Source organism: Conger conger, chromosome 7 (genome assembly GCF_963514075.1).
Source record: "Conger conger chromosome 7, fConCon1.1, whole genome shotgun sequence".
NCBI lineage: Eukaryota > Metazoa > Chordata > Actinopteri > Anguilliformes > Congridae > Conger > Conger conger.
The window spans coordinates 23,815,800-23,887,888 of NC_083766.1; the positions used below are offsets into that span (position 1 = coordinate 23,815,800).

General features: G+C 42.5%; 1 protein-coding gene across 1 annotated transcript; it reads right to left on the reverse strand.

Annotated features, from left to right (window-relative positions):
• Nucleotides 1-2,660: 2,660 nt before the first annotated feature.
• adra1ba (adrenoceptor alpha 1Ba) lies at nucleotides 2,661-21,882 on the reverse strand. Its single transcript, XM_061249350.1, has 2 exons — nucleotides 20,928-21,882; nucleotides 2,661-3,286 (listed from the first exon to the last, which is right to left on the reverse strand). Exons 1-2 carry the CDS (start codon nucleotides 21,880-21,882, stop codon nucleotides 2,661-2,663), a joined length of 1,581 nt encoding a protein of 526 aa, XP_061105334.1.
• Between the last annotated feature and the right edge of the window lie 50,207 nt (nucleotides 21,883-72,089).

Below are 72,089 nucleotides of genomic sequence, written 5' to 3' on the forward strand. Positions count from 1 at the left end.
CTCATACCCAGCCAAACCAGCTTTATGACCAGCTTGACCAGCTCAGTTTACAAGCTGGGTAGCTCCTCAGAGAGGTCTCAGAGAGGATCTTGGGAAACTGAAGATTACAGCATCCCTCAATGAGAGGAACAGGTGTTTGTGGAATGCGTTTAAGGACAGAAACAAGACACAACCTTGACCATAACCACTGGTTGAGTGTGAGGAGGCTCGTCGTCATGGTTCCCGCTTTCCATGCTAGCACTACACCATTGAACTAATTCTCAGCCAATCAAAACAGACAAACAATAACAAAGAAACCTTAGGACCTAAATAGAAGGTGTTGGTGCTCTTACCTCATCCTGCAAGGTTTTAAAATAAGTGTGCAGAGAAATCATTGCAGAAACCGCATTTACAAAAATACCTGTATAGACTTTTTTTTTTCTTAAATAAAAGTAATGCCAAAGATACCAAAATACCCCCAAAAACACCTTCATCTTCAGCCTCATCCTAACATTTACTGAGGGCATATCGTCCATTGATGCTGAAACAGCGAATACTCCCCACCCCCCACAATTATTTCTACAAAGGATTTTAATCACAGTTTTTTTTTCAGAGAACATTGTCTTTCAGACGATCCAGAGTGCCCTGTGCATTGAAATGATCTCACACCCATCATATGACGTGTCTGGGGACATTACAGATCCACTGAGTGAATTAACACATTCCCCCTGGAACGCTTCTCCCTCATGACTCATTTATTGTAATTGACTGTGAACCCATACTATACAGCCGTCAAAGCTTCACTGTTTTAACAAACATCGATACAGCATTAACATAATAAATACACATTCTGCTTATGTTTTACTCCTTCTCCAATGCCGACTGCAATTATTCACTCCTGTTCTCCACTTGTGAATATGAGTTCTCTGTTTTTCTGTTTTGAAGCACAATTCAACTCGTGGTCAAAGGACACCTGTTTTATCCACATGACCATCGGCATATATCACAGACCATTGACTGTCCGAATAAAACGCTGTCTGTTCACTCAGGTTAAAACCCTCTCTATTCACTCTCATTACAACACTGACAAGATACAACACTGGTTGTTCCACTCTGAAGTTATAGCACTGTCTGTACAGTCTCTCATTACAACACAGTCTACACTAGTTACCAGATAACTAACAAAATAAGTTGCTCTCGCTGTTTATCACTGTGATCCAACAGGTAACTGTATGTCCCCAAGGTACCACAAAAAACAAATAAAACAAAACTGTACAGTTGGCTAAAACCTGACTAGTTTACTTGAACCCCATGGTACGCCAAAGCACCAGGATGGATTTTATTTCATGACTGATTCAGATTGAGTTTGCGTTGGGCTGGACTAAACATAATGTTTAATATTTGGACATTTTGAATTTCATCAAATATACACTACACTAAATCTACATGCAAATGAAATAGATGGACTTGCACTCTTCCAGCAAATGTAGCAACATGAGATGGCAGAATGCGACAGCAAGTGTGTTCTAACCCAAAAAAGGACTTAATGTTGCTATTTTGTGACAGGGAGTACATTCAAGGGTTCAGTCAAGGTAGCAAACCTGAATATTTTCAAGTATAATTGAGGACCATGGATAAACTAATGTATAAGTGTTTTCTTAGTTTTGAATTATGATAGTTGGCTAGTGGCTTAACTCAGTTCAATGGAAAGAGCCCTATAAACCACAGTCAGTGGATATAGTTGGAAGTTGTGTTCATTTTTCCTGGCCCAATTCTTTATAGCAGTGGAAATAACAAGCACTATAGGCAAGATAAAATGACCGAATAGGTATTGTGCAACAGTTATGGAATATGGACATTGGCTTTTTAAAAGTGATTCATTACATCCTCCACTTTTTTGATTGCTTGTGCCTTGTCGGACTTATGGTACTCTATATCATGATTATTAGTTATAGAATGTCAAAAAAGAAATGCATAAATTACCCAAATTTCCTGAAAATTCATTCTGTTCCAGGTTCAGCTCCTTCAACTCCAATTGTGTGAGTAGAATTTGATTCAGATTGAGTTACTAAAGTGATTACTTATATGAAACAGGACAAGACTTGTGACAAGTAGCTATCACTGCCACTGTTCAATTAGTTATTTGAGCATCAAAACCCTGATCACTACTGGGTAGCATATGCTAAAGGTATCTCTAAATCGAACTTCAAGCTTTTCTTTGCCACTGTAGAGCTGGAACTGCACAAAATAAAATACTGTCCCTTTTGGATCGTAACTCTATATGATGTCTTTTAAATGTCTGTTTGTGCGCTGTGATCTGAGATCTTGGCTTGTTCCTCCAAGTAAAGCTGGCCCCAGTAACGCTCACAGGTAGATGCCCAGGTGGTTCCTGAGCTGACCGCCCAGTTTGTTTACAGCCACTGCATTGGAAAAGGAGAATATCTGTGCACCCTTGCTCATGACCTATGAACCTTGACCCCTGACCCTTCATAGTTGGGCACAGGTCCCACATCCCTCGGATCCAACATTTAATGGCATGCATCTGGACGTGTGAAGGGGGTGTGGGATTACCCTTTCACAGCAGAGTGACAATAAACAACTGTTGACGGTTGACTTAACATCAAAAAAAGGGCCACCTGGTACAACGCGTTCTTCGAGGCAGTGACATCATCGCGGACACGTCACCCGCTCGGAATCGAGAGGACGTCTTTATTCGGGGCACTCTCCCTCTCCCCGCCCCCCCACGCCCGGCCCCTGTCCTTCTGTAAGGGCCAGAGCGTGAGACCCGAGCGTTTGTCCCGGGGTCCCGGGAGCGGGTGCGAGTTCATCCCGTTCGGGTTCCTCCCTCTCTGGAGGAAGCCATGGTAACGCTCCGACCGGGTCCCCGGCAGAGGGGAGGGGCAGGGGGAGGGGGAAGGCGAGGGGCAGGGGGACGCCCCGAGGCCCCAGCCGTGAAACCTCCCCAGCTGCAGGTGGCCCTCCGCGCCCCGGCCCAGGTCCCGGGGGCTGGGCTGGGCGGAGGAGGAGAGGGTGCGCAGACTCCCGTTCAGACAGGCCGAGTTGGCGTCGGCCGAGTCCTTCTGCGCGTGGTCGTACGAGTGCAGGTGGCAGCTGCGGTACTTGTAGGCCTTCCAGCCTGGGCGTTTCCTGCTGCGGCACTGGCAGCGCAGGATGCGGATGAAGGCCTGCTTGAACTCCCGGCTGTAGCACGGGTAGATGATGGGGTTCAGGCAGCTGTTGAAGTAGCCCAGCCAGAAGATGACTTTGAAATACGGGTCTGGCGGACGCAGGTTGGCATTGAAAGACCCTGAGGGATAAAATAAAGGGCCATTAACGGTGATTAGGCTTAAGCACTTCTCATACATTACAATAAAAGCTCTTTTTAATGGGACAAATGTGAACGATGCCCTTGAATGGTTCACTCCACTTCTACCACCAGGTGGCAGTGTTTGCCTACGATGACATAGTTCTCCGCAGCCATTCTCTTAGACTGAGCGAACACCAGCCTCTGTCAGTCGAAGGAAACGTGACATTTTAAAACGTGAAAATACCAATGATGGTATCATCTGGACACACTTTGCAAAATTGAATCAGAAACACATTGGAACCATATATTGAAGCGGTTGGCAATGCAGCAGACAAGCCATAACAATGTTAAACTCAATTTAAATAAAGACAAAAGAACCTGACCAGGGCATACTCCTGGTCAAGGGAGATTCTTTGGATTCGTGAGAAATGCAAATGATGGTCATCCATTCTTCAACAAAGTATCATAACAACCAGCTACCAAAGGAATGTATCGTTACCTGTTTAGTGTCCTGGCATTATTAAAAATAACAAAGCAGGCCTTGTACGTAATTGGCCCCAGGTATCTTTCCGGGCATCCAATCACAAGCGAGCATAAAGGTCCTCTCCCCTTCATGTTGAGTCTGGGGTGTAGTGCCACTGGGCAGCTCAGACCACACTTCTGCATCTGCCCACATCACAGGCCTGTGACCAGGTTTGAACTTTAAACACGCAGCCTACAAGGGGAAACTACAGCAATAATACAGGCATAAAGGGAATGCAAATGTAAACTGAATGGGCTACAGCACTGGGTACTGAACTGGCGGGGAGGGAAGGAGAAGGAACCACAGAACAGAATATGTGTGTGTGTGTGTGTTTGTGTGTGTGTGTTTGTGTGTGCGTGTATCTGTGCGAGTGTGTGTGTGTGTGTTTGTGCGAGTGTGTGAGGGTAAGTGTGTGTGCAAGTGTGTGTGTGTACGAGTGTGTGCATGTGTGTGTGTGTTTCTGTGTGAGTGTGGTGGCTTAAAAAATGTCTTATTATCAAAGGGTGCAGAGTAGCCTTCAAATGTAATGTAATGTAATGTAATGTAAATGTAATGTGTGTGTGTGAGTGTGTATGCAAGTGTGTGTGTGTTTCTGTGTGAGTGTGGTGGCTTAAAAAATGTCTTATTATCAAAGGGTGCAGAGTAGCCTTTCCAAAAAACTTAGCAACAGATTTGACGAAATTCCCCTAAAAGGATCAAACTAGTGTTCTGAAAACAAAATTATCTCCCACAAGTTTTGAATTATGTTTTAGCAATACAAGTCTTTTCAAGGATAGTCAGAAATGTCTCTCTTTTTCCTGACTAGATATAGTTACATTCACCATTTCTCTAAGCTGCTGTGGGATTGCTGTAATTGTGGCTAAATGGCTAAATCCCTATGGTGACTCACTCATAGACTGACTAGGCCCTGCTAAGTAATCTTACTTGGCTCGTTTCAGCAGGAAGTCCCCTGTGCTACATCACTGACAGAGATCCACAAAAGAGCATATTTCTTCCCTTGCAGCTAGGAGAATAGTTTTTCTCTCTCCATCACTCTTAATTCTCTCTAGCAGTCCACCATTTTAAATCCCTTTCAGAAATCACCCGTTAGTTCCTCCGTAACTACTTTTCCTGACTTTACACAATTAAAATATTTCCAGGCATTTTCAAGGACCATATGATCCCAAGGAAAACATCACGGTTTTGAATTCTAAACAAATGTTCTCCTGTTGTCCAGAGCTGGATTTGTTTAAAAAACCGAAGGATGACGAATTGCTTGTTTTTCTGATTTACACAACATTACACAGTTAGCGGGTACATTGCATACCACCTCAGCAATGCTACACTCGCTTAAATGGAATTTGATAACTAATGATAAACTGTTATCATGAGAAAAAGAACATTCATGTAATTATGAATAGGCAGGCTCAGTTGTTCTCAGATATAAACTCTTTCTGTTTACATTTAATTGGACTTCAGTCGGTTGAGAGTCGAGACCCTGCTTGCTTTCTCTCTGGTTTGTAGAATCACTGACCTCTTGCAACAGCACTTTGTTTTAACAGGCTTTAACAAGTTGTTATGAGTGACCATAGTAAAAAGAGTTTTTAAAGTAGTCATCTTTCCGTCCCCCCCACTCCACAGTTTGGGGTCACAGACGTATTATTCAGCCGTCCCGCTGAACGTCTTTGCCACGTGAATCTCAACATGGGTCCTCTCCCGGGAGACAAACCCCCCACTCCTCCTCCTTGGCCCCAACCACACAAATTTATCCCTTTTTTGGCCTTATCCTGACTTGGCCTGGTAGATGTAGCCCATTCCGGCATGCGCTATTGGGCAGCCCTTCACCGTAGTATGCGTTAAAATTTTAGGGGTTTTTTTTCTGAGAAAAAAATGGTGCATTCCTTCCTTTTAATGGGCTCTTTATGGCTTTGGGAGAGGAGCCAGGAGGGGGGGCAGGGTAGGGGGGGGTGGGACAGCCTTCATCAAGTTTAACACAAAATCAAGTCTGAAAGCTTCCTGAATAGACACAGCATGCCCTGTGTGAATGGCAGAAGGCAGTGATTACTAATCAAGGGCAGGCTCCTTCTGTCGTACTCGGTCACAGGTTACAACCCTTCCTAATCCTTCCCAAATTCCAGAAATTGTCCTATGAAGGAATGTTGAGCACTTCCATGATATCGAGGCCTGACCCACGTACATTCTTAGAGGTAAATTGTTTTTCTTTAAGGAACAGATTTCAGAAAATGTACCCTGGAAATGCAATCAAGTTCTATTTGGGTACTAATAAGTATCTTCTACAAGCAAAAAAATCTGCAAAGGAATTATGTATTGCTGGTTCGCGGGACAATTTTTTGCAACTATAGGGTACCACCCCAGTTACAAGTGTTTGTGCCTTTTTTGGCACTTTTCCATGCAGTTTTTTTTCTGAGAATATACTCGTAATAACAAAAATTAGCATTTAGCAGCATTCGTCTCTTTCCACACATCTCAAAGCACTGAGCAGTAGTAGAAGGCCTAATGATATCCAGCATTCCCCTACACGATGCACAGTGGCCATTTTACACCAGAATGCTCGTCCAACATATCACTCGCCCATTTCTGTCCCTATGGTTAGACATGACCCCTCATGTGTCTGGTTTCTCCTAAGGTTTCTGCCAATCTGCAGGGCTCTGGTTTATGCTTGCCACCACCCCCCTAGGCTCTCTTGTCTGTGGGTTTAGGCCAGGGTCCACTGAATTTGATTTGATCAACCTCTACTACAAAGGGTATAAGACCTGTGTGGTCACATGGCTGTCCAAGAAACTTCAAAAGTGACATTTCTGTGTCTGACCTTTATATTCAATTTTCCTCAAAGTAGACTTTGGTATTTTGCTGTTTTGGCAGGAGTGGTCTAGCAGTAAACTAGAGAAAACAACCTGGTCTCATGAGCGTCGTGTTGATAGGATGATGTCTAGAGATGGACAGTCCAGGGGTCAGAAAGTGAAAGTGCTGCCATATATTTCTTCTACCCATGAACTCCAGACAGCTGATTTTCCTAATTAGTTCAACCTCCTGGCTGAAGAACTGTGCTTATAACATTTAGCTGACTCGTTTGTCCAAAGTGACAGTTGACTAGACTAAGCAGGGGACAATCCCCCCCCGGAGTAATATGGGATTAAGGGCCTTGCTCAAGGGTCCAACAGTTGCACAGATCTAATCGTGGCTACACCGGGGCTTGAAATACCAACCTTTGGTGTCCCAGTCATGCACGGCAACAGGCTGCCAAATTAGCAAATCCAGGTGTCTGGAGCAAAATGCTGGGGAAGACTTGTACTTTCTGAACCTGGATTTTACACCTCTAATGACATCTGACTGTGATGCTCTGAAGTACATGGCACCAGCGTGAATGAAAGCAAGAACATTGATAAATCGATACGACTGTGGGAGGTCACATGACCGAGGTACCGAAGAGCCTTGTGAAATTAGGCCATCACACCATGGGTGCCAATCTTACTCCTCGCAACTAAGTGTTTGCCAAGATCTGTCATAAGCGTCCACTTAGAATAGACCCTGAGAAACAGCTTTTCAACTACTGTCTGAGGGGGCAAATGTGGGCTGCTATATGTGGACAATTTACCCTTTCATCACTGGGAGATGACTGTGTCTGCATCTACACTCTTTGGCCTGTCTCCATAGAGGAACCCTTTTCAGTTCTTTATGGAAGCCTCTATCATAGGCGTGTGAAAGCTCCCAAAGAAAGAACCTTTGCCCGAGATAAGGTTCTTTGATGGAATTAAGTGTACAGGGTCATTCCACCTGCAATTTTGACAGAAGTGATAATGTGAAAAACATGGGCCTTTATGCACCCATTTTTAAAAAGAATCTGGTGGACGCTACGGGGGTAGTCTTCCTGTTAAGGCACTGTTCCAGTGTGTGGATGAACCCCGCTCTCCAGGGTTGAATCCTGACCACCAGTGCTGACCGTGGCCAGCAGGGTAACACATGACGCATGCTGTTACCCTCGCTCCCAGGTAAGGAGGTTTCAGTTAGCTGGTATCTGTTTCTCATCACTCTAGAGACTCCTATTGATTGATAGAGAGCTACACCTGATTCACGATTGTACTGGCTGAGGGAAAGGCAGAAAAAATCATGTGGCATGGCAAGAAACAAAAATAAGTCGCAAGTATTTCAGTTTTATATTTCGAAAAATCTCATTTCTATTCCTTTTTTTGCTAAACAAGACAAAACTATTGCCAATGAGGTGAGACAGTTTTGGCTCATTTCAATATTTTCCAATGGGGTAAGAAAATTTCACTTCTCAACCAAATAGTACCTTAAAAGAAACTAATATTTTGTACTTGAGAGACAAAAAAGTTTTGGAGTCTCATTACAAGACTAAAATGCTTGTTAAGACACTTTTTTGAAGTGACAGTTGAAAAACGCTACCTTAAGGTTTTCATCTGAACGTTACAGAAGAGCCAAGACTCCCCCCACACTTTCTCCAAAGGCGTGACAGCTCGTTACTGGCTCTGTCTCTCTCAGAACCAGCTTAGCTCTGGCTCTTTAATGGAATAGCTTCTGGCTGAGAATCCAAAAATGCTGTGCAGTTTAAGCTGTTCTGGAGGGACCCGTCTTTTGAATGTTCCTTTTCTGCAGGCGCTAAAAAAACAGGTGTGCTGTTTATATACAAATAAACAAAACCCACTCCTCACATCTCTCTGCGTATGAACTCATTTGAAAGCTATATTTTATTAAAGTTTTTTTTTTAATGAAGAAATGAAGCAAATTTTCCTCTCAGCATGCATTAATAGTCATGAACAATGGAAATGAATAAAAACCGTAAAAGGTATCATTGAAATGCGAATAATATACTTTCTTTTTTTTACTGCAGCTGTGAGCTGTTTCCCTGCTCTCTCATTATGATTAATAAAATATGAACGTTTCTTCCTTCAGAAATCCCATGGGGCGAAAACACTGGTAACTGAGGAAGGAGACACATGGAGCACCTTCACTTTTAGCACACGTACAGCACCTGTCTTCACATAGATTTTTCTCTTTTGAGTTGGAATGACACAATCAGGGGTTCAGACTGTGCTGTCACATTCACACAAGCTAGATTCTGGGTTGGCGAGAGAACCAGTAAGAGTGTTTGTCTTTTGGCTAGTGTGGGTGCGAGAGACAGAAAGATAGAGTATCAGTACTGACACACAAAGTGTATGTGCGTGTATGGATATTTACATGCATTTCACTGTACAGTATATCACTATTGGTATTACATACAGTATCAGTATATCTATTTTTTCCACACAGATACTATCTAGCTTTTAGGTAAACTAAGAATGAGGTATAGTTCAGGGTAAGACTTTACAATAAGGTTCCATGAATTGGCATTAACTAATGTAGTTGTTACCTAACTAACTACTACTGAGAAGTAAATATGTGCAGCTGTGTTAATGTATTTGTACATCATTAATTCATTTATTCAACAACTACATTAGTTAATGGCAATTTATGAACCTTATTGTAAAGTGACCCCCAGTTTAGTGGTAGGAGAAGGTAGGAAATGCTGGGCTAAATGGTCTTTTCATATCATTATTTTATGTTATGTTATACTAGGGAGATGTATTGAGGTGAACTGTGTTAGAAGTGTCTTCTAATTCGTAATGAGGGAACGATTTGGACATCCCACACACACACACACACACACACACACACACACACACAGACACACTCCCCCCGACCGTTCACACACTTGGCTGGGCCATCAGGGATACGTTCCCGCTGTGTTCCCCGGCACAGCCTTTTTACGATCTGTTAGGGAGCCGCTCTAGCATACTGTCTCACAGGGAGAGAGGGGCTGACCATACTGCCCTGCACTGTCTGTGTGCTGGGGAGCAGAGGAGAGGGTTCTGATCAGGATCAACCACTTTTAGAGCAGCTGCAAAATCCAGCTATGCCAGCTTGAAGATTGAGCTCGCCAAGCTGGTCATACACTGGTCTAGCTGGGTATGAGCTGGTCAACCAGCATGGCCAAGATAGTCATAAAGCTGGTCAACCAGCTAGCAGCTGTTTCAACAGCTAGCTTCAGCTGGTCAAATAAATTCAAGCTGGGAGCTGGTCTGAACTGGTCAACCAGCGATCAGCTGTTTCAACAGCTAGCTTGAGCTGTTTTTTTTCCCAGCAGGGAAAGGTCAAGTCCCTAAATACTCTTAAATACTCCCTTTTAATACTAACCACTTTTCCTTCCCTAATAGAAAGTGTGTCTGTGCTCCTTCTGCCAAATAAACCCAATCGTACACCCGCATGAAAACCTCCCATAATTGTACTGTCTTGTACAAGATGGTCCTCACACAAACAGTAGCACATAGGGTGTTCTTAGCAAGCCCTGCCTCTTGTTGTTGTAAAAGAAAGAAAAAAATAGAAATCTGGAATTCTTGTGAAGATTCACATGAATTTCATTGCTGAACTGTGACATCACGCTATGACACAAATGACACAAGCCAGACTTGTGAGGCTTGGGTTGAGACAGAAAGCTTGAGAAACTTAGTCTACCATTTTTTTCCCTCTGTCATTTTAGACAGCGCTGGCAGTGCCATAACTGGTGCCGGCTGATGGAGTAATCTCCTAGCGCCTCGCTATCGCTACCTGATGTGAAGCCAATTGAAATAAGCGAAGCCCGGTGTAGAGGGGACTCTGTTAAAGCCACAGGCATGTTGCTCAGCAGATTTTGTGCATTTGGGCGAGGAGGCAGATAAAATATTTTTTTTCCACCCACACGGCAGGCATGCTGTGAAAAACAATTTTTCAGATATGAGATACATTACACTCTGCAATGTGCTAAAGACGCGCCATCTTCTCCACAATACATCTACTCCCTGAACTGTCAAGATGCACAAAATGGGGTTGTAGGATATTATCAAACCGTAATCCTCATTGCATCAATCGTTCATGCTGTTCCTTGCAGCCCCATCGTAACCTACGGGGCCTTCCTGCAAATGTTTTCCTGCAGTAATTTCTGAACTCATGTGCAGCATATATAAAATGAACACACTGAATATTACATTATGCACAAACCTCAATCTGTCTTAATTTGCCCTGTAGTGAAACATTATTATTGCCATTACTATATAAATATTCATCAGTGTTAGGATTAGGTTTTACGGGTCATTATTTTAATTTCAGCTGGAGAAAAATTAGAAGCCTGATTCCTACTCATTTCCATCAGATACGAGTTCCAAGGTGCACCTTATTTACTGTTTATCAGCTAAGTGTTTCAGGCTAACAAGAGGCCAATACTGGTGAAAAATATATATTTTTAAATAAAGCACCACAAGCAGTAAAGTTTAAGAGTCCACTGCAGCCATAGCGGACCCATATAAAGGCTGGAAGTGTTGATTTAACACTGAACATTTTAGTGTGTACTTTCCCCTGAAAAATTGTATCTGCTAAGCAGTAAAATAATTTGAACCAAAAGGAAGACAATAAAACTGAATAAATGTAATGAAACCATCATATGAAACTCAATCTAACTACCCCATTTTGCCTTAAACATGTGCACTGAGAGGTCTCTTACCCCCGTCCCTTCAATTTTGAATTTCTGCACACAGCAACCGAAATTCAATCGACCTTTGACCTTGGCTTTTAACTTACAAATGTCACAGTGGGTGTGACTTTTAGCAAAATCTTGCCACACTGTTTGTGTGTGTTTGTACATGTGTTGTATGGTATGTTTTTGCTTGTGTATTTGCATGTGTGTGTGTGTGCGTGGAAAGAAACACAACCTACTGTGATTCTTGAATTCAAAATGGCTATACAGTACGACTTTCACCACAAAGGTGAAAAAAGTTGAAAAAAAAAAAAAAGGGTCACTGACAAGCTCAGATGCGAGACGTGTTTGCTGGCAGGACATCCTGGAGAACTCGGTCATAACAGACGGGAGAAGCGCCCTTCAAGCCCCGCTGAACACTGCTCGTGTTACAGTGCCTTTTGATTCACTGACTCATTACTCTCGCCCCTCCAAACAATATTTCAATTTCCACACGGGGGGAGAAAACTGCTCTGTCACCATTCAGCCTAATCCTGGCAACGGCGCAGTTTCGAATGGCCGGTTTGAATATTATCTCTAGACAGAACGGGGGCTACGGTATCAGTGGGGCCGACTACACCTATGACTAGGTTCAGAAGGAGGTTGTGTACATTTTTTTTTTATGTGGGGAAGCTTGTTCAACAAGCCAGGATATCTGTAATTGGGGTCTCCGTGCAACAGTGCCACTTGCTCAGCACCGACAAAATAACACCTATGAGCTCGGTAAAGAAAAATGGAGGAAGGAAAGAACCCGTCGTGCGCAGGAAAGCAGTGCTTTTCCCTCGCCGCGGGGAGAGGAGGTGAAGGAAACAGCTTGAACGCTGAACAACAGCCTTTAAATGCTGCTCCTGTTTAACATAATGGAGGGTGAAAGGCCACATTGAATCCCTAATGGGAACCAGTGATGCGCACGTTTAAATTAGCGCAGAGAGAACAAAGCAATCAAACTGCACTTTATCCCGCTCCTGCTGGTGCAGTCTCTTAGAAGCGTACTCTGACCCTTATGATTTAAATGGTCCTCTTTTAATTATACAAAACAAAACAATATGGATCTTCATACATGCTATTCAATGGGAGAGGGTTCAATAACGCAGGACGTTCTCGTATTCTTGTGTCTGTTAAAGTCCCACATGCCACTATTATCGGCTATGCCGTTACACAGATAGCAGACCAGGAGTTTAATAGATCTTTATCGTGCCCACAATACAGCAGTATTGCCTATGCTGTTACACAAATAGCAGACCAGGAGTTTAATAGATCTTCAGAGTGCCCACAATGCAGCAGTATTGCCTATGCTGTTACACAAATAGCTGGGCAGGATATTGATGAATCTTGTCTGTCCCCACAATGGCAGTTCGGTAGTCCTGCAGCCATTGCGCCACAGCAGGGGTATGAAACGTTGGTCATGGTGAACTGCAGGTTTTCATTCTAACCACAATCCCAGAATTTTAACAACCTGTAAATACTTAATACGGTGCTGTTCTTGTTTAGTGGGATTAAGTCACATTGTGTCAGAAACAATCACAGGTTTCATGAAGAATGAAAGTCCTACGTTCACACTGTGCTTATAGTGCAACTGCGTAAAAAGAGAGGACCTCCACCGAGACATTAATATGCACATTGAGAATGTAATAATTATTAATTATTAGTTATTTAGCTGATGCTTTTATCCAAAGCAACTTACAATTGAATAGACTAAGTAGGAGACAATCCCCCCTGGAGCAATGTGGGGTTAAGAGCAGCAGCTGTGTGGATCTTATCATGGCTACAACGGGGCTTGAACCACCAACCTTCCGGGTCCTGTACCTTAGCCAGTAGGCTACAGGTTGCTACCTATGACCAGCCGGGCCACACGCTGCAATGCTTCCGCCTCATGTTGTCATTTGCATCCATGTATGTTAGGTTACAAGTTCTTTCATAGTTTTTTTTCACTTCTTAACACAATGCAGATTTGCCTCACTATCAATTGCTCTGTCTTTGAATTATTCATGATCTACCAAATGATTTTTGTGGCCATGTGTCTACATTTTTCTCACTTAGGAGCTTATTGATTCACTGCAGTCTTTAGCTTGATCAGTTACATCATTTTGTAACCTCTTTTTATGAAGCCCAGTTGTTTGCAATATAGCACAACGTGAACATGATACTTAGTCTTTATGGCATGCATTGTTACTTCTGATGTAAGAGGGTAAATGATACAACTAACACTAAACATGAAATTCACTTAATTAATAAGAAAATACAGATTGTACATTTTTGTTAAAACTATGCTAGAGGACTGCATTACTATGCAAGCGGGCAGACTGACGTCCAGCTGGCCACAGCAGATGCTCTTGCATGATGATAGAAATGTATCTTTACCCAAACTTGCTCACTGGTTGACAATTCGCATTATATGTAAATAATTCCAGGTGGCAGGCTTGACAAAGCAGTTTCATAAAAAATATTACCAAATGGAGGATGACAAAAAAAGTGTGAAAACATTAATGTTTTCACACTTTTTGGACAAAACACTACGTTATGTTTCATAGGTAATATTGGAATTGGAATAACCAATAAAACTGTATGAAATTATGGGAAAATAGTAAAGTTGCATTCAATGAATATACAGGGGTGAGTTTTCCAAAGCATGTCGTAGACGTAAGAAGTATATCACCAAAACATGGCGCTACTCAAGTAATAGGTGAAATATACATTTTTTTCCACAACATCCTGGGACTAGTCATGAGATTCCAAGTATTGCGTGTGCCCTGTTAAATCCCTTCGTACTGACAGACGAATCAGTTACCTATCTAAACATACCTAAAACCCTAACCTACCACAGACGTGCGTCTTTCAGATACGTTTATTGATTTTTGTTGACAATTAACAATTCAACTGTCTTGAAATTGTGCGTTAAGTATGTCGTGAATTTTCAAGAAACTCACCCAGACCAAGTAGCTGTTGATTACGATTCCTTTTCCACAGTGCCTGAACTGCCATAAATCAAAATGAAGAAACACATACACATTTTATCCATGTTCCACAATAGTATTTTACAGTCAGCTTAACTAAGCTGAACACTGAAATGATAAAAAGTTAATGTGAAGTCTTCTTGGCGAGACTTAATGGGATCAGGCAAATTGTGTTTTCCCATGCGACTAATTTTCCCTGGCAGATGAAGTACCATTGATATAATGCACGCTCAGATGTATTCTGAATTAATTCAGTTCAATGGATTTAAAAAATCAATTTTTTTGACAGAGGCATGCAATGTGGATTAAAACTTTCAGTGAGGTTGCTGAACAACCCTGATCAGCTAAAAAAGGTCCCGTGGCTCACTCAGCCAACTCAGGAATTCCCTAAAGCACCGTGCATTTTTGATGACAAGGGAGTATGCAGTACTTTCCCTTTTGATTTAATTAGGTGCATCTTCTGTCTGTATTGCTGTGTAGAACATTAAGTGATGGACTTGGCACGCATTCCCTTCAAAGTCACTCCGTACATACTGTATAAGCTTAGCTTGTGCTGATTAGATTGATAATTGACATAATTAATGTACTGTAGTGTGGTTGTGGTACATAAAAAGAAACTCGACAATAAAGATTGAGAAGAAGGAACTTGTCAAACTTGTTAAAAAAATAAGTCAGGCAATTCTAATAAAAGGCTCGATGAACCCTTGTTTGATCAATCAAAAAATCTCACTCAGACCCTTAATTTCATACTTTGCAGCAGCAATTACAGATTTGAGTCTTCTTGGGTAAGTCTCTACAAGCTTTGCACACCTGGATTTGGGCAGTTTATCCTATTCTTCCTGGCAGATCTTCTCAAGCTTTGTCAGATTGGATGGGAAGTGTCTGTGAACTTCCATCTTCAGGTCTCTCCACAGATGTTCAATGGGGTTTAAGTCTGAGCTCTGGCTGGGCCACTCAAGCACAGTCAGAGACTTGTCCCGAAGCCACTCCAGCACTGTCTTGGCTGTATGCTTTGGGTCATTGTCATGCTGAAAGGTGAACTGTCACCCTAGTCTGAGGTTGTGTATCATATGCCTTTTACTCAAGAGTGGCTTCGATCTAGCCACTCTAACATAAAGGCCTTGTCATCCTTCCAGCAGGTTCTCCCATCTCTGCAGAAGACTTCCAAAGCTCTGTAGAGAGACCGTTGGGTTCTTAATCACCTTCTTGACCAAGGGTCTTCTTGCCCGGTTACTCAGTTTGGCCAGATGGCGAACTCTGAGAAGAACCCTTGTGGTTCCAAATGTCTTCCATTTCACGATTACTGAGGCCACTGTGCTCCTGGGAACACTCAAAGCTTTAGAAATAATGCAATACCCTTGCCATGATCTATGCCTCTCCACAATTTTGTTGTGGAGGTCTACAGAGAGTTCTTTGGACTTAATGGTTTTTGTCCTGACATGCAGTGTGAATTGTGGGACCTTATATACACAGTTGTGTGCCTTTCTAAACTATGTCCAATCAATTACATTTTCCACAGGTCCAATCAGGTTCTAGACACATCTAAGGCATAGCTAATGCAAACAGGATGCGCCTCACCACAATTCGGAGTGCCACAGCAAAGGGTCTGAATACTTACGTAAATGAGAGATTTAAGTTTAACACTGTAACAATGATGTTTCTTGCTTGCTCACCATGCTGTCGTGTAAGTGTTGCACGTTGCAAAGTAACCTGCTCAGAATCCATAGTGTCCATTCTGAACGAAGCCAGAGTGCATAATCTGACTCACTGGATCAGTTGGCTGCACTGATGCCAATGATATACGGTATATCATGATGCACTGAAACTTGTTCTAGCACTGACTACATAGACGTATGAGACAAGGAAGGGCACCTAGAACTGTACTGACCATAAAAATTATGACTGGAAAAATAATAGCCTCCCCAGAGTCATGCATAGTTAGATCTAAATGAAGAGGAGCATTCGCTTTTCTCAATCACTTTGGCCCATTTCCCGCAACATTTTTAATGTTCTCTTAACTAAAGCGGCACTTGCCAAAACACTTTATGCATACAGCAAAACATTATGGTTCACCTCCCTAAGCACGTACTTCACTTGAAAACTTTAACTCAAGTTTCAAAATAAAAAAATTGTTTCAATGAATTAGTCAGTGGCATCAAATCAAGACAGTCAAAATGGTTAGATTTATTGTCATTATGACAGTGAACCCTGGAAGAGCGTGACCACTTGTAAGAGACTGGGCAACAATCGTACTTGTTGTGAATCAATTGTATTGATACTGTGATGCAGTGCAGAAAACACATGCAGGCGAATCAGCTGGAAATCACCAATACATCACATGTAAACTGAAGTAGCGTAAAGATTTACAATATAACACAACTGAGCACCTGTTTTCCCTTCTGAATGTTTGTATGATCGATGATACTGACCGACCCACATCAGGTTGCACTCTTTGACCAGCCTCTGCCATTGTAAGACATATCTACTTGACATATTATGATGGTTGGGTGGACCATTTTGCACATGACGACATACACAAAGAGCAGTAGCACAGATGTGTTTTGGAGTAAAACTATTCAACAGAAAACAACATAATCTATTCAGCAAGACTTATGCGATTGATATTTGGGCCAATTGTAGACAATTGTACTTAATCATTTGCATGATTGTGCTTCAAATTTGCAATTTGTAGAATGCAATGAAAAATGGGGTTCTGCTGTGAATGAGTGATGTTGTGGTGTTGAGGTTTTTGCATGTTGTTTTGAGAACTTTAATTGTCATTTGACAATTTGGCCAAAGCGATTCAGAAAAACTAGATTAACAAATTGAACCGAGGACAAAACTGTCTTTGGATAGTTATATGGCCTGTACAGGAATGGAAAATGGCTGAGAATGTCCTTGTGATTTCTTTCTCTTAGTTTTTGTTTCAATGCTGAATTGCAATTAAACATTAAGGGTGACGAGGTTTTGCTGTTAGTGGCAAATGAATCTATTTTCCCTCAGTGCGATATGCTAAAAAATCCTTTCAACAACAGCCAAGGGAGCTCTTGTAAAATGACTAAATGATATTGGCACCTTATTTTCATAGATCTAATGAGGGGGTTGGGGGGGGGGGTGATTATCTTAATGTAACACGAGACAGGTCAGAGACCAACACAACAGTTTTTTTTCCGTAGTACCGCCAAGCCTGACACGTCCAGCATTGCAGCATTTTTTATTTGATTTCTGCACCCACAGTGACCTAATTCAATAAAGATAAGCATCAGTCATTCAGTCGCATAATAGCGTGCTGGAGGAGGCTGACCCATTCACACCTGGGTACCAGCAGGCCTATCTGCTTCCTCATGGCTTCTTCTGAAGGAAAGTGGCACAAACTTCCCCTTAAAGTGGTTTTAAGTTTGGAGCATGTCGGAATATGACACTTCAGTATATCATTGGGAAGAGTTATGCCATCCTGAATACATCATCATTCAAGTATACTTTTCTGTGCTTTATTGTTCTTGCCTGGTTCAACCGAGCCAGCCAAGAGGACCAAAAGGCAGGGTTTGCACTTTTTGGGAATATTTCATAGTTTCCAGTACACCAGACAAGCTCAGTAAAGCATAGAAAAGCTTTTTGAATCCAAAACAATTACATATTTGACCCAGGTCTGCAAGCTACAGCTAGGTAACAGATTAGTAACATACTGCCATATTATATCTACACAACATATTGGTACAAGGTACACATAGAGGTGAAAAAGAAAACTCACTGTATATTACAATCCGATTACGTAAGGCTTCATTGGTTTCTGAAGATCACAGTTCTTCATATTAACGTCCCATTGATGTCATATGAAATGACTTGCTGAAATGGTTCTGTAAAACTGAAGGTGTCTCTAATTTAAGTGTTTCGTTAGTGGTTGGGACCTTAGCCATTGGCTTTTATGGAGATGTGTATACTCTTTGTCCTGGAACCACATTTAGAGTCATCAACATAAATTAATTCAGTTTAATTTCCTTTGAGTGGGTTGTTATTGAAAAAGAGAGTGTGTGTGTGTGTGTGTGTGTGTGTGTGTAGCCAGTAGCCATACCATCATCCACCCTGCTCCTGCAGAATGGCTTGTAGGCTTGCAGGTGTGGGCTTGGCTAGTATTTGGATGGGAGACCTCCTGGGAGAACTATGTTCCTGCTGGAAGTGGTATTGGTGGGCCAGTAGGGAGTGATCTTCCCTCTGGTTGGATTACCCCCAATGCCCAATACCCCGATATAGCACAGTGATGAGAATACTGTGCTGTAGAAAAAGCCATCTTTTGGACGAGACATTAAACCGAGGTCCTGACTCGCTCCCATGGCACTCTTTGCAAAGAGTAAGGGGTTCTCCGGTGTCCTGGCTAAATTCTCAACCTGGCTCTTTGGACCTGTCACCTAATCATGCCCCTCAATTAGCAAAACATTGTTCGCTCCCTCTCCATCTGAGCTGGTGTGTGGTCAGTATTCTGGTGCAAAATGGCTGCTGTTACATCACCCAGGCGAGTGCTACATATAGGTGGTTGTTTAAGCGAGTTTCCCCCTTATCCCTGTAAATAATCCCGGCTTTGAGAAAAGCGCTATATAAATGCAATGATGTGCGTGCGTGTGTGTGTGCGCATATGTGTGTGTGTGTCAAGGGAGTTTTCTCAGCATGTCATTGCTCGTTTAAAATGCAGGGATTCCCAAGAGTGGGTTGAGTGTAAATTACAATCTCCACTTTAATACAGCACTGCAGGACATCTCCCCCCCCCCCACACACCCCTGCAGGTCTCTGTAGCCAGAGCTACTGCTGTCTGCAGTCTGGACATCTAAACTTCCTCTAATTTATATCCCCTGCCTCCTGCTTCACGCTGGGAATTTTTCAGCCCTCTATGGAAAACCACGGCACATACAACTGCACACGGCTAACAGTAAAGTCGGGGCTGTTACGTGGTGCATACCGGTAAAGCTGGCGAGTGTGTGCTTTCTAGAGGATGCTGGAGTTACATCAATACCATTCAACTGGCCCTAATCATCCCTAATTGCTCTAATTAGTCATTTGTGAAAAGAATAAAAACGGGCAAGAATTATTTAAAAAACAAACAAACAAAAAACAAACGAACGAACAGTAAACAGCAAATTACTACTACATAACGGGTATATTATCCTAAATATATACGTAGCATATGCACCTGAATATCCAGTAAATACCAGCGGCTTTGGTACCAAATTATGGATTCTTCATGAAGAATTATACACTTCATGTTATATCTAGTTCTAGATCGTCACTAAATATCGAGTGTTTCACTGAAATGACAAAAACTGAGGCGAGTCAACATAATCCACCGACTATAGCTAGATGAAATGCAAGTTGGAGCGGAACACATGCGCACTGCATGCGGTCAATGAAGTAGCCTAATAGTGTCCAGTCTATGCGCATATTCTAGTAGCCAGTTTTAATTAGCAATCGAAAGACAATAGTCCGAAGATCGTCGTTATCGGTTCTGTATTTACAGCAGACACTGAACACCTGTGAGAAGGTCACCTGCTAATAATGTGCAGGTATCCATGCGAAGTTATGCGAGGACAGGAGCACAATAGGAACACAATGGCTCGTGTGAACCATGGCGCATTTAATTTGCGCCAACTCTTGAGAGTCACTCCAGCTCTGCTGCGCTTGGTAATTGAAGTTGGGTAAAAGAGGTGCGGCAACTTATGAATTTATGGGGTTTTTTAAATGACAAAAAATAGTATATTTTTGTATTTTCTACCTGGTTACATTCATACAATCATACAACAGCAATAACTTGTAATCCAGGGGAGGAAATCAAGATTATGTTTTGTCAAAAGATAAAGTAAAAAGAATAATTACCGCCTCTGATCTTATCATCATAAAAATCAGCAACAGCATTTACGTAGCCCATGACATACAGTATTCAGGATCATGGGTTCCGCAGAATTGTCTTTTAACAACCCATAAAGAAAGTGACCCCTGGCCGGATCTGCGCCGGTCCCGGCTGACTTTGGACCATATTCGGCGCTGATATGGCCCAGAGATGCTTGCTATCTGGCAAATATAATAATTATATTAAATAATGACAGAATTTAAACTAAAAATGTAAACGACATATTTAAGCTTCTGCACGCTTATTGGTGGCAGGTCCTGCACCATCCATAAATTATATTCTCGTACACCATTTGACGAACAGCGTTTATGAAACGTGGGTTACCAAGAGTAGCGCGTACAGGTACATCCGTCTACCCTCACAGGAGGGCTGCTTATCTGGAACAACTGACATTTCATTAAATAACAACTTCACTCACACTTGTAGCATTTATACGCGTCCACCTGCTTGAACTTTCACTGCTGCATGAAACGAAACTTTCTCTTTGTGTTATGTAAAAATAATTTCAACGGCAATGCTGTGTATAAGATAAACCGTATTAATAAATCGATCAATATACAATGGAAACAAACAAAATATGTTAAATGGATTTTTGTTACATTGAAATCTTACTGGGAGATTATTGAATGAATATTCATATTATGGTTTGCATGATAACACATGTATTTCTTTCGATTTAAGAAAGTGCATGATGGACAATATATCAAATATAAAATGCTACCTACCAATCGGCAGCGCGAGGAAGAAGGGCAACCAACAGAGAATGAACATCCCCACCACGACTCCAAGAGTTTTAGCAGCTTTCTTCTCTCTGGAAAATTTCAGCAGTTTGAGCGTCAGGGAGCTCCTCGGCGGTCCCTTACCAGCGCCGCCGCAGTCTTCGTGCAGCTGTGACCCCTTGTAGTGGATTCGGAGTGTGAACTCGTTGGAATCTCTTCTCTCTCTCATCACTCCAGCCTCTAGATTCTTTGTGGTCCTTTTAGCAACTATGTAAACGCGGCAATACATGGCGAGAATCACGGCCAACGGGATGTAGAAAGAGCCTAGGGAGGAGAAGAGCGCGTAAAACGGCTCTTCGGTGATGCGGCACACCGTGTCGTCCGGGGAGGGCGGCTGTTTCCATCCCAGCAGAGGACCGATGGAGATTACCAAAGCAAGGACCCACACTCCGAGCATGGCCAGCAGAGCCCTTTTCTCCGTCACAATGGTCGGGTACTGCAGCGGATAGCGCACACCGATGTAACGGTCTATCGAGATTACGCATAGGCTCATGATAGACGCAGTACAACACAGGACGTCCACGGCCGCCCAAATGTCACAGAAGATCCTCCCGAACACCCAGTAATTCAGGATTTCCAACGTAGCGGAGACGGGCAGCACAGTGGTGCCCAGCAACAGGTCGGCGATGGCTAGGTTGATAATGAAATAGTTCGTTGGGATGCGCAGGTGTCTGTTGCACACCACCGAGAGAATGACAAGTATGTTGCCAACAATCGCAAACACAATGAAAGCACCCAGAACAATGCCCAGAGGAACCGCCCGAGTAAGGTCCAGGGGAGCGAACGCGGTCTCATTGCCCGTTGTCACGTTGGAGTCGTTGGCTGACAGTGGTGCCTCCGTGTACAGTTCCGCAGAACCGTTTCTCCACGAGTTCGCAACATCATCAGTGTCCAAACTCATTTTGACAAGAGAGTTCCTCCATAGCACACAATATATTACACAAAATGAAAAAAAACAAACAAAAAACTACAGCACCATTTAGTTAGTTTTTCTTATTTGTACTCTTAGTACACGTAGTAGCCTAATAATACTCACAACTGAAATAAGCAGAATAGCGTGGTAAGTGCAAACATAAACAATCTAAAATCGTATTTTCTTCCCCTTAGGCAAAGATAAGAACATATATTTTCTTTCATAAAAGGTGCTCTTCGGTTATCACCGCAGCAGTCGAAACGTCTATCCCTTATCTCCAGGCTCCGTTCAATCGTCTTCAAACTCTACTCCGCAGTGCTCTCCGTCGAATTGACCCAATCAGCCAAACTACAGTGAAAATGACCCCGCCTGCAGTTCATAAAACGCCAATGCGCCTTTGAGCTCAGTCTGCTTCCCAACACAGAAGTATGACATGAATGAAGTGTCGGGAGCTCCCAGTCACGGCTCAAGAACACATGGCATAAACCTTACAGTCCCTCCCCAAGTGCTACAACTAGCCACATCTGACCCCTTTCACGCGCAGAACACTTTACGTCTAACAGGCTCAATGATACTGGCTCAGTAGCCAGCATTAAAACAAAGTAAAACAAAACACAGCAAAGTCATTCACGTGCTTTTCGCAGAGGACGCACGTACGTGGAGCTTCACATAATCTCTGCTCGCGCATCCTGTCCTTCAGAGCATCCGTCAAGGTGAAATTCAAACTTGTTGCGCAGTCAAGAGTAGCGAGATTGCGTTGCGCGAGCTGAATGCGCAGAAACAACTGGGGAAATAAGCCCTTTACATCTCCACAGAATGTATCAGCAATGACATTTCAGCAATGGCAGGCGCCAGGAACGCCAGTCACGACGCACGGCACCCTCATAGATTATTCAACAACAGGCGTCTTTTACGCATCTGTACGGGAGGTAGCCTTTCATCCATGACTTGACATTTGACAAGTTGCAACTTTTTTGGCTGTTCTTGTAAGTATTACTTTCTCGATATCCACAAAAGACCCGTTGTTCCCTTTCGTGAATATATACACTGTAAATGCAATTCATAGTTTCAATCATCAACATTGACTTTAACATATTTTCAAGCAGCCGTTCGGAAACTAATCGCTCAAGAGAAAAGGTCAGGCCGTCACACTTTAAATCTCTCCACTGTCTCCGCAGGGCACACAGTTCACGTTTTAATGGAAAAGTCCTGCTTAGATGAGTGTCTAAATATTTCATCAGCTCGTCCCATTACAACTTGGACTAACCTATCCATTAGATAGTGAAACAAAACAAGCAAGAAATGCTTTTATAACGAAGAGAAGAAGGCATTTGGCAGCATCTAACAGAAATGTTTTGTTTAACTTTACTTAAGCTATTTTAAGGAAGGATCAACTGAAAATATTTACATCTGTAATAGGCCCACTCATTTTCTCTTGAACTTCCATGGTTCTTTTCACCAGTCGTGGTTGCCAAGCGTGTCATCCTCCATAGTTCTCGGCTGATGACCAATTTCGCTTGTCATCGGAAATGGCCCATTCTTGCTCCGTCGCGCAGCGCTGTAAAATGAATGTTAAGTTTTTTTTTTATTATTTCTTTCCATTTTATAACCATTTGGACCGCCAGCTGGGGTATTGTTGTGGCCAAATGTTTTGTGCCGCCAGCCCAGGCCGCTGGCACAAGCTTGCATGGGTGCAGAGGCAAAGCCACTCATTTATTTTCATAAATGTATTCAATAAAAATCAGTAGTGGGTCAGGTGGTGTTGTGGCGCTGTTGGTAAACATATAAATCTCAAGCCCAGAGACCCACAGGTTGGAGCCTGGCTTTGTTTGTGTAGACTTTGATGGCTCACCTCTCTGCCAGTTTGCTTCTGTTTTCTCCCGCCCACAAACTGACTTTGGCATCTGTAAATGATTGTAGTTTGATTGACTGATTTCCAGTCTAGGGTGAGGCTCTGCTACCCAGGTTTGGCTTGGCTGTGTTGGCTTTTGAAAAAGCCACATGTTGAAAAACCATGTGTCAAAAAACTACAACATGAACCCCCAACATGTGAAGCGTACACATCTGAACATTAAAAATAATCCCACTTATAAGATCAGAGCAGGAAAAGGTACCCTATGTGGTTTCAAGTCACATGAAATTTGTAGTTCACATTTGGCCTTCTGAGGTAAATGAGAGCACATCTTTTCAGAAGTTGAATTCCCAGCAGTCTTTTGGGCTCTGGACGTACAGGTACCGGATGCCTCTGTTGTAAACACTATAAATACTTTTTCTGTTTTGTTCGGAATTTGTGTGTGGTGTTTAAAATCAGCTTAACGCTCATTTCTCAAGTTAGAAAACCAGGTGCTGTAGGTGTCAGGTTTGTCCGATACAATTTCGCTCCCCATAAAACCAAATAAAAACAGAACCCTGCTTTGCTGGTTTAAATTTCTGAAAATGGATAGATGCACCACGTTTTTATTGCATATCAATACCTGCCTAGCAGGCAATAACATTTTTTTAAATTGTATTTAGTCATAAAAAAAAAAAACATTCTCTTCCCAATTTGGATTGTTAATTCATAATAATCGGGGCTGAATGACGCAACCGCAATTAGTAATGCAGGAAATCGTTCTCTCTTCAGTTCCAGCGTCTTATCGCGGCACACACACTTCACAAGCCTGGCTCGGATAAACAAGAGCCTTAGAAACGCTCTTCACCGACAGCACCGGCAGACTTGCAGACACCTGACTGACCAGCGGCGGTCGTGGGGACGCGATGAGAGGTTACCATCCCCCAGCCGACTCAAATCCTCCCGAACCCCGAGGAGAATTGTGTGGGCTAACGGCCACAGTCGGCGTTGGCACGGTCTCCACCGTGGTGCCTATCCATGCATTAGAACAGCGCCTAAAGGGATAACTCACTCTACTTGTTCAAGTTTTTGATGACAGCGTACGTTTTTGATTGGCCCAGAGTTTTCGTGTGCAATGAACAGTGTCCTACAAATTTCCGAGGAACAGCTGGCTCCACAATGGCTGGTATCAGGGCATTCAGGGGTTTGTGTAGGCAATAAAAAAGTCAACTTACTACGATGTAAATTAAACTGAATCGGCCAACCTGATCTTTCAGCTGTTGACGTTCCCCGTTATTTATTAACCTACACAAAGTGGCTAAGTTTCACATTCGCTAAAGCATAAGTGGTACTCATCAATAAATAAGCCAAACAGTCAATCAATATTTTCACACTGACTTCACACTGAAAGTAAAAATAACGATCAGAAAAGGAACACAACAGTTTAGTCAGTTAGCGGGGTGTGAGTTCAGCACCTGGGGACAGCATCTCCAGTGCCCATGGCCCGTGGGCACCGTGGCACAGAGTGCGCCTGTAATCCTCTCCGATTCTGCGGGAGATAAACAACCCCGCTCTCACACACGAAGGTCATCAGTTCGTGCAGGTGACGGCAAGGGAAAACACAGTCTCAGGTGCGGTTGCACAGTATTCCATAAATGTATGATTGGGTTCCCGGTCTAGACACTGAGAAGGGCCCCGTGTGCGCCTGGCATAATGGCGGTGTCATCCAGCTCCAAACAGCCCCCGGACAGGGCACATTATCGCAGCGAAAGACAGCCCCACTCCCATATAAAATAAAAGCTTAATAGGGTGAGATGGTCACTTCATGGCAGTCAGTTGCAGTAATGATGAGTCACATCAGGTTCGCCGTCTATGGGTAGAGATTGCCTAAGCCGTGCTTGGCAAATATACCCATTTCTGGTAAAAAAAAAAAAAGCCCACCAGAATCCTTCTCTATTGAGCACTGCTGTTTCCTTTTTTGTTCACAACCTGCATATTGCAATAAAAATAATTTAGAAAGTCACTGCCAACCCAAAAAAAGAGAAATACGTAAATCCCATAAAGCAGCTTAGTTTTATATTTTTAGACTTTTTTTGTTATTTCTTTTTGCTAAATAAGACACAGATCTTGCCAATGGGGTGAGACAGTTTGACTCAACCCACAATTTGCCAATGGGATAAGAAAATTGTCACTTGTAAATCAAACAGTAACTTAAAACAAGCAAATGTTTTACACTTCAGGGGGAAAAAAATAGATTTTATGTCTCATTACAATACTAAAACACTTGTTAAGATAGACTTATTTGCAGTGTTTTCTTACCTAAAGCTGAAGGTGGCAACACATTAGTGTGGCTGACAAAGACAAAGGTAAAACAGTAAAAACGTAATGCGATGTGGGAGGTGGCCATATTGAGCTAGTTTACGGGAGTGGCTGAAAATCACACTTCTTCTGCAGATTAATTCTGCAGTTAATTCTTCTGCGCTAAATCTGTTTGGATTGTAGACTGGTTTACTGTGCGAGTTGAGATGTCCTTCATTGTCTTAATTACGGAGCGCACAAACAGACACCCGCCTGATCCATCCCACACCCACAGGCATAACATCACAAGGCTGGCACAGTTCAGTATTTAGCTCAGGTGGAGTTTCAGAGCGGTTTGCATATGGAAATGCGATCATAATTGCAAAACGTGAGAAGCCTAAAGTGAGTTGCTTTTCTGTCGCCTTACCTAATGGATATTCCGTTTAATTTAAAATGTGATAATTTGGCCACTGTGGATTTGTTCAAAACAATGCAGATTTTTATTCTTTGTATAACGCATGAAGGGGAAAACTTTTTTAAGGAAGTAGCTTTGCATTGTACAGGGATCAGGCTGACCACAATGAAAAGCAAGCCCTAGCAACATGTAATTTGAGGGGGGTAGGATTTGGGATATGTAACCCCCCCCCCCCCCACCACCACCTTTGACTCTCCCCTTGGATGTCCTTGAAGGCTGTCTCACATAAAATGTAAAAAATAAAACAACACGGAACACTTAAAGTGAATTAAAGTAATTAATTTTTTTCTCTCCCTTTCCAGTTGATAAAGTGTTCATTGGCACCGTGTGAATGCTGTGTCGTGGAGCCAGGCCAACGCAGAGTGGGGTGGAGTGCCCTTTGCTCTCCTCTCTCCTCTCTTTTCTCTCCTCTTCTCTCTCTCCTTTCTCTCATCTCATCTCCTCTTCTCTCTCCTTTCCTCTCTCTCCTCCTCTCTCTCATTTCCTCTCCCTCATGTCCTCTTCTATATCCTCTCCTCCTCTCCCTTCCTCTCTCCTCTCTCTCCTCTCCTCCCCCCTCTGTCTCCTCTCTCTCTCCTCTCCCTCCCTCACTCTCCTCCTCTCTCTCCTCTCCTCCCCCCTCTGTCTCCTCTCTCTCTCCTCTCCCTCCCTCTCTCTCCTCCTCTCTCTCCTCTCCTCCCCCCTCTGTCTCCTCTCTCTCTCCTCTCCCTCCCTCTCTCTCCTCCTTTCTCTCCTGTCCTCCCCCCCTCTGTCTCTTCTCTCTCTCCGCTCCCCCCTCTCTTCTCCCTCTCCTCTCCTCTCATCTCTGCTCGCTGAAGAGACTCTGGAGAGGTGCCTGTGTGATTTTACAAATGCCAGCTTCACCCGGGGGATACAGTACACAGCATTTCGAGTCTTTGTCAGTTCATATTTAAACTCAGTCTTTTGGGGGACATGATAGATGGGATTGCAAAGGGCACCTGTGATTTAAAAAACTGCCAAAAGGGCATTTTTGCTGTCCCAGGGCATATCTGGGAATGTGTCACAAACTAAATTGTTTTAGTAAAATGAATAAAATTGAACAGAACAATGTCCCCAACAGTTTAAAAGTGCCAAAGCATAATGAATTGACAAATTGTCACCGGCGCCAAACCCGTGGCAGAAGCTTATCCCCTAAAATGGATGCAGGAAGCCTTTCACAGTAATATGAAGGTTACAAAACCTTAGTGTGACTCACATAGACAAAGGGGTGTATGTGTGTGGGAGGAGGGGTGACGGGTTGGGGCTATTTTGGGAGTTTGAGGGAGTGACTGGAAATCCCAATTCTCCTACAGTTAATTCTTTGGTCCTAAATCTGTTTGACTTGTGGACTAGTTTACTGTGTGAGTTGTGATGTCCAAGTTACGGATGGACATAGACAGACACACTATCAATGCAACCCACACACCCACACATAAAAGATTGAGGGTTTTTCTTCACACCGGGTGAATACCCATTTGATGGTTTTTTTTGTTTTGTTTTTTTTGCCCAATTCCACTATGAATGAATTCTATCACTGGGGTGCATGGTTTAGTGTTTATCTCAGATGAGTTTCAGAACAGGTTGCTGTTTCTAAAAGCAGGAATCCATTTTTTTTCAAATCATGGTTTGCCAGGTAAAAGTACAAGGGTTTTTGCAATGACTTTATTTTGATGTGTTAAATTGAGCATCTTTATTTATTCTTGAAAAAAAAAACTACTTTGAAAAGACGCTAAATGTAGATATGAAGAGCATAAAGTGATTCAGTTACCTTCTTCTCTCACAGATTTCACTTGTTTTGAAAGGTGTTAATCTGGCCAATGTGAATTTATAGAAAATAAGTGAAGGATTTTCTCCATACTGTTTTCTGCTATCGTATGAAAAATTCTAATATATCAAATATTATCTTGCTGGCTTATGGTAGACATGATACATAAACACAGAAACTCAGATAGCACACTGGTTCATGCATCAAAGCAGTTTCTATGATTCCGCTGAGTTACATGCAAATAAATTTGAGGCGTTAGCTAGCTTTGCAGTCATAACAGGGACAAAGAATTTCTAGGATTCAGTCAAGATTGTTTTCTGCCATTCCGAGAAAACATTCCCGGCTTGGAAGCGCACAGCGCTGCAGAACCGGATGATTTAAACCCCCCGCTCCATTGGTCCCTGTTTACATAATGGCCTTAGCGTCTTGCTGTACGCTAGAAACTCCATGGCCTGGTTCACAGTCCTCGTCATTTCAAGGATCGTTGACAAAGTTGTCTGAAGGCTGGCAGCTTAAAATAAAGAAGATTTGTGAAAATTGCCACGGTGGAGATGTTTATGTCTGTTTTTATAGTATTTCTTTTTATTTTTAAGGCATTTGGTTATCAGAGAAAGAGCAATGGCTTGGAGGCCAGGCATATCCTGATAAGGCTAATAGTAGGAGGTGGCTTATTACAGCATTTTGCTTCTTGTTTTTGCACCACTTAATCACGACACAGACTTCACGACTGCCAGCCTTAAATCTGGGAAATGTATTTTCACTGGATCGCCGCAATAAGGCAGTGCTAAAAATAATCTATGGTCCGAAGAGCGGTTATTGGCACTAAAAGGGCTAAGTAATGCAATCTGGATCATCTGTCTAACTAGGGGCGCCCTGGAGTCAACGTTATTCATGAGTCTGGAGCGGATCCAGGAGAAGGCCGTAATCTGAGGCGGGCAGGTACATCATTTAGAGAAATGCCCATTCAGCAGAGCGGAAAGGCTAATGGGCGTGTCCTTCCATGCCCTTCACAACTGGGACAGCCAATGGCAGGCTGTTCCGCATCGGGGGCTGTCCCCCCCCCCCACCTCCCCTCAGGCCCCACCTGCCAAGCTCAGCAGAAACGCTTGCCCACGCACTCAATAATAATGCTTCCAGCGCCAATAACTAATTTCCACAGTGTTTTTTTTATTTTTTATAAATAAGAAATATATGAAAGTAATTTCTTTGCAGCCAATTGAACTTTCCACAATAACGTCCCCGGGCAATCCTGGACGAGACCCCTTTTAAAAAACAGGGTGCTCCAAAGCACTCTACAAAAAGTGGTATACACTCACTGACCAGTTTATTATTCACGCGATTATCTAATGAACCTATTATGTGGCTGCAGTGCAATGCATATACTCATCCAAATACGGGTCAGGAGCTTCAGTTAATGTTCACATCAACCATCAGAATAGGGGGAAAAATATGATCTATGTGACTTTGACCGGGGAATGATTGTTGGTGCCAGACAGGGTGGTTTAACTATCTCACAAACTGGTGATCTTCTGGGATTTTCATGCACAACAGTCTCTAGAGTTTGCAGAGAATTGTGCGAAAAACAAAAAGCATCCAGTGGGCAGCAGTTCTGCGGGCAGCAATGCCTTGTTAATAAGAGAGGTTAGAGGAGAAGGGCCAGACTGGTCAAAACTTAGGTGACAGTGACGCAAATTACCTCAAAATACAACAGTAGCATGCAGAAGGGCATCTCTGAACACACAATGCGTCAAACCTCTAAGTGGATAAGGCTACCGCAGCAGAAGACTTAATAAAGTCCCATAAATAACTAATCATTGAGTGGTCATTAAATAAATGAAAGAGGTGAGGCTATGCTATGGGCCATACTGTCTGCTGGCCATCAATCTGAGTGAAAAGCCTGTGAGGAGTGGGAGATACAGGACATCCTGTTGCTTGGCAGCGGGTAACGGGCATTTGTTTTGGTAGCTGGGGAAGCGTTGTTGTCCTGGAACGGCTTTGAAGGGGAATACGATTGCTGCCATAAGTTCTTTCTTTCGCACATATTTCTCGGAAGTGACTGGTGTTGTACATTTTTGGTCTTTGGGAGTGCCTGATATGCGCATAAAAACACCTTCTTTTTTTTAAAAGTATTCCTAGGCTCTCAAATTCAATGTTACTAAAAAAATATGATACTGTCAAAGCTGTGCTATGGGCAAAGGCTGTTTGTTTAACAACTGGTCTTATCCATCAATCTTCTGGAATATTTACAGCCGTGTATTTACAGAAGATGTCACAAAAACACAGAGTTTTGGGGTGCTGCAGGGGTCACGTTGGGGCGATTTCGGCTATGGTTCCTTCCTGTCAGTAGGGCAGTGCCCACTGTAAGATTGATTATCCAATTTTCAAGGAATGTTTTTGTTTCCTGTGTGGGTTGTGTATATACTTAGTGTTTGACTCGGGGAGTGGTATTGTTTAAGTTGTAGCTTGGGACTTAGTATGGTTTAGGGATGGGGTTATTTGTCTTGTGTCTTGTGATAACGCTAATGGGGAGGGCTCTTTTCTTGCATTTCACATAATCCTTATCATATTTTTAATTAGGAGCAGTACAATTGAACCGTCAGAAATCCTGACACGCCAAATTAGCTCTAGAGTACTGCCAGCCTTAGCCTTGAAAGCCAAGCTAGCGGGAGCTCACTGATAACACAGCATATCTGTCCTGCTCACTCGATGAGATAAGTCAGTGGCTCCCAAAAAAAAAAAAAAAAGGGGGGGGAGGGGTGCAAAGAGAATAAGAGTGAATGAGAATGAGAAAGAGAATGGTGAGGGTGAAAAAAACCTGCAAACAGTCCTAAAGTTGCTTGAGTGGGGGTGAGGGGGGAGAGCTTAAAAATGTCCTAAAGTGGCACTAACCAAAACATTTTTAATAATTGCATTGGGAGCCCCTACTCAGGTTGAAATGACATGCATTTGGTTAGGTAGGTCTAGGCCTGTGTTTTGCGCAGTAAATGACATGCATTTGGTTAGGTAGGTCTAGGCCTGTGTTTTGCGCAGTAAATGACATGCATTTGGTTAGGTAGGTCTAGGCCTGTGTTTTGCGCAGTAAATGACATGCATTTGGTTAGGTAGGTCTAGGCCTGGGTTTTGTTAATCCATTAGATGGCTGTTCTGCTTCTGAAATCTGAAGGGACAGGCCCATTAGAAACTGGCTCAGGTGATTTTACTGCGCTTGCTGCTGTTAAGGTGTTGCTGATGTCATTGGGTTGCCGCGGGTGACCAGTGTTGTAAGAGCCTGATATATTACTGCGCTCCTACCTCCTAATGTGACTCTGGAAGGGGGGGGGGGCGAGGTGTGCGACTAACAGGGCCAAAAAGATATGGTGTGGTTACAATAATTGCACTCTCTCAGAAATAAAGTGATAGTGGAGGTACATTTTTGTTTTTCAAAGGATCAAATTCTTCAAATGTACCCTGGAAAAAAGTGTCTCTATTATGTTCTCTTTGGGTAAAAATGCCCATTTCCCAAGCAAAAAGGTACAAATTAATTATGTATTGCTGGCAAGGGGTACAGCTTTTTCTACCTATAGGGTACTGCCCCAGTGATAAGCATTTCTCCCTTTATTTCTGATGTGTGTAGGGATGCGGTGGCCTGCTGTGGTGGGGCCTGGTTTGGGTTATTTTCATGGGGCCTGCAGGCCCCCTGTCTGTAATCGACCTCCCTAGAGTCCCGTATGCAAGAGGAATGACAAACTCACAGGAAGCGAATGTCCCACAGCTAAGTCAGAGACTGAAGATTTATTCAGTTCAACCATCTGCAGGCCTCCAAGCACATGCCACGAAATGGGAATGCCATTATTGTCTCTGGAAATTCAGCACATGTGGAAAAATAGCATACGTGTTACAGCAGGTTACAGCCTCAGCAGGGAATCGACTGCTCTATTCAGTAGGCAAAAATAAACGTAAAAAAAAACAGTACTTGGTGAGTTTTTGAGCTGAAATCTCCCAGTGTCAGGTGTTCCTTGCAAAAACAAGGAACGAGAAGTAGACAGCTATTTGTAGACTGTACAGTAGCTGATTCCCAAAAATCCCCCAGATACTGCCAATAATTCAGGTCAATTAACCTCCAGAGACACACCAATTCAGTCTCTGGTCTAAATGTCAAGTGCTATATATTCTAGTATGCTGAGACCTATTTCAACAAAGAACATTCAATAAAAATAAAATTCATTATATGCAGCATGCTTTTTTCATCTCCAGTAAACCTCTTTTACTGTATGTAAAAAAATACATTGTTTTAGGAAGCAGCACATCCACTCATAAGACTATAATTGGACCGCTTCACTGTAATTACACTGCATCAATATCATTTGCCTGTGAGGCATAGGTTAGCTCTTTGTCTTGACTGACAGAAGTCAAACTTGTCAAGTAGTTGGCTTCCAGTAACAATATCCCGTTACTGGTCAACTTTGTAAAAAAACAAAACATTTCTGCTGTGTACTTTCTCAGGGCCAGCATTGGCAGAGTTTCTGATTAATAGCTCTGATTTGCAAGCCATGGTCTCATGTCCTGACAGATAAACGACCGGTGTGCTTTTTACCCTAAGAAATAAGCTGACAGGAGAATAAAGAATTTTTTTAAAATTCATGATATCATAAAATCTAAACTTTCTTTTTTGCAGTATAATTAACTTACTCACAGAAGCTTGTTTTTCAACCCAAGAGTGGACAGACTTGGAAGATTTATAGTATATTAATTTAACGCCCTGCAATAAATAAAGCTACACACATTGATTAGTGTGTATAGTGTACGTACAAAAGTCATTGATGGAAACTGAGAGGGCTGCATTTAGATTTCCTGCTCTTGGAGGTGAGTTCCTCTCCTCATTGAGTACTGCTTCGTACTTTTTATTATGATTCATGTGGCTGAAACTGTACATATGAAAGTATATAGTTTATGTATAAATACAGCTAGTTTTCAAACGAGAGAGACTGCAGTTTTATTTGAGTTTTGAAGTTAGGCGGCAGAGAGCTGAACAGCTTCTAAGAAACAACATCAATAAAATACCTATACAGTGCATGAGTAAAATGTTTCAATGTTTCAGCATTTCATCATTAAAACAGTGCTATGTCGTTTAGCCGCTGTTTAAAGGCCCACATACATTTTGTGTTTTTGATCTTTTTATATCATCTTGGTGCTTTTGATTTGTGTTCCATGCAGATTGAAGTAAAAAGATTGCAATTCTGGTAGAAGTATACATGTTTTATGGTCTAACTGCTATTTTTCAGATGATTTCCCATGTGACATTACGTATGTTTTTGTAGCATTATCAGATGCCATTGCTAAATATAAACCTCTAATCCAGCCTAATCTGCCTATTTGAGACTGAGCCAAAAGCTTTCGACACCTTTTGAACCCTATTTTGAGCCCTATTCATCCTCTAAATTAGTTAGTTAGTGGTTAGTCAGCTATTTATTTTGCAACACCGCAAGCAACACCTTGATAGCCACCTAGCAACACCTCAGCAACCACCTAGCAATACCCTAGCAACAACCTAGCAATACCCGACCAAAGACCAGGCACACCATAGTATTAGCAGTTGTAGCCATCGAGTTTCACACTCTCCTTCACTATTGTATCCACTTAAGCTACACTTTTGTCACTGTCCGTGGCTTCAGAATGGCTCCCTATACCCTATACAGTGCACTATTTAGGGGATTGGCCATTTTGTTGACGTTTTATAGACTAAAACCAGGATGACAATGCTGATGCGTGTGGGCCTTTAAAATATTCAGAAACACAAGAAAGCAGAAACAGGAGAAAGTAAAGTTCCCCCTTCTGCAACGGTGATATGTTTTGTTGTGCCAGATCACAGCTGGATCGCCTCTTGAACTCGGTTTGACTTTATAACTGCCACAAAGAAATATAGGAGAAAATAGAATATTTAAGTGACATGCGTGTAATCCCTAAAGCCTTAAAAACTTATTTTTCTAAAACTTTTTAAAAAGGGGAATGAAGAAGTCATTCAATCCCTGTTAGTTGGTAAAAAAAGAAATGCTTTGATATTCTTATCATTTTCCACTGTCTTCTGCTCTTCTCTTAACTGTGATCAGAAGCTCAACAATCACATCAATGAATGGAAAACAGCAGACAGTGTTGACACACAGTTGGAATTGACTTTTAGGAATTGTCTTGATTCTGGAATTGAAAGTAACAGGACTTTTTAAAGTCTCAGAAAGCCTGTGTTGCTCAAAGCACTGCTGATGAGTGCAGCTTGATGTTCTGCAGATGCCCTCTTCTTCTACTGTAACAAGAGTCTAAAGCAGGGGGGCACAACAAGGGCCGATCCGTTTCAGGGTTTTGTGTCAATTCTGGGCTTAATTGTTGAATTAACTCAATCATATCTTATCCGACATGTGTATGAGTACCGTCTACAGCTGCAGAGAAGCAAGTGTATCCTAATGATTTTACCGTGCTCAAGTGCAGACCTGAACCTGGGTAATTTATAGAGCAAATTAAAAACAAAGCAATCGGTTGGAACAAAAACCAGTACGCTGACCGGCCCTACAGGACCGGAGTTGTGCACCCCTGGTCTAAAGGTTCTCTTAACCACGCAAGGATGACATAAAAAGAAGATGACTAATTAATGATGAATGAATAATAATAATAATAATAATAATAATAATAGTAATGATAATAACTTTATGTATATTGCACCTTTCATAACAAGCTGCTCAAACTGATTTTTTAAAAATGACATAAAACAAAATAGTGTGTGAAAATAAAAATATGTAATTTTTCCATAGGAAAAGGAGACAAGATTTTTCCATGGAGAGTCTGGCGTGCTAAGTGTTCTGTGATATTTTATCTTCGGTTTGAGGTGACAGCTGGATCCTTTTAATGTCTGACTTTTTTATTCCTTTCTCCAGGCCCTAATGGGGAGTGTGTAGGGCAGATGCCGGCGATAAATTTTACACGTTCGTCGAGTTTAAGGCACACTCATCCACTCCCTACCAATCTGTCTGGGGGAGGTGCTGTGCCTGGGATCGCCTGTGATGTCACTGCAACATAACCCTGCCGCTGTGCGCTTAAGCTGCAGAGCACACGTTAGCCTCCAGGCCATCTGCGGCATTAAGCTGGATCTAGAAGGGTATCCCAACCTTCAAGACAAGAGTTATGTCTGTAGGGCGGCCTGTGGCATAGTCCATCCATCCATCCATTATCTGAACCCGCTTATCCTGATCAGGGTCGCAGGGGGGCTGGAGCCTATCCCAGCATACATTGGGCGAAAGGCAGGAATACACCCTGGACAGGTCGCCAGTCTATCTCAGGGCACACACACCATTCACTCACACACTCATACCTACAGGCAATTTAGACTCTCCAATCAGCCTAACGTGCATGTCTTTGGACTGTGGGAGGAAACCGGAGTACCCGGAGGAAACCCACGCAGACACGGGGAGAACATGCAAACTCTGCACAGAGAGGCCCCGGCCGACGGGGATTCGAACCCAGGACCTCCTTGCCGCCCTCCTGTAGCATAGTGGTTAAGGTAAATGACTGGGTTCTAATCCCGGTGTAGCCACAATAAGATCCGCACAGCCGTTGGGCCCTTGAGCAAGGCCCTTAACCCTGCATTGCTCCAGGGGAGGACTGTCTCCTGCTTAGTCTAATCAACTGTACGTCGCTCTGGATAAGAGCGTCTGTCAAATGCCAATAATGTAATGCAATGCCTCAAACATAATGAAGGGACCCAAAACCAGATATCCCACCCTTGCGAAAATTATTTCTGTGAGGGGACAAGGGTCCTGCTTGGTATGCATCTCAGGGCGGGGGGCGGGGGCTGTGCAATACATGCAGTACCTCACCTGCACTTTTCATTTTTCAGTTCCTTGATTCGCAATTGTCTGTCGATTCGTGACGGGATACTGCGCGCTTGCGAGAGAATTCTGCCCGCTCACAGGTGTCAGGGAGCAGGTGCAGCATTCCGGGAGACTCCGGGACCTTCCGGAAAATCTTGGATATCTGCCCAAGACACTGAGGAAAGATACGTCATGTGGGAATGCAAACTGTTTGTATATTTCCTTGTTCTCCAAGCACCTGTTCTTATGTCAGGTGTGCAAACTCTTTTTACGTTGAGCTGGCTGCCATGTTATTTGAAGGGGAACTCCAGGTAACAATGGTAGTGAACTAAAGTCCTCCCTGATGTGAAATTTGGGCTGGAAGACAAAAATGAAAGACCTTGGCTGACATAAAACCACCCACACAGATGTCGATTTCATCCTCAATTGTCATCGAACTTCGGTGATAAAATGTGAAACGCTTCACTTCACGCTCCTGCTTGAAGGTCTTTTTTGTATTTTAATACGTCACAGGCACTCTCATCTAGAGTGACTTACACAACTCTTTACATAGTATCTCATTCATAAAACCGCATATTTACTGCAACAATGCAGGTTAAGTGCCTTTCTCAATGGCAGTCGTACCAGACAATAAAACCAGCAACATTCGGGACAAGCTCAGTTCTTTCACCTTTATGCTACCCAACTATGCTGCAGCTTTCTGGTCAATATCATTGAATTGACTGGCATATGTGACAGCTACTTCATTTGTGTTCAAATATTTCACTTGGTCTTCGGTGATTAATTCATGATGAAGGGCAGATCACCAAAAAAAAAATGCATCTTATTTTATAAACGTGCTTTCAGTATTAACGTTCCTACACTTTATAATGACCTTCCTATCCACGTTAGAGATTCTACATCACTAGCGGATTTTAAATCTACATCATACAATTCTTTTCATCAATTGTATCTCTGTACTATGTAGTCACTGTGTCAATGTTTTTTTTCATGTATTTTGTCTTTATTAGTATTTTTGTTCACCATTCGGCCATCACAAAAAGATGTCTGTCATTTTAATGTTTTCTTATCATTTTAATGTCTTGACCTATGATGCTATCGAGTATAAATAACGTGTATTATTATGATTATGATGATGATTATTATTATTATTGTTATTATTATTATTATTATTATCATTATTATTATTGTTATTATCTTCTGTCCGATTGCTGTGGATATTTGAGCAGCTGAACTGCAGCCCTGCTGTGTGCAGCGCTGTAGATGTCATAATCAGGATGGTGCAGTACGATCCTCCCACTGCTCCCTGGGCACAATCTCCCCCCCCTCCACCTCTATTTCCACCTCCTTTCCCAAAATTTGGAATTCATCCACAGCGCCTCTGCAGCACTATCTGCATTTTGTGCCAGGAGGACTGCCGTTTAAGTGAATGAGCTTCTGTCGTACTACTGAGTCCTCAGTCGACCCTGGGCTGTGGGGTAAAACATGGTGGCTAACAGGCTGCTCTGTGCTAGCTGCTCCCAGCGCTATGTTAAATGTGCTGTATGTATATTGAGGGTCTCTCTACTGAAATGGACAGCATACTGCAAAAAATCCCCAAAAAGTCAATCTTACCAAGTATTTTTGTCTTTTATTTGGACATTTTTTTTGTATTACATTTTTGCTAACATGCCAATGAGTTGAGACAGTTTGATTCAATGTGTGTCAGACTATTTCACTTGAAAAGCAAAAACGATTAAAAATTGCAAAACACTTGTTACCTTTTTCACAGTGTGAAGATCACACTTGGCAAGTAGAGTTACATACCTTGGATGACTTGGCAGCTTCACAAAGAGCCCTCTCCCAGTATTCAATCAAAACCGCCAAATTATCAGAAAGAGAAAGTGCTATTCAATCAAAAAAAGTAAAACAGACCTTGATTAATCAGGTGCCGTGGAAAACTTTAAATGTTTTAATGAAATTTGGTGAGTGATAAATGCATGTTTGTCTGTCATTGGACTGAGACCACTTTCCCTAAGGGTGATTTAGGCCTTGGGTTTTCTTTGTTCGGGTCCAGATCCGACATCCATCGTTGATGGAAACTGAGAGGGCTCCATTTAGATTCCGAGCTCTAGGAGGTGAGTTCCTCTTCTCACTGAGTAATGTTTCATACCTTTTATCTTATGATTCATGCGGCTGAACCTGCAGTAACCCCACATGTGATCTCTATCACAAGACGCAAAACACAGCAGGGTATGTCTCATAAAATACCAGACGGGAACAATTCCCCAAACAGCATCTGGATAACACCTGCTTTCTTTTATCTGCATTTTTAAATAATCATTTTGCCCTGCCTTATTTTCTCCACAAATTGGCGACCAGAGTAACTTAATCACTGCTCAGCCATCTGCACTTACAGATCTGATGCATGTTCAACATGGCAAACGTTCGCGGCATTTTAAATGAACATCCCATTTAGTTTGGCACCAACGCCTTTCTAATACAAGCAAATGTGACTTAGGTCTAACAATGCTAGTTAGCTGATTAGCTGCTTACCTGGGATTTTTTAAATAAAAAGGTAAGAACAAATATTATATTGATTAAAGAGCACCATAACAGCGAAATGATTGTTACCGTTTGTTTTCTAGGCATCTTACCCATACGAACGTTAGCTAACGTTAATGGCTAACGTAAAATTTGCCATCTTGAACCCACAGGAACAATGCTGCGTAAAACCCGGAACAGATCTTTTTACTTCAGTCCATGTTCCAGATTTGGGAAGGTTCCAGGTTTTGTGCAGTTTTCCAGCGAACTCAATAATCCTGCTTTGTGAAACAGGGCCCTGACAAAGATCCTGAGGGATGGATCTGTTGTCTGCTGTGGACAATAAAGGTGTCTATCGGAATGCATAGTTGTTGTGAGCTTAACTTGCTTTCAACAATCCAAAACTCAAAACACACAATCAAGCATAACCACAGAAGCATGCAGTAGGTAGCCCTCAACACCATAAGAAGACAGAAGGCTTTTTGTCCTGAAGTGATATTTTGCAGGAACTAAGATGCCCTTAGCCAAAAGCCCCCCGGCTTTGAAACTGGAAACCAGTCAATTTAATAACACTAGGCGAAGAATTTTGCCCGTTTTGTGATCCGTAAGAAATTGAAAATGAAATGAATTTCATGTTTTACTGTGCCCTGTACAGTGATCTCAGACATGTTTTCTTTTGAAAAGTGTATAATAGGATAGAATACCCGATTTGCTTTTGTTTGCCTGAATATTTTCTGTTAAAAGGGTAGTTTGAGACCAATTGTAACAATTGATTTTATTTGTAACCTCTTATTTGTCGCCTTATGATTAAATAGCCTATATTTTATGTGGTGTGTAATGTAAATATGTATATAATATGCTTCTGGGGTGTACATTTACAGTAAAAGCTCACTGAGTGTATATTATTTTATAGAATGTGGTTTATACATTAGCCAGCAATATGCACTCACCGAACACTTTATTAGGAACATTTTTACTTTATTACACCTACTTATTCATGTGATTATCTAATCAGCCAATTGTGTGGCAGCAGTGCAATGCATACAATCATGTAGATACGGGTCAGGAGCTTCACTTAATGTTCACATCAACCATCAGAATGGGGAAAAAATTTTATCTAAGTGACCATGGAATGATTGTTGGTATCACGCACACTAGTCTCTAGAGTTTGCAAAGAATGGCGTAAAAAACTAAAAAGAAAATCCAGTGAGCAGTGGTTCTGAAGACAGAAATGTTCCCTTTGTTAATGAGGGGGTCTGAGGAGAAGGGCCAGACTGGTCAAAGCTGACAGGAAGGTGACAGTAACGCAAATAACCACACATTACAACAGTATGCAGAAGAGCACCTCTGAACACACGACGCATCATAACTCTCAGTAGATACAGCAGTAGACTAAAAAATAAGTCTAATAAATACCTAATAAAGTGCTCACTGAGGTTATAATTAATTTTTACTTTTTTTGCTCATTCGTACCCAAAGAGAACTATACCCACAGGGTACATTTTGGAAATTTGATCCTTGAAGAACAGAATTGTACCTCCACTGTCACCTCATTGCTAAGAGTGTGGGCATCACACAACATGGCAGGGGACCGAGTTACTGTCCGAGTCCTGCAATCCAAAATCACTTTGCTGCTTTACAGTCCACTCCCATGCCTGCTGATGCTACTGGGAGCAAAATTAAATCAAATAAAAGAATAAATTTAGCCCATGCGATTTCATTAGTTTTTATTGCTAATAGATCAAGTTTCGGACAAGTCAGCGGGCTTCCTCTACATGTAATCATCGCTGTCTCTGTGTTGATGCACATGGTCACAGATGTGTGTCAGAAATAACTGGTTTGGCTATTTCATCCATGGACGCACTGACAGTTTCGGTAATGGGGAAAATGTCTCTAAACAGTGTCTCAGCAGTATATTACGAATTTTGCGATTAGCTGTAGACACTCTGTACTTTATCTCTTTAGCATTTTATTTCTGTAGTACTCTTCCTGAAATTCAGAAATTGAAAGACGAATACTGTACTGTGGCATATAGGAATTGTACACTGTATACATTTTAGAAAGATAAGAGAGAACCCCTTATTGAACTAAAGTAAATGGTAATGGTAAATGGTTGGAATTTATATAGCGCTTTTATCCAAAGCGCTGTACAATTGATGCTTCTCATTCACTCATTCATACACACACTCACACACCAACGGCGACTGGCTGCCATGCAAGGCGCCAACCAGCTCGTCAGGAGTATTTGGGGGTTTGGTGTCTTGCTCACGGACACTTCAACATGGCCAGGGTGGGAATCGAACCAGCACCCCTCCGACTGCCAGACGACTGCTCTTACTGCCTGAGTGCATGTCTTGTTCTATTTAAGATCTGTTTCATAGGAATTTGCAGTGGGATAAGGGTTAAGTCAAGGGTAAAGGCAGGCAACAATAGCTTTCATAAACAAATTATCATCTGAAAGGTAAGAACAAACCGTTTCACATTGATTCTCGGAGCCCTTATTTCTCAGCTATTTTGTGTTCAACCCAGGAAAAGTGAGTGCCGTCTTGGGAAAAAACGAATATCTGAAATTAATTTACTTGAAACAGTCTGCAGTTTCTGCTTCCAAAACAAATTCCCAATAAAACAAGTTTTCCAAGAAGGCTCTCGGAGGGAATTTTTACTTGAGACTGCAACAAATGTGTTCACTTAATGAAAACAATATGCACACATCATATCTTATGATCATATCTTATCCTGCCCAATTTACTTTTTTTAAACTCATTTCCTTTGTATGATAGGACATGGCCACCTTCCTTCTACACTGTCTGAAGCTATACAGTGGTATGTGAAGGTTTGGGCTCCCTTGGTCAAATTGCATGTGTCGTTGAACCCCTGAGTGAAAATACGTTAACACAACGTCTGCTGGGTACAAGAGTAAGCACAACATATTTTGGCAAATTATAAAGTGCAATTATGATTTATTTACAAAATTTTGCAGTCAATTTTCATTTGCATTACAGTTATTTCGCTGAAGCAACGTGACTAGACTAAGAAGGGGCCAGTCCCCCCTGGAGCAACGTGTGGGTAAGGGCCTTGCTTAAGGGCCAGGCAGCTGCCTTATTTGACTGTGCCTACGCTGGGGCTTGAATTGAGAACCTTCCAGGTCCCTGACAAGCACCTTGACTATTAGGAACTAGGTCTTTTATAATATGCTCCTGAGGTTATGTCAACATACCATCACGTTTCCTCTAAATGCTGAAATTTGAGTCAGGTTTTCTCATAGCTATTTTTGAAGCAAGCACTGATTCAATAAAGTTAATTGGAAAGTTGCTTGTCATTTTGCAAAGGATTAATTTTGATCCACAAATACTGGTGCTGGACTGACTACTAAGGAACCATTAAGCCACTGACAAGATCAGTTGAATTGCCAGCAAATGGACTTCAATGTTTCCTGCCTGGAACAACTTGCTTCTCCTTAGATTTTTATAAAAGCAAAATTGTAATTGGAGTTGCTGAAATATTTATCTCTGTTCAATGAAATAGCTGGCTTAATTACAGACAAAAATAAATTACAGTGAACCTAGTTGTGGGCAGGATACTTAAAGCTGGCTGTGGGCCCTAATGTTTAAGTACTGATATTACCACCATCTGTACGACGGAAGTCGTACAAATCTAATTGTCCAGATAATCATCAGTGTTGTTCTTACCTCCCATGGATGACGTAATATTTGAAATTTCTATTTTGCTCCACCCATTTTTGCATTTTGAAATAACACAAAACACTCAGCTCTAGTTGCCCTGAATGCTGCATGTATGAATATGAATTAAACTGCCTTATCATGGTGCAACAGCAATAAAGTTTGTTTTGCCTGTTGGTCCTGGCATTCACTTCATGCAACTTCCATTCCAAAGACTGCTTCTTTTAATGCACCCATTAACTTATTTTATGGGATTAACCCTTTGAAGGTGTTCCGGAATGTTTTTTTCTTCAAATTCAGTGTACTAGAACTCCACTGCATGGAGTAGTGATTGTTACATCACCATTAGAATGTTCAGTTAAGAGTATTCTAATTACATATGTGTGATCTCGCACCTTAATGGGTGAATATGTCCGGGAAGGATTGTCATATGGATGAAGCTCCTAGGACATAGTCCCTCTTGGTTTGTTTTGTTGTTTTGCCGTTTCTTATTTCTCGGGCCCTGTATCTGTTTGTTTAATGAAACATGAGCTTTCTTGATGTGTCCCATGGTTCAGCACTGCTTGGTATTGCGATCAGGCTTGTCAAGCGGGGCGATGTCATTTGGAAGAGCTTTGCGGCTGGATTTTCTATCTTGCCATCACTGTGTCACAAATTGGTTCCCATGTCAAAGCAAATAAACACTTTGTCTCCTTGAAATGTCCTCTCTTGCCAGAATATTACAATAGGCTGCATTCACTGTGCTGTATGCTGTCAAACAATCAAATGATCTTACAGCATTAAAATTAAAGGGGTGCAGTTTCAACTCAGGTAATTTAGTTGTGTGGCAGACCTGGGTCAAATATGTAATAGTGTTGGACTCAAATACTTTTCTGTGCTCCATTGATCTTGCCTGGAGCAATCCAGGTAGGTACCAGAAGGTACGGTTTGCACGCTTTTAGAGTATTTTGTTGGTTCCAACACACCAGCCAAGCTCATAGAAATGTAGAAAAGTATTTGAACCCAAAACAACTGCGTTGACTCTAGGTCAGATGTGTGGTGCCTCATGCCACTCTCTGAGACCACACATGAATCACGTGTCTGCACACAGACTCCATGAGGTGGATTACCCATATTCATTTAGGCTATTTTACAGCCACTTATCCGCAGTGACAAAAAAAGGGTTTTAATAGGACAGTGAAGGAAGGGCCAACGTTTTCACCCGAAATATAAACAGCTTTCAAGCTTTTTCACTTGCGCACCCCATAAAGCATTCCCCCATGCTGAACTCTGGGCAGACCGAGGGTAATCGGGCTTGGCTTCAGGTCCATTCTCCTTGGGGAGGTTTTTTGGGTCTAACTGCTCTGCAGGAATGATGGGAAGGGGATGAGAGAGAAAGTGTGTGCCAGTGTTCCTGGCCCAAACACGGCCCCCCTTGTTTGGCGTGGTGCTCCGGCCTCGGTGGGGTTCGGCATCGGACCCGGTTCTGATCGTGAGCGCTCTGGGGTTCCGCCCGAACGCGCCGTGGGTCTGCAGACAGAGCGACTGCGGGAACCCGGAGAGCTGTGAACAGTTAAGATCCACAAATGACAAACGATGACTCAGGCTCTGGGCTGCTGAGCTGCTGACGCTCTTGACCAGCGCTGTCTTCTTGTCATACGGTGTCATCTTCTCAGACCTGCGTCACCTTGTCAGCTGGTGTCATCTTGCCAGCCCGAACTTCAACATCATATTGAACCCACTGCGGACTTGTAAAAGCAGCTGTGTGCTTTGTGTCTCAGTAGCCTTTAACATAGACACAGTTCTAGGCAGCCATTTTGTACTGTGACCCTAATAGCGATTACATTGTAACTAACACCTTTAATGGCCGCCTGGTCGCACTAGTGGCTTGGAAAGCTTCCTCTGTTATACCCCCTTAGCTCTTCCCCTGGTGTACCCCCTTAGCTCTTCCCCTGTAATACCCCCTTAGATCTTCCCCTGCTATACCCCCTTAAATCTTCCCCTGCTATACCCTCTTAGCTCTTCCACAGTTATACCCACTTAATTCTTCAAAGTCACATTATTGTGATTGTGTGGAAATACTTGGATAGTGGTGATTGTGATGATGTAATGCTTTGGCTGTAATCAGATGTTGAGTGTGAAAGTTTTTATTTTCAGCTCAGCAGCAGGTACTGTGAATTTACATCTGATCTGACAGTTACACATATGGTGTATGTAAAAACAGCCCTAGGCCTATTGTAAGCTATTGCTAGGCTTTGGCGTGTGCTTGGTTGTTTGTGTAAATCTCAGTTGTGGTGGAAAATGTGAAGCCTTGTCACAATTACCAGTATTGGCAGGGACACCAGGCTTTGTACATTGTGCTCTAGCATGGAATATTAAGCCATTCAGGTCATTGGACAAGGTCAGGGGAGGAATTAAAATCTATCCTCCCTCATTGTGTTAACCCCTTTTCTTAACACAAGCTTGAAAATAACATGCCAACAATAAAAATGTTACTACTGTTGAACCCTTTTGACTATTCGTCTATTTTGAAGCTTGGGGGTTTGTTTTCTGAGAGTCAGAATTATTCAAAATATAACTGAAAGTTACAGAAGCTCAAACACAGTGCAAATGGAAAATGTTTTTCTTACCAAAAATATGTATTGTGTTTGAGTGGATACAGATGCGTATGGCTGTGCCTGGTGGGCTTAGAAACACATTTGGTGACAAAAATCACCAAAAATGAGCATTCTGCGTTGCTTTTTCTATAATTATCCTGGAAGAAGTTTCATGAAATGCTTCTAAAAAAAGTGTTACTCTCCCCTCTGGCATGAAATGTTCACTTCAATGCTCCAAAGGAAGTGTCTTCTATTGGTATTCCCTCGGGGATACCACACTCACGCCGTCACCCAGTGCAAGGAACCTCGGCGTGGTGATGGACAGCAGACTGTCCCTTTCCGAGAACATTGCAGCGGTGACCAAGCGCAAACTGAAGACGCACCTCTTCAAGCAGCACCTCTCCCCGTCCCTCCCTACCTCCCTGTGAACCTTAATTGTTGTCTCTGTGATGTGCTTTGTGTATCGGTATTTTTAGTTGGCTAGGTAAGCAGTGTTTGGATAGTTCACTTTGGTCACTTTTGCTCTGTTTGTTTGTTTATTGTTCTCAAAAAAAAAAAAAAAAAAAAAAAAAGGGCCCTCGTCCTTATCTTTGTTGTACAGGTAGCAGTTGAAATTGTACTTCCCTCTAGGGTCTTTCAGCGAACTTATCCTGGTTATGGGTATGCACTTTGTTGTACGTCGCTCTGGATAAGAGCGTCTGCCAAATGCCAATAATGAAATGTAATGTAGATGCATTTTTGGGGTTAATAAACACATTATTGAACATATTATAGGAAAATGAAACTAAATTGTACAAAATGGTACAAAATATATATTTTTCTACCTGCAGACAAACACAACTGAACAGGATAATGTATTATACCCTGTTTCATAAGGTAGTGTTCCTGAGAATTGAAGTGGGCAATAACTCCTGGTCATGTAGCTAGGAGGAAGTCCTGTTTGAATTATATGCACATTAGTATTCATGTTCTCAGAAACTTCATTATTATCAATGAGATTTCAATATTAGTAATATATTCATGCGTGGCGGGCATTTGTCCTTGTCAGTTGAGCAAGTCACTGTCGGTATGAGGGTAATATCTTTTAAAGTTGATTAGTAAAGACAGGGCATTCAGCCATTTCAGTGTGTCCTTTGTCTCAATGCATTATTAACTACAGAGTCTTTGTCTATGATGCCAATGAGATGCTGATTACTGTAAACACATTGTACAACAGTGCCAAATGGGAACACTGGTTTAGCCAAACATGACAGAATTGTAAAAAATATTTATTTAAAGCTTATCAAAAATAATCACAAGTTACTTCCACAATCAACATAACTGACAACATTTTGACAAAATGGTGTGAAGTGTTCCATCTCTTTTAATGGAACTTGGGTTTCCTTCAATAAATTGATTGATACTGGGGAAAAGAGACAATTTCTGCATTTACTGCAAACTGACTTAGCATGTTTTTGTATGGAGGTGTGTATGTGACTGAATTTGATTGTATGGAAATACGTACACATGTGCGCATGTGTGTGTGTGAATGTGTGTGTATATGTGAACATGTTTTAATTTTTAGCCCCTTGTGGTATATTGCTGTCTAATCTAGGCCTATTTTCCATGTGTACTGGAAACATGTAAGACTGATGAAGCTTATCGGACCTGTTCTGCTAATGACTGCGATATGCACTTTTTATGTTGTGTTTGTGAGTGTGTGTGTGCATGTGTGTGTGTGAGAGAGAGAGTGTGTGTGTGTGTATGCATGTGAGAGTGTGTAAATTTGGACATTTGAAAATAATGTACAACAGAAGCTGACTGATGGGGTCAGCCAGGGCCTCTTTAAAAGCCTCTCTCGCCAGGTGATCTCAGCAGAAAGCGAAAGGCCAAGCCGCTCATTGGCGGCCATTTGCATCCACCCCTGCCATAGGTGCTTCATCATAACTATTACATCATAACTATTACTACCCGATAAGTGCATTAAGCCTTCGAATCAGAGCATAGGGCCAGACAGTGATCGGTAACTCTTGAACAGAGAGGCATCTACTGTGTGTAGTGTGCCATGTTATTTATTTTTTGGTGATTTATGTGGGGAAAAGACTCAGGTCACCCAGGAAGTGAACACGCTTTAGTTGGCATCACTGGACATCTGAAACACAGTGGTAACACAGTTGGTGAAAGATTATTAAGCAGCAAGGCACTTAACTTAATATATTTTATTTAGATTTTATTATTTTCAGCCAGAGTCTTGACACATTAAATTAGACCAGGCACTGACCAATCACTAAGCCACCTACATTAATCACCTGACCTTAGCCCCATTGAACATTTTTGGGGACACTTGAAGACAAAAGCCTCTTGTGATTCAGTAAAATCACAAGATGCTCTTTGGAACATTGTCAAATAATGCTGGGATAACATGAATCATCAGGTTTTGCACAGATTTGTGGAGTCCATGCCAACTTGAGTGCACGTTGCCATTAAGACAAAAGGTGGACATAACAAAAATGGAAATTCAGAAAGATTTTCAAAGATTCAACTTTTCACTCAAATTGTTATGCTGATAATAGTAATGAAAAGGTTTGTATTAAATTATAAAAGAATGCAAAATAGAAGAATCTTCACTTGTGGTCTCAGACTTTTGGAAGCCACTGTATATCAACATGAAAACAAACCACAATACAAATGAGAAAATAATTGGAAATAATACCAATCACTTTATATATAGCTTTGGTTTTTCACTGAAGTCCTAATGTAGATGGCATTTTACTGATTCTCAACAAGTATATTCACTGGGTATAGTCACATTACATTCATACAAATATTATTTATTTCCGCCAACAAGAGTACTTCATAATTTCTCAAATTACTGTTTGATTGTTCTGAAGAACAATTTCTGCCTGGATGAAAGTGCAGGTTAGAACATGGTTCAGTGCTTGAGCGTTTAGCCCCAGCAGCGAGCTGAAATATATTAAATGAAGTTGCTCTCTCCTGAAGTTCAGCTACATGACACATCCCCAATGTGTTTCATTAAGCCTGCAGAGCACTGACAGGCAGGTCAAATGTCGTGCGTTGAAAATAAATGGAATATCCCCAATTACACCCCAGTGGGGACTCTTGATTGGACGGCCAAGCGGAGAAGTTATGGATCATCGATTGGAGGACAACGTTTATCAGTTGTGTGACTATCCCACAAGTGATAACCCATGCCTGGTCATGATATTTCCCTCCGATTAGTGGAAAGGAATCGATAAATAACTTTTTTTGGGACCAAGTGTCATGCTAACCTTGCATTCTGATTGTCGGATGAAACATTGAGCTGAACTCAATCGTCACCCGTGGCAGTTTATTGCAGAGAGGAAAATGATTTTCTGGTCTCAGACTGTCTAGATTTCAGACTGAGTCTGAGTGACTGTCTGAAATCTAGTGAATAATGCTAAAGCGTAACCTACAAGTCTCTCTAACAGTCTCTAAATGTCATATGATGCCCAAAGAATGGCCTCAAAAATGATCTGTTTCTAATCTTCATCATGTTTACAACAACGCTGTGCTAGCATTACTTACCCAGAACAACAGGATTCAGCATCGCAATATATGGATTATGCCAAGACTACATTAATTGGGGTCAGAACCCCAACAAAAATATTGATTTCATAGCTAGGAAATTAGGTGGTGTCCTTGGCAAAGAGGGGTGTGCTTCAAACTATTATTATAGATTTTTAATAACTTTACTGCAGCTAAGAGAAACAGCTGCCCACGGAGCCCCGGTGAAGTGACCGTACGGGTCTCACAGCCGCAGAAGAAAAACCCGAAGCTGGCGACACTTCAAAGCTCCTCAGGCTTCCTAAAATATTCCACAACCCGCCACGGCCAGTTCCGCGTGGAGGGCCTTTGTCTCAAGCCCGTCAGAACGGCACTTGTATTATAATAATTATTACTGCGTAGGGGTTTAACAGCTGCAACAGCACACGAGGTTTTCTCTGCGCCATGAATCCACACTTTCTCTTCTAGTGATTACATCAGCAGCTGAAATTGCCCGTCCATATCCTCCTAAGACCGGGCAATTCATTCTTGTCCCCTGTATGGGACACGAGCCTCTGGTCTTAATCACAAGAACGATATATTCAACAATACTGAAACTGACACCACAAGGAACATCTAATTAAGTAAAAACAATATTATTTTGGGAAAGGTCCTGGTCTCAATGACTAGAAACATGTTAAGAAAAGGAATTTTGATGATATGAGACTGTTAGGCAGAATATGCATGCTGCGGGAGATTGTTTCTCATCTGAACCGTAAAAAGCGCCTTTACAACCAGGCTGTTTTATGTTAGGGAGTTGAGAGGTCTTTTATGTTGCCTGGCTTTGGTTTTGTGCACAATGTGAAGTTAAATGCTTCAGTTATTTAGTTATTTTTTAAACCCACTCCTCTCCTATCTGGAATGTATTTCTCCAGAAAAAAGAAAAGTAACTAAAGGCATACATGCGCACACGCACACACACGCATTCTCGATCAGATATCATAGAATGAAAGATGTACAAGTTCCTCCCTTGTCAAAACTGATGGCAGTGATTTGAAGTGGAATCCATCGGATCGGCATTTTGCGCTCAAACCGTCTTGGCTATTTCCACCAACAAATCGGACAGTTAATGCTGAAGCACACCAGAACACAACACACAAGGGCTCAGCTCATGTTTATTGATGTTTACTGATTATGTTTATTGAAATGACAAAATGAAAGGGAGGAATAAAAACATCCATGCTTACGTTCACTAATCCCAGCCCCAGAATATTTATAAACTCAGGGGGATTCAGTCAAACACGCAGACTGCTTGAGGGCAAATGCGATCTACATGGAAGAACGAGCAGTTGAACTATAACAAACTGAATGAACGCTTGAACCATAACAGCGGAGGGGACAGGCAACTTGCACCTGTGGTACATTGACTATGAGGCCAATGAGTGTTTCATATGAACTGCTGTGAGAATGAGTGTCTTCAGCAAGCAGAGGTACGGTAATGGATAGGTTTAAACCACACAATAACATTTCAGAAATAAAGGTACAAAAGGAGCCTAAAATGGTACAAATAGTTGTTGCTGGGGCGGTACCCTATAGGCATATACAATTGCAGCCAGCAATATATAATTAATTTGTGCAATTTTTGCTTGGAAAACTTATTTATTTGTACCCAAACAACATTACTGTATGTTCAGGGTACATTTGGGAAATTTGATCCTTGAACAAAAATGTACTTTATTTCTGATTGTAATGGATTACATATGAGTCAATTTGGGAGGGGGGGGGGAGTCAAGCTTTATATACTTTTTTGAACACTGAAAATTTTACCGTGCATAGTTTACTCTACAATATGTGATGTCTTTGTTAAACATGAATAATGGTATATTCATTGGTAATTTCTACTGTTAGTAATTAATCATTATTTATGTACGGTATAAATATTTGAGATGATCCGTCAGGGGAACCTGTGGTCCCTTCTTATTTTGTTACCCTGTCTACTTTCTTGGTCTCTAAGTGAAGCAAAAAATAAATCAAAATGTAGCTCACTGCACTCATTCAACAAATTAAAAACTGAATCTCCTCTATTTAACCTGCTGTAGTAGCCCAGAAATTTTAGCCGCTGGGCACAAGATTTGTGGAGTGGAAAAAGCCAGAATGGCCAACCTGGATCAGTCCATTTACAGCAGACAGTGGAGAAGGCCTCGTTTATGGGTCCCGAGAGCGATCTTAATATGAAGTGGGTGTGCTTGGTCATGATCAATAAGCCTTCATTACCAAAAAGAACAGTAAGTAGAACGCTTCACTAACCTGATTTGCAAGGGAAAATTCCCTCTGAGCTCAAACACTTGATACCAATTCCACGCGCAATTCAACCACCCGCCATTGATTAGAAGGAAAAAGAAAAAAAACAACCGGGGTAATTTCCTCAGGGGAGAACATGGGGTACGTGAAAGAGGCGGGCCACAAATCCTGCGCATTAATGTGCAGGCACACCGTGTGCCCCAGGGGATCATGGGAAGGTAGAGGAGGGGAACAGCCGGCGCACAGAGCGAATTAGAGGATGCGGGCAGAGTCACGTCAGCGGGTTCTGACGCCGTTATGATCGATAACGTATTCAAGGACCGTCACACTCGTCTGAGCCGGCTACCACTTGACAGGACCTGGACTGATGGGCCCCTTCGTGGGCCCCGGAGCCTGCTGATTAACACCAGCCCCCCCCCCATGGCCTCTGGCCCTCCCACACACATATTGTATGAGATCATTATTTTCCGCATGGCATACATATCTGTCGTGGGGCCGGGAAACAATCGGGCCAGCCTGGCTCTTCTCCTGTCTGCTTTCAGAAAGCTTTCCCCCTCTCCCTGACTCTCCAGCCTCGAACCATGAGCCACCTTCCTGCTCACTCTCCACCCTCAAACCGTGAGACACCTCCCTGCTCACTCTCCAGCTCCGCTCTCAGAAGACGAGGCGGCTCTGCCGTCCTGCAGCCAAACCCTGGGCAGCCAGTCAGCTTGGCCTTAAATTACAGAACTCTGTAGAGTTTCTCGCTAAATCACTTTTTTATGAATGGAATTTCAGCCTTCCTGTTGTCTGTTCTCTGGCCCAGAAATACCATCTTGTGAGTTTAACAGTAGTGGAAAACCCACGTTAAAATTTTTTAGCATGACATTTTATGGCATTTCCAGGAGTTATCCCATCACAATAAAAAGTTATTTATGTCTTTAAAGAACTTTACAAAAGCATTATGCCATTAGAACACAATGGTTATCTTACAGGCCTCAAACTTACAGTTATCAAATCAGAATTCATAATCAAAGTTAAGGGCCACACATCTAAGACGTTTGTTTGTATATGACAAATCTTTTTCTCAAAAAATATGTTTCACATTTTCCAATTTTCTCGCAATTTGGAAGCCAATTGTGCCCTATCTAATCCAATTGCCCATGTTATCTGGGGACACACTGCCTATGACCCCGTTCCCCTGGAGGCCCGGAAAGATCTTGCGATCCTAGAGACCGACATGGCGTATCCAAGCCGCATCGCCTCAGACCCCGCGGCAAAGAGGGCTAAGATGCAGCAGACTTGCGGTTGCAGTTTGCTGCAGTTGCACACCGGTGACTGGGTTTCGATTCCCAGTCCTGTCAAAAGCCAAGGTTTGGCCGGCTCACGTGGAGCAGCAAAATTGGCTCGCTGCTCCAGACTTTAGCTGAGGTTAGCTGATCGCTGCACAATAAAGTACCTCGGGCACCTCGGAATCACGGTCACGAGTATGAGATGAGATGGCTTGAAGAAGGCGTGTCGCTCTCCTTCGGGCTGCTGAGGGACGAGGTGTGGGGGGTGTATCTAACACTAACTCTAATTGGATCAGACGGGGTACAATTGGCTACCAAATTGTGAGAAAAAGAGAAAAATCTGAAATTTTTTTAATAAAAAGCTGCTGGTGTTCTCGTTAGTAATTTCCTTTAAAAAAATGTGTCTGGATAAAAACGTCCAAATATTAAACGGCATCTTAAATTACAGACTGTGACAGAAAAGGTTATGTGAAAAGGCCATTAATTTTTCCCCGTAGAGGAATTGTGCTTTAATCCGGATATCTATGTACGGGCAACAGTTTTGCTCTGGGTTACGTCAGACTTCCAAGGCCTATTATATAAAAATTAATGATGATGAGTGTTTTGTAGTAAAAATAAATAGACTGAATAAATAGTCTTGCTGGACTGTGAAGAAGGAAAACTCAGCTTTTTTCCACTCTGGAAACTTCATAATCCAAGTTTGTGAAGAACATTGGAAAAACTGAAACTTTCCAAGTTTTCTTGTACAAAGCAAGCACATATCAGCGCCTTGTGTTACTTTGGGCTGAGATTTCAGGGATGGAAAAATGCACATAGACAGGTTGAGATGAGCAGGATGGAGGGATGGTGTGCTGGTGACAGAGAAGAAGAGGAGGAGAGGAGGATGGCTGAAGAGATATAGGTGGGGAAGAGGTAGGTAGAAGAGGTGGATAGGGGGAGGAGCAGGGATGAAAAGGTGGGGCGGGGAGGAGGATGTATGTTCACACTGCAACAAAAAAGTCAAAAGTCAGTCTTAAGAATTTTAAAATGTTATTACTTTTTTGCTAAATAAGACAACAATTTAATGCTAATTTAATGCTAATGAAGTAAGAAAGTTTTACTCATTTCAAGATTTGCCAATGGGGTTAGATAATTTCACATATCAAGCAAAGATTAGTATTTTCTACTTCACAGGGAAAAAAAGATTTTAAGTTTCATTACAAGACACTAGTTAATACTTTTTGCAGTCGAGAGAAGCATGGACCAATGCAGGTATGGATAATTTATAATTTCCAGAAAACACTGGTCATGAGATAACACGTCATGAAACCCCCAAGTGCTTACAAGCGTTTATTTTCCTGACTTTGAAATTGGAGTAGATGTGTTCTCCCAGGGCGGTGCGTTTGTTTGCGGTGAACTGGACCCTGGGATTTCTGTTTTCTCTGAGAATCTCTTGCCCACGCCAGAGCCTGATCATCTGACAGCGAAGACACGCCCTGGCTTTGACAGCAGTTGAGACCGTAAGAGATTGAATGAGGGATGACTCAGATACAGTCCCCACAACACACACATACGCACACACAGACACACACACACATGCACGTACGCACACACAGACACACACACACGTGCACATATGCACGTACGTACACACAGACACACACACACATGCACGTACGTACACATGTACACACACACATGCACACATGCACGTACGAACACACAGACACGCACGTATGCACATACGCACACACAGGCGCACACACATGCACATACGCACACACACAGACATGCACGTATGCACATGAGCACATGCACACATAGACACACATGCACACACACATGCGCGCGCACATATGCATGCACACACACACAAACATAACACACACGCATACACACAAACACACACACATAACACGAGCACACACACACACACACACACACACACACACACAGCTCCAAAACCCTCACCACTGACCATTGAGGTATGCGATGTGAACACTCTGAGAGAGTCCAGGCTGCAGATAAGGGTTCTGATATATTTCCTAATCTCAGAGCAGCCTTGCCACATGTACAAAGCCTCATGTATCAGCTCACATCTTTAAGGGAACAAAACCGTAAGGGAATATGTCCTTCCATCCATATTACCCTTTATAGTCGAGTGCAGCAAACATCAAATCTGGACCTTGAGTCCAAATCTGGCCATGGTTTTATTTTCCCCTAGGTGATTAGTGGAACAATTAATGCCAGACTGCCTTCACACCTGACTCCCAGGTAAAGACAGTGTCGAAAACCAGCAGTTCTCGGACCTCGGGGACCGTGATTTGATCATCCCTGGTCTAGTGGCCCAAGGGATGGGCTAGGAACCATGAGGCTGTAACAGGAAGTGATGTCACAAACGCCACCCCCACAATTCTGAACAAGAATAACCCTTCCTTCAGCCAGACTCTGTGGCCTAAATGGTCTGCAAGCTAAACATATCACACCATGTGAACACTGAGGACCAGTGCCCTCAAACCCCCAAAGCAGACTGAAACAGCAGTCTGTCCTGTGAGAAACTCCTTGCACACATGCCATAATTAGCAGATTTTCCCCCGAAATCCATCAGAAAGAAGAAAAAGCCTGTTTCAAAGGATTTAATAAACAACTCCCAAAATAAAAGGTTTGGTGCAGATTGTTCTCTTGATAATCTGACAGATGTCTCCCCAGCCTGGACACTGTCTAAAAGGCATATTTGTCTCCTGAGAAAGAACAGAAATACAGAAATACTGGCGTACAAATCTATAGAGCACACAGTGACTTCAGACCACTTCACTTTTTGCACACTATTGTGTTGTAGATTTAATTTTAAATGGATAAAATTGTAATTTTGCCCATCAATCTACACTCAATTACCCATAATAACAAAGTGAAAACATGTTATTCAAAATTTTGCGAATATATTTAAAAGCAAAAACAAATCTCTTATTTACATAAGTAACCAATTGTGGATCTGCCAATTACCAAAGTGTGGTCAGGTGCATCCTGTTTGCTTTAATTATCCTTGAGATGTGTCTAGGACTAGAACTTGAGGCAAATTGAATTGATTGGACATAGTTTATAAAGGCCACCTGAGTATATAAGGTCCCACAATTCACCCTGCATGTCAGGACAAAAACCTGTAAGTGTGAAATGGAAGAAATTTGGAACCACCAGGACTCTACCCAGAGTTGGGTAAAATGAGTAACTAAATGAGTAACCTAACAAAAAGGGCCTTGGTCAGGGAGGTGACCAAGAACCCAACGGTCACTCTAACAGAGCTTCGGAAGTCAGATGGAAGCCACCCATGAGTAAAAGGCATATGATAGCCCACTTGGAGTTTGCCAAACAGCATTTAAAGGACAAAGACAAAAATTGAACTCTTTGGGCAGAACTCCAAGCACTATGTCTGGTGAACACCAGGCAATGCTCATCACTTGGCTAATACCATCCCTATGGTGAAGCAAGGTGGTGGCAGCATCATGCTATGGGGGTGCTTCTCAGTGGCAGGGACAGGGAGACTACAGAGAGGTCTTTGAAGAAGACCTGCTCCAGAGTGCATGTGAGCTCAGGCTGGGGCAATGGTTCTTCTTTCAGCGCGATAAATACCGCAAGCAGCCAAGACAATGCTGAAGTGGCTTTGGGACAAGTCGCTGTCTGTCCTTGAATGGCCCAGCCAAAGTCTAGACTTAAACCCCAGAAAGCATCTGTGGAGAGACCTGAAGATAGCAGTTCACAGACACTTCCAATCCAATCTGACGGAGCTTGAGTGGATCTGCCAGGGAGAATGGAATAAACGGATCAAATTCAGGTGTGCAAAGCTTGTAGAGACTTAACCAAGAAGACTCCAAGCTCTAATTGCTGCCAAATGGGCTTCTACAAAGTACTGAGTTAAGGGTCTGAATACATAGATAACTGACAGATTTATTTTTTTCCAAAAATTCCACAATTCCAAAAATGTGTTTTCACTTTGGCATTATTGGTTATTGAGTGTAGATTGATGGGCAAAAGTGGCATTTTTATCCATTTAAAATTACATCTAAAACACAATAAAGTGTGCAAAAAGTGAAGTCGTCCGAATGCTTTCTGAAGTCACTATATATACAGTCGAAGTCAAGAAATATCTTAAGTCTTAAAATATGGTTTTGTCATTGTTTGAAAATAGATACTGTATGTTATGTACTAAAGTATGTAATACAGTATGCGCAGAACATTGTATTCTTGGTAAATGTGTTCTTACAAACCAAGCAATTTCCATTTTGTTATGGTATGAATTTTAGGGGCTCTGCTTTACTATTCTCGAACTTTGAAGCCAATCAACAGTCTTTAACAAATTATTATTTTGTGTTATTTGTTGTTTCACGATTAATGAACGACAACTTGACTTGTGTTTACACTGTGAAAAAATTGTAAGTGAATATTAAGGACAATTTCTTTAAAGAAAAATGATCAGCCTGAAAAAATGCCCCATAGAACTACCTTTTTCTGCTGTATAACAACATCCCTCTAGCTCATCCAACGTATTACCACAGATTTTTCATTACACATTGCTTCAATAATGATATTGTATTTTAAATTGTTTTATCCGCAATATACTGTATAGTTGTTGGTATTACAGCTGGTTTGGGATTTGAAGCTCACTTTTCAAGACAAGCTGACCAACTGAATCACAGCGTCGTTAAAGCCAATTGAATCTTAATTAGCAGCTTCACACCGAGCAGTCAGCAGAACTGGAACTAATGTACTTGGAAGAGAAAGAGACAGGTGGGGAATGAGGAGGTGTGTGTAGAGGGAGAAGGGGGGTTGGGAGCATGTTGTCTGTTTGAGAACATTTGGGGACAGCGGTGCCTATCGATCGTCCTCTTGGTCTCCAGAGGTGAAGTGGTGCGCGTGGGGGGGGGGGGGGGGGGGGGGGCGGTCAGGGGCAGTGCGTCTCAGACTCAGAGGTAATTCGCGGAGGCGGTGGAGAGTGCTGCAGTGTCACCGCGGCAGCCCCCCGTCCTGGAGACAGGCCCCAAATCACCCGCGCTGAGTCAGCACTTCCTGCTGCTGCCAGCGTGGCCTCGCTCCAAGCCCACTCCAAGCCCACCCCTCCTGCAGTAAAGTTAACTTCCTCAGATGTGTGTGAGAGAGCTTATCTTACAGAGCTCTGTCTTCATGGACAGCAGGACGGCTTTACTGTTCTCCCTCTAGGATTAGTTATTCTCCTCCTGCTACTACTACTGCTGCTGTTACTTCTACTGATACTACTGCTACTACTGCTGTTATTACTACTGCTGTAACTACTACTACTGCTACTACTACTACTACTGCTACTGCTGCTGCTGCTACTACTACTGCTGCTACTGCTGCTGCTGCTACTACTACTGCTACTGCTGCTGCTGCTGCTACTACTACTGCTGCTACTACTACTACTGCTACTACTACTGCTACTGCTACTGCTGCTGCTGCTACTACTACTACTGCTACTGCTGCTGCTGCTACTACTACTGCTGCTACTACTACTACTGCTACTACTGCTGTTACTACTACTACTACTACTACTACTACTACTACTGCTGTTACTACTACTACTGCTGCTGCTGTTACTACTACTACTACTACTACGACTGCTACTACTACTAATAACAAAATCTTAGTTTACAATCCTTTCAGCTGGCTTGAGTGGGATGTTCAGGTGGTGCAGGGTGAAGCTTTATAGGGGCACCCTCCTGCATCAATGTGTCATTGATAGGGTCACATAGTAATCATAATAATAATAATTATTATTATTAAAGAACAAGAAGATACATGTACTCATTTACCAAATAGCAATGCCTTATGTTTCAAATTAGAGTATAATGAATGTGTGTTCTCTTGTGTTTGCACTTGATACAAAATTGTGTTGCCATCTCGAAAGAGTCAGTAATGACACTTCATTCCTTTGATCGAGAACAAAGTAGTGCTGTTTAATTCTAAATAAAGAGGAACCATGTCTTTTGGTAGTGATTCCTTAAAAAGAAAAAAGAGAAAAGATTTTGCATAAAGAAGGATTCTTACGTGGATTACTTCAAAGGGACTGAAATAAGGCCCCCATTTTGTCCCCCTCTATTAGCCGGGGCTGAAGCGCGTTTGACGTTATTTTCTGTTTTAACACCTGCACACTGCTGCCTTTTAAAAATGTAAATCAGTCCCGGAGCGTGTTCAGCTCCAAGGATTTATCAGTGGGCTGACAGGGGCTGTACGGGTGAGTGCTTTTAGGAGAACGAGCAGGTGGGAACTCCAGGAACCCACGGGTGTAGTGTTCTTCACACTATCTCTCTCAAATTCAATGCTGCTTCGCCAGAAACTAATTAAAACCCTGTTTATCAAACGAGAAGCGACTCTGTGGCCTTTTGTTCCTGTATCGAGCCTTGCAGTGCATGCTAATTGCAGTTTGCTTTAAAAGCAGGTAAGCGAGACGATTAAGACAACAAATCTTGTGACATAAAGGAACTTTGAATCAGTTCCTCTTACTGAGTATATATCCACTGTGACAAGTTTTTTAATCACTTTCAGGGAACTTGTTGGACATATATTTTGAATTTAATTAACATACGTATATGAAATGCCACCTCTAAATGAAGCAATATCCACTGGGCCTCTGACATGACTCCACAGAGACCATTTTCTCTTGAGTAAAGGTTCGACTAAAATAAACAAAAATATTAATTTTACAGGGTGATGGACAGCCATGTTTCCAGGCTAATAGCCTGGGTTTTTCACAGTGCCCTTTAAAAAGAGGCTTAATAAAGTATAACATTACATGTCAACCTCGCATTACTTTGAGTCTAAACCCATATACTGGGATTTAAAAAAAGATATTCAGGTCTAGGAAAACTCCATAAAAGGCTTGAAATGAAAGCCGGGATGCTCAGGAGTAGCTGCTGAGTGAAGCCGCATTAATCCATCTGATGAAGGCCGCAAAGTGTGTGTGTGTGTGAGTGTGTGTGTGTGTGTGTGCGTGTGTGTGAGTGTGTGTGTGTGTGTGTGTGTGTGAGTGTGTGTGTGTGTGTGTGTGTGCGTGTGTGTGCGTGTGTGTGAGTGTGTGTGTGTGTGTGTGTACGTGTAGGTGTTGGGGGGGGGTTAGCACATTGATTCCCGGCTGGCCACTTCCTCTCTGCATGGAATTTGCATGTTTTCCCCGTGTTTGCATGGGTTTACTCCAGGTACTCCTGTTGCGTCCCTCCAACACTCAAAGACATGCAGGTCAGGTTAGGTGTGCTCCAGCCCTTGCCCTTGACCAAGGCACTGACCTCAGAACTGGTGGATGCCCACTGCTCCTAAGTAACTACGATGGGTCAGATGCAGACAAATTACCCCACGGGGTTTAATAAATTCTATCTTTCCTTGGCTTCAGCTGTTGCCAGCTCCCATGATGCCATGGAAGGATGAGATGATGGCAGTCTGGGAATGATGTCACAACACCCCCTCCCCCCTCCCCCATTCCCATAGTTTGTCATATTTTCTGACAACTATAAACTGCCAGCCACTGAGACCATCTAATGGGTGACCTTGCTGTCGACTTTATCACAGAAGGGGTATATAAATTTAACTCTGGGTGGGAATATATACGGCTAGAATTTATCGGGTGTCCAAATTAAAATGACCTATACTAACTAACGCCAGGTGCTGTAAATTATTGGCTTGACCTGACATTACCTTTCTTTCCAATGGATGTCAGTCATTGTGACTGACATCATTGATTTAACAATGATTTACACTCACTGAGTACTTTATTAGGAACATATTCATGGGATTATCTAATCAGCTAATCGTGTGGCAGCAGTGCAATCCATAAAATCATGAAGATAAGGGTCAGGAGCTCCAGGTAATGTTCACATCAACCACCAGAATGGGGAAAAAAGTGATCTCAGTGATTTCGACCGTGGAATGATTGTTGGTGCCAGACAGGCTGGTTTATGTATTTCTGTAGCTGCTGATCTCCTGGTATTTTCGTACACAGCAGTCTCTGTAGTTTTTACTCAGAATGGTGCGAAAAACTACAAACATCCAGTGAGCGGCAGTTCTGTGGACGGAAACGCCTTGTTGATGAGAGAGGACAACAGAGAATGGCCAGACTGGTCGAAGCTGACAGGAAGGTGACAGTACCACACATTACAACACGCACCGCGTCAAACCACTAAGTGGATAGGCTATAGCAGCAGAAGTAACACGTCTAAAAAATAAGTATAATAAATACCTAATAAAGTGCATACTTATTGTTCCAAAGCAATGAAGTGATTGCTCCAGGAAAATATTAATACAGTTGCTTTATATTGTTGACGTAGAACAGCTATTCATACAAAGGTTTTAATGTCCCCGTTAGGCATGAACGTTGAATGAATGTGAAATAATGAAATGGCATTACAAAGTGTCTACACAGTTCACAGGGACAAGCTCTGTTTGCATACAGACAGCAAAGTTATGTTATTTTCTATTTCTATTCATGTTATGTTCTTAGGCTTTATTTTTTTTACTCCCTGTAATATTGCTATCTTTTTTCATTTTCATTAGATAATGACATCGTGTATCACAGTTATATTTTCAAATTCTTGCATATTGGATTACTGTACTGCAATTCAAATGACGTCTTGCTTCCACAGTAATTTACGATGGTTTAGCCAGTGCGGTAGGTCGTGAAAACATCCTCTGGGCGAAGGTTAAGTGTACATGTCAAAACTTTTCCATACCCGCTGTCACTCAAGCAATATTAGCTATGTACATCTGCTATTTGAATAAACGTAACTTAAACTGAACTTAATTTCCCCCCTTTGTCCCCAAAGTTTCCATGAATTTGATGGAAGAAAAAGAAAATGCTTTCCCAGGCTGGAGGCATATATAATGCAGAATGAAAAATGGAAGACTGAAAATAACATTTACCTAACAGCATTACATAGCTAAAAAAAACATAAAATTGAATATTGTTTGGAGGAAATATATTAAAAAAACAAAATAACAATGAAAAGAAAATGCCAGAGGGAGGGACAAGGCCCTTATTAACAAATTCTAAAAGGACAAGTTTTTACTTTTAGATAGGCATTTAAAGGGGAAGATATTAAGTTACTGTGTTATTATAATTTAAATATATTTTGGATTAGCATAAACAGACATGGACAGACATGCTTATGAGGGATAGACACGCTTAGGACACGCAAGGCTGGAAGTCGGAGTGAGAGCCTCAGTTCAGACCAAAGATCTGCATTACATTACATTACATTACATTGCATTACATTATTGGCATTTGGCAGACGCTCTTCTCCAGAGTGACGTACAATTGATTAGACTAAGCAGGTCCTCCCCTGGAGCAATGCAGGGTTAAGGGCCTTGCTCAAGGGCCTGATCTTATTGTGGCTACACTGGCATTTGAACCACCAACCTTGCGTGTCCCAGTCATGTGCCTTAACCGCTACACTATAGGCCGCGCGTACGATGCAACAAGCTGTGACTGGCCACTCTTCGCAGCTCTCTACAACATTGAATTTCACGCTACGGCAAGCGCCGGCATCAGGCATTCTGACATGGGTAGTGAACCCTGCTGCAACTTTACTCTGGATTCATTACATCAGGAATCTTTGGCCTTTGGAACTGGGTGTAAGGGCACAACACTCCTTAACCCTTTCAGGAGTAGGAATGTTATTTGGAATGCTTGTTTTTCTTCAAAGTTCTATGTCAGTGTTCTAGAACTCCATTGCTTTCGCTTACCAGTAGCGATTGTGACATCAGCATTAGAATGTTGAGTTAAGAATATTGTGCCATATATGATCGCACAGGTTCAGTAGGTGTAGGGGGAGACAGAGAGACATACCACCCTCAAAATTTTCACTGGAATTACTTCGTAGACTTGCTTGTATGCATGTGAGACTTCATGTTCGAATACACAAGCCTAGGTGAAGCAGCAATGCAATGAAATTAAACATCTGAGGACATTATTGAGTGGATGGGAGTGTGGGTGCAAATACTGAAGATGGGGCAGGGACCCCAGGGCAAATACAGAAGCAATCGCATCGAACCTTGCATTCATGAAGTGTACTCATGAATTTTCTGGTACGTCGGTGAATAAAGTTATTTTATATCTATGGCCTCTGGGCTTTTTCTGACGACCTTCCTCCTAGATCAGTGGTCCTCCACCCAGGTCCTGGAGAGCCACAGTGTCTGCTGCTGCATTAATTGATGAATGGACTGCTGAGTAACAGCAAAAACCAGCACACCCTGCAGCTCTCCAGGACCAGGAGTGAGAACCATGGCCTTAGATCACGCTCACCTCTCACTCTCCACTCACACACCTGGCCCGATATGTGGTGGTGATTACCAGTGTTATAGCTGCCAGAATCAGTGATAATAACCACTCTGCTGTTGTCCAAGCACAGGGTGTTTTGACAGCAGTGTTTGATGTGTGGCTTCTTGGCCTGTGGTCTACAGCAACGTTTTTTTTAAAATTCACGCTTGTATTCCCGTTATGGTTGTTGCGATTAACTTTCAGTCACTCACTCTTCTTTTGGCAGGATATATTCTGTGTCGTAACTGGGAGTCATGTAACGGTCAGAGGTCGATGTGTCCGTTTCTCACTTTGAGCTACTGCTCCTCAAATCGTCTCTGTACAGACCCGAGGCACCGTGGGTGAGCAGGGAGGTGATATTCATTCTTGGGTACCCGTGTTCATACCTGAACGTGCTCTGCAATTCATTTCAGCTGGCATTAATGGAAAAGCTACTGCAAAAAAAAAATCAATTATCTGATATCTGTGTCCGTGGTTGCATTGAATCCAGCCCTTAATCTGTGCTTGTGTGGCTGCTTTTGTTTCACTGTAGGTGCAGGTGTTTGTTATAACCCAGCACTATGAGGGCTGATTCAACTAAACAACTAATTATGGTCTTCGATCAAGCCCTTGATAAGCAGAAACAGGCGTCTTAGTGCAGGGCTAAAACAAAGACCCGCACACACTGACTGTTTTTGGATAAGATTGAAAACCTCTGATTTGGCAGATTCCCCTCATGGAATATCATCAGTCACCCCAAAAACAATTCTGGGAGAGAAAGAAAAATAGGGGGACATTCTGTAGAAAAATAATGATTTACAGTGGCTCACAGAGGAGCTAGAGTCTCACATTGTAAATCCTGAAGTGTGTGCCCTTTTTACGGCGTTATGATTTTCTCATTAACGATAAGTACAACCAGAAATATCTGCAACACTAAAAATGATCAAAGGGGATTCCTGCGGAATTCACTGCTGACCACAAGGTACAAACAAAATAAAGAACAACCTTTCAAACTGTGAAAATCCATTTTATTCTGAGCCAAGCAATTTAATATGCTGATCGATGCTGCTGGCCTTGCCAGTGTACTGTAGATGCCATATTGTGCAAAGTCATTATTCATATCCTAGAGCTGGCATGTTGTCCGACAGGTCAATATGCTTCCTTTATTTACAACCGAAGACATCTTACTACTGCAGGTTTTCAATGAAAAAATAAAAAAATAAAACTTCTGCAAGAAAAGGTTAGCCATTTCTTTAGGTGTAATGTGTATGAAATCAAATTGCTTTTGCAAATGATCAATTTGCCATTGTGATGAACAAAAAAACATTAACAGTTGAATGGTGGTGAAAGTAACAGAGAGGAAGAGGAGGATGATAGTGATGATGGAGAGAAAATGAGGAACAAAATGATAAAGGCTTCCATGGTCAATATGGCTGTGCATCCGTCTCAGACATCCCAAATGTGTGATTAGTCAGATGTTTTAATTTTTTTGGAAATGCATTTGGAATGGCCAAAGTGATCCGACCGTCCATCAGTTATCTGACCCATTTATTCCTGGTCAGGATTGTGGTGGGTGTTGGAACCTATCCCAGCATGCATTGGCCGAGAGGCAGGAATACAACCTGGACAGGTTGCCAATACATCGCAGTGATCCAAATATGCCAATTGTTATCATTCTAGCTATTCTTATTGTTGTAGATTGTTGTAGATTTTTTAGTGGCCAGATACTCTGAGGGTGCATTTTGTGCCATGTGTAGTTTTGTGTAATGGTAATTGTGCATAACATAAACATAAACAAAGGTGAACAGCTTAACGTTTCAGTAGTTAGATAGTTAACCACTACATTAGTTCATGCCAATTAATGTAACCATATTGTAAAATGTTACCCATAAGTGTTCACTGTGTGGCACGATTATTAACTGTGGGATGGTGTCACCTATAAGCCGATTCTCAGCGTTGATGATCGTTTTTCTGAGTTACCTTTGAAGATTCAGAGGAAGGAAGAAAAAAAAGAGATGACGTTAACTGCAACAAATTTAGTTATGTATGGAAACAGGCCTTAAAGATTTCAACACTCATAATGTTGACGGTTCTGAATAGCACATGTTGCAGACCCATGATAGCCCCACTCTACCTTCTCAATTCCTGGTCTAATGATCTCTCAGCCGCACCGTTCAGTCACTCTTATTCAGCTGTCAATCAGGACAATGCTGACTAGAGCACCACCAGCTAATGCCATTAAAAGGTCTACTGTACTGTAATGTCATGTTAGGGTAATCTGATTTGCCGCTGGAATGCTCATCCTGGCTCATGAATCTCTGCTCCACTGACTTTTACTGTGATTGCTCCTTCAAGTTTCTGAGGGCGATATTAACCTCTGGATTCTTCAACCATTTATGGTCTAAGGCCGCAAATACAGTACGTGGTTAGAATGTTCTTAACTGAACATTCTGTTGCTGATGTAACGATCACTACTGGCCACTGAAAGCATGTTGTTGAGTTCTAGAACACTGACTTAGAATTTTAAAAACGATCCAGAAAACGTACTCTTCCACGCATTGAAATCAAATAAGAAAGCGCTATAACTGTATATTGACCTTAAGTACTGTAGATATAAAAGATGGCAAATTGCAATGTTACAGTACCACGAGAGTTGGAATTGTAAGAGGATTTTCAATCCACTTAGTCAAGGAACTACTAGCTTTCAAAGCGATTAACATCAAAGCTGAAATTCAATCCGAGACTGAACTGAAGAAACTGAAGAAATAAAAAAGCTGGGGTGATTGACTGTTAAGTGGCAGAATAATGGTGTGAATAAAAGGCTTCAGACATTGATATAGTGGGTGCATCTTGTGCGCATGCTGCCGTTCTGCTAAAGGGAGACTCTTTTCCCAGAACCATTTCAGGGAGTTTTCTCTATAATAAGAATGGAGAGTTCCTGTAGATCACCGATAAGGATGAAGTGGGCAGTATAATGAAGTATAATGAATTCACTATGATTACTAAAAAAAGATGAAAATACTAATAATAACATAAACCAGTAAAGCAATGTAATGGATGCAACTAATTCACTTACTGGTAGCTATTTTGCAGCTTGTGGCGGTTATGTTTGTATCTATCCCAGACACACACCACTAACTAGCTTGTTCAATATTTACTGTATGTGTTTTATGGTCAATAAAGAACAGGCAGGTTGGGTTAATGAGGCGGGGGGGAGCGTGTGACACCGGTACAGTAATTCACAGGGACAGCTTGTTTTTGTTGTGGGATGCTGTAAGGAACACAATAGTCTGATAACTGCACTGAGTAAAAGTTCAGGAAAAACTTCACCGAGTGCTTCTTCCTTCAACCCAGGTCCAGGTCTTAGGCAGTGCAGTTATCCAGCTAACTAGATAGACAGACAGACAGACAGACAGACAGACAGACAGATAGATAGATAGATAGATATATCTTTATATATAACAGTAGTCCTGCTTAGTGAAACAGGGGCCAGATGGCTTTCCTCCTGCCTGCTAAAAATATTTCCATGACATTTATTTAACTTCCCAAAGTCACTTACAGTTGATGAGACTAAGCAGGGAACAATCCACCCCTAGAACAATGCAGGGTTTAGGGCCTTGCTCAGGGGCCCAACAGCTGCATGGATCTTATTGTGGCTACACCAGGGCTTAAACCACCAACCTTCCAGGTCTCACCATGTATACCACTAGGCTACAGGCTGCCTATTTTATTTCCTGTTCGCGTCCTGCTACAGGTCACTGGGAGGGAGTGAAAAACGCTGTCCCGACCCCAGTAGCTGAACTGAGCAGTGCACTGGGCCGGATCAGTGACCCTGCGACTGCAGTTCCTGCTGTGAGCAAAGATGGCTGAGCAGAAGTCACTCCAGAAGCTTTAAAAAATGATACCCGCTGCCACTTCTTGGCACTCAGCAGTTACAGAGATGGATTATGGGTAACAGCCCCGTGAAAGATCTCCATCCCGTTAGGGTGCCGTGCCCAGAGATCGGTCATGCCCTGGACACTGCGGTAATCTCCAAGCCAGCAGCAGGGCTTGGATTTATTCATTTATTTTTTTCACTGTGTTAAAAATGGGCAAGGCACAGTAACTGACAAATTTAATATCACATTAGCACGAATTTAGTGCCAGCACTGTGGCAGATACGGTGACATAAAAGCTGACAAAATGCAACAGAATGGATGGGTGCGGTAAAAGTAATAATAACATAAAACTTCGTACACATCGTTTTCCCCCGGAAATTGAGCGGCTGCGTTGTTGACAACGCGGCGACGTCTGGAATGGCACATTTCCGCTGGAGCGGCGTTCTATCAGAGATTATCGATACACGTTTGGAATGATGGCTGGCGTTTCCCCTGGGAGGGCTGGTGCATCAGCATTCAGCCTGGGTAACAGGAGCGTGACGGAGAGGCTCGCAGCCCGCGGTCGGAGCGCTGTGGAGCCCCTCGGACCGGCAGCACACACATAAATCCTGATGCTGGGGGGTGAGATCTGGGACGCCAGCTCACCGTGGCCATCCCAGGGGTGTGTGTGGGGGGCGGGGGTGTGAATCTCAGAACCTGCTGCAGTGGGCAGATGAAAGATGAAAAATGGTATCAGGCATATCCCTCGCCCCTCGGGCCATTCGCCAACCCCCTCCTCCCCATTCCCCAACCCCCCCTCCCAATTCCCTAACCTCCCTCCTCCCAATTCATCAATCCCCCTCCTCCCAATTTCCCAACCCCCTCCTCCCAATTTCCCAACCCCCTCCTCTCAATTCCCCAACCCCCTCCTCCCAATTTCCCAACCCCCTCCTCCCAATTCCCCAACCCTCTCCTCCCAATTCCCCAACCCCCTCCTCCCAATTCCCCAACCCCCTCCTCCCAATTCATCAACCCCCTCCTCCTAATTCATCGACCCCCCTCCTCTCAATTCCCCAACCCCCTCCTCCCAATTCCCCAACCCCCTCCTCCCCAGGAGGTTATTGGAGGATTCATCCACACAAGCACAGCCACACTTACGCGTTGCCAGACTTTGTTGTCAACACTGTGAAATAATACTCCCTCACCGCCCACCGCCAAATAAATTAACACTGATGCAGGCCTGAGGTGCATCTGAAATCATGTCTCTCAGTAGTCCTGATGCCCCAGCAAGTTGTATCCATCCCCTCTCTACGCCCCAAACGTCCCTGATTATGATCAGATCCCCGGCCTTTCAGAAATGTTTCCCAGGAGGATTGAGTTTGACAGAACCAGTAAATATGACTCAGCGGGACAAAATGAAAAATCTCCTCATCATCAAACACATGCATATTTTTCTACATTCATTGGAAACTAGCTTCTCAAATTCTGTATGTTCAGCCAGAGAGATTTAAGCTTTTATACACCCTTTGTCCTAGCTTGGTTGAAGATGTCACAGACAAGCTCAAAGCTATCAGCAAGAAGCAAACAGCACGTAAAACTTAAGTAAAAGTTTTATGAGACTGCATCAATATAGAAAGACAAACAAACATAAATAAATTAAAATGTGTTGCTGGCAATTAATTTGTATTCATTTGATGACCAGGATGTGAGAGACATCGCAATGATCAGTGGCTGAACCCAGTGCACAGATACACAGTACTGCAGTCGGTCTGAGATACATTGTGCAGTCTAATGACATCTTCTGTTGATTTCCAGTTGGCTGGGTATTGTCCAGTTAAAATAGAATTGCAACTGATTTCCTGGTTTTCCCCCTGTAGTCATTTTCGCAAAAAATAGCTTTGTGGATATCTCCAAAAATAGTTTGATGATAGTTGTGGCAATGGTATATATAGAATATTATGGAATGCCATAATCAATGTATTTTCAGACTAGTCTGCACACCCTCATATATGCACTCAATTAAAACATTACCTAGCAAACCCTAAATAAGATATTGATCTTGTACCTAAGAATGGGAGGGAAACAATTAGAAGCACTGTACCTGTTTTAATACGTACTTTACAGATATTCAAGGATATTCAGGACTTTTCCCTTGTAAATAAATGTAGCAACTAATGTACTTTAAATTGTACACTGCTGTACAGTCAATTACAATAGTTTACTATGGTACTTTTTTGCAATTATTGTTAATGTTTACTCTTTTGTTCATTTTCTGGCTATGATTCGCTACTTTCCGGTTTATTTTATTTTATTTCTGATTATCTTCTGTTTTCAGAATATTGACTGTCTATAACATGAGTCACTCTCTTCAATCGCAGTTGCTTGCTGTGAATTTGCCAGCATGTCTATTTGTGGTACCTGGCTCTCTCCGTACTCCCAGGAATGGCAACGCAGATTTCAGAAGATGCTTTCCCTGTGAAAACACCATGTGGGTGCAGAGGGTCCTGGGTTTGAGCCCCGCCTGGACCCCTCGGTGTGGAGTTTGCATGTTCTCCCCATGTCTGCGTGGATTTCCTCCCACAGTCCAAAGACACTAATGTTAGGTTAATTGGAGTCTAAATCGTGGTGGTGTGCTCCTGCCTTTGCCCTTGACCAAGGCCCTGTACTCAGAACTGGAGTCGGTCCCCGGACACCACACCATGGCTGCCCACCGCTCCTAAGTAATTAGGATGGGTTAAATGCAGAGGATGCATTTTGTTGCCTTAGAAGGCAATGACAAAAACAAGCCAACATAACCCTGCCCAGAACAGATCAAGTCTCCTCTGCATGAATGGCCCCAAAACCCTGTCCTGAGTCTCCTCCAAGCGCCGAAAGCTACCCCTAAATCTGTGTGTTAAGGCACATTTACGGTGGTGCAGACACAGGCATGCCCATGCACAGCATGGCTACAGGCTGCTGTTTACCATGCGCAGGGAGGGGTGGAGAGCACCTCGCCTCGCTGCCGCATCAGTGCTGAATCCAGTGCAGTACAATTGACTTTGGAGGGAGGGAAAGATCTGTTTCTATTTGCATGGCTGTCGTGATGTTTCCCTGAAATCAATTGTGTGTGTGCGCGTGTTTGCATGTTTGTGTGTGTGCATGTGTGTACGTGCCTGTTTATGTGTGAGTGCGTGTGTCGGTTTGCGTGTGAGCGTGTGTGTGTGTGTTTGTGTGCATGTGCCTGTGCATGTGTGTGACACATACCGCCTTTGAAAAACAATCACTGGGCCATTTGAGATAAAGAGTTTTAATTATGTCTGTCAACACAAATCATAATCCATTAGTCATGCTAAACGTAAACAACAAAAGAAAAGAAAGTTGCATTTCAGGACAATTCATAACAATGCGTCTCGTGTTCCCTTGCTTGCTAAGGAAGTGATGATGTGGTTTGGTGTCACATAGCGAGAGAGAGAGAACAATATTTAGTTACAGGCTATTACAACCATAATTCAGATTTACTGTTTTGATGAATGAGATGGACATTGCTTTGACTGAAGCCAGGACTGTTCTCAGCACAAAACGGGCCGTACATAAACAGACATAGTCTTGGACTGAAATCCCAAAAGGGGATTTGTGGTGAAGAGACCTGTAGCCCATTTTGCCTGGGGTGGGAATAGCTATTCTGGCTTCCATTAGTCCATCTCTCACTCTCTCTCCTTCCCCCCTCTCTCCTCCCCTTCTTTCTCTCTCTCCTTCCATCTCCTTCTCCTCCCCTCTCTCACTCCTTCCCCCACCCTCTCTCTCCTCCCCATTTCCGTTTTCTCTCTCTCTCCTTCCATGTCTCTCATCCCTCTCTCTCTCTTTCTCTCCTGCCCCCTCCCTCCCCCTCTTCCTCTCTCTCTTATGCTTTCTCTCTTCTTACTCTCTCCCCCCCTCTCTCTGCTTCTCTCTCTCCTCCTCTCTCTTTTTCTCTCTCCTTCCTTCTCCCCCTCTCTCTCCCCCCCCCCTCTCTCTCTCACTCTTTTGAACCAGTGTCCATCACCTCCTCCTCCCCCTGAGAGTGCGGTGCGGTGGGAAAGGAGGGGAATCTGGCTTCTCATTCTGCACTCTAGAGTCTGACTCACCGCGGTCTGCCTCAGCAAGCGTCTCGATGCTAAGCATCCGTCCAATACGCACGCCCCCCGATCTGCTCCTTCACATAGGAAGTACAGGCTGACCCGGTCCACGGCGTTACAGAAAGTACAGCCAGCAAGCTGTTTACTGTCACACGGCCTCAGGCTCTGCCAGGAATGTGAATGTCCCTGGGTTTAGGTACAATTGGGTCGCAGTTCTCCTTTCAGGAATACGTCTTGCATTCACCCAGACAGTACCTGAGATACATGAGTTACCTGAGACCTCAGGTAGATACATTATCGCAGGTTCCTTACGTGAATTTCAGGATGTAACCGGCTATATAAAGTGGATAATATGTGAAGAGAGATTATGCGTTGGTTAAGCAGCAGTAGCAATGTTTAAATATACCTTATAGAGCTTTATGGAAATATGCCTTATATTGAAAAAAATTAGGTGGGCGGATAAATTCACTGTTGACGCAAAAGGCTTTCTCCCCGCCCCCCATATCACTGGTCTTGGCACGCTTGCCTACACAACATCTTGAGTTGGATGACAAACCATCGGCAGAAGCTCAAATTGGCTAAAACGGAGTTGCTGTAATTCCCAGATAGACCCCCCCAGCCTCGCCCTGCTGGACCGATCCGTCACCCAGGATGGTACCACAGAGCCACCCGGTTCTTCTGCTGAGACACTCTGAGTGGCACGGGAGACCACGTTGTTCCTCTCTCAGAACATTCCAGAAGTTTCTTGGCATTATGTGCATTCTTTTGCAATATTTTAATATATTTGTTAACATTTTTGACATTTTGCATTTTTGTATTCCTGAGAGTGTAACGCTGATGTTTCCCACTTCTGAATGTCACTCTGAAAAAGTCCATCTGCCAATGCAACGCAATGGAAGGCTTAGCATTAAATTATACAGTGTTTTTACAATGTAAAAGTTCAAGGGAAGCTTTTCTCAATGTTCTTATAGTTTTTTAGTCAAAATGACTGGTTTATCTGTTGCTGTTTTGCTTGTGTGTATACAAAAAAGAATCAGCATCTATTCCCCCTAGACCCAGACAACCACATGTCCTGTGGTTATGTGACAGTATCACATTCTCCGCATCTCCAAAAGGTCAATGTCTGTCAACACTGCCATTTCGGGAGAAATACCAGGGACAGGGGGGACACAGAGACGTTGGTAGGACCCTGGGACTGACATTTTTTTTTAGCAGTTTCCCAGATTTTTTTCCGCTTCTTCTTTTATTACTGTGACTCAGTTATCGTTTGCAATGTTACCAGATTACATTTTTATGCTAATTGTCCCACATCAGTCTAACAAAATGGGCACTTACAGTCTGCACAAACAGTGCACAATGCAGCAACTGGAAGTCAAACCTCTGGTGACTCAGTTGCTAAACACCAGTAGATGTGTAATATACTGTAATGGCTTGGTTTAATTAAAATATAAAGATTGCAGGCTCAGTTCCCACGTAGTTTAACCTTGAACAAAGTTAACCTGAAGTATTTCGGTATACAGACTCAGTGAGCACTTTATTAGGTATTTATTAGACTTTTTTTTTTAGTATTCTGCTGCTGTAGCCTATCCACTTATTAATGGTTTGATGTGCTGTTTGTTTAGAGATGCTCTTCTGCATACCACTGTTGTAATGTGCGGCTATTTGCATTACTGTCACCTTCCTATCAGCTTTGACAGGTCTGACCATTTTCCACTGACCTCTCTCATTAACAAGGCGTTTCTGCCTGCAGAACTGCTGCTCACTGGAGATTTTTTGTTATTCGCACCATTCTCTGCAAACCCTAGAGACTGCTGCACTTGAAAATTCCAGGAGATAACTCAAACCACCCTGTCTGGCATCCACAATCATTCCACAGTCGACAGTCGATTCCACACTTAGATCACATTTTTTA

Bases quoted from the DNA above. Each gene is read 5' to 3' on its own strand.
- adra1ba (XM_061249350.1), bottom strand. From the start codon at position 21,882: ATGAGTTTGGACACTGATGATGTTGCGAACTCGTGGAGAAACGGTTCT. The intron at 3,287-20,927 runs GTAGGTAGCATT...TTTATCCCTCAG, and splicing joins CTTCCTCGCGCTGCCGATTG to GGTCTTTCAATGCCAACCTG.